At 38.0% G+C, this 72,089-nt stretch overlaps 1 protein-coding gene and 5 pseudogenes across 1 annotated transcript; 4 read left to right on the top strand and 2 right to left on the bottom strand.

The window, feature by feature from the left end:
* Window positions 1-4,101: 4,101 nt before the first annotated feature.
* On the bottom strand, window positions 4,102-5,316 carry LOC132915819 (protein RRP5 homolog). The gene is made up of 3 exons (XM_060975605.1): window positions 4,610-5,316; window positions 4,379-4,544; window positions 4,102-4,301 (listed from the first exon to the last, which is right to left on the bottom strand). Exons 1-3 carry the CDS (start codon window positions 4,797-4,799, stop codon window positions 4,139-4,141), a joined length of 519 nt encoding a protein of 172 aa, XP_060831588.1. The 5' UTR covers window positions 4,800-5,316; the 3' UTR covers window positions 4,102-4,138.
* A 14,472-nt stretch (window positions 5,317-19,788) lies between these two features.
* On the top strand, window positions 19,789-19,907 carry LOC132915843 (5S ribosomal RNA; annotated as a pseudogene).
* Window positions 19,908-28,028: 8,121 nt separating this feature from the next.
* Window positions 28,029-28,147, top strand: LOC132915842 (5S ribosomal RNA; annotated as a pseudogene).
* Window positions 28,148-36,269: 8,122 nt separating this feature from the next.
* Window positions 36,270-36,388, top strand: LOC132915832 (5S ribosomal RNA; annotated as a pseudogene).
* Window positions 36,389-44,507: 8,119 nt separating this feature from the next.
* LOC132915841 (5S ribosomal RNA) lies at window positions 44,508-44,626 on the top strand (annotated as a pseudogene).
* Window positions 44,627-53,107: 8,481 nt separating this feature from the next.
* Window positions 53,108-58,075, bottom strand: LOC132915825 (cap-specific mRNA (nucleoside-2'-O-)-methyltransferase 1-like; annotated as a pseudogene).
* Window positions 58,076-72,089: the final 14,014 nt, after the last annotated feature.

Consider the following 72,089-nt stretch of genomic DNA (forward strand, 5'->3'; position numbering starts at 1 on the left):
GCCCCCCTCACACAATATTACGTCTGTACTACGTCTCTCCCTTTCTCAGAGGTCGTCCGGATCCCCAACCGGACTGTTTGATATCTCCTGGGTCATTTCCCTTCGGAGGTTGCTGCGGCTCTCCCGCGCCTCATATAGACGCGTCCACGGGCACCGCTGCATCCTCGTCGGTCAATCCTCTCGGGATGGGAGGCCCGCTCCCTCTCCCGCTCCGCCGCCTCCTTCCACAGCATAACTAGTTCGCAGAAGGAGATACCTAAGTGTCCTATGATTTCGTTATGGTTTTCGCGTAGTACTTTTTATTTTTATTTATTATCGTAGTTTACTGGCGGATCTTGTCCAAATATTAGTTTAATTTGAAGGACTCTCGTTGTCAAGAATCTTAACATAAGTTGAATGTTTACTTTTTCTAACGTGCTGAAGCTATTGTCGTTTATTCCTATTTGCAAGCATTCAGTTTGGCATTTAGTAAAGTGTTTAGTTAATTGATATAACCAATGTTGTTCGTTAAAGTCTTCTAGTTCGGTTTTTGTAATTTGTTTAAAGTGTGATCTATTAGGTTTATTAGAGCTGGAGTTGTATTAGTTTTCTAGTCGATATGGTCATCATAATAGTCTGGGTTTTCTAGATCGAATGATACGGATTGAATTTCTTCATTGGAGATAGGGTACAATCGGGATAGAGCGTCTGCAGCTGTATTTTCCTTTCCTGTTTTGTATTCAATTTCATTAAACTAACTAGTGTTAGTAACAAATTAGTGTTCCCAGTTCACAAGGCACGGATAACTTCAACAGGCTTGAAAAATTAATCGTGAAACAAATAGAACAAATTAATAACTTGCTATCATTACTCACAATCATAGTGGACAAATTAACACACTCCGACGTAAAATAAGACCAAAACGCATAGCTAACGATCTAGCTCAGCATAAATACGAACTAGAACTCTTCCTAAAACAACAACAAATCAACATGATGCTCATATCTGAAACTCGCTTCACCGATAAAAATTATCTGAAAATACATGGTTATAACTTTTACCATACCCAACATTTCAGTGGAAAGACCCACGGCTGCACCAGAATTATCGTCAAGACCAGCATAAAGCACTATGAGCTTCCATCATTCCAGAAGGACTACCTCCAAGCCATAAACGTAGCGATAGAAGATGGCCGTGGTCCAATCACCAAGAACAGCAGTATATTGTCCTCCTAGACATTCTATTTCCAAAGAAAACTTCGAAAAATTCCTCGAATACTTGGGCAATAGAATAGATAGCTGGAGGAGACTATAAAGCTAAACATACGCAATGGGGTAGCAGACTTATCACAGGAAGAGGCAAAAACCTTTTGCAAATCATTAAAAATCATTAAAAATTACAAAAATGACTGTTCTCAAAAATATCTTGCTAATCTGTCTCGCACAGCTGACTTCAACTACTCACTATGGAAGGCATCCAGGAAACTCACTCGTCCTCCGCAAATAATCCCTCCAATTCGTTATCCGCAAGGTGGATAGGCGCATAGCCCTATACAAAAAGCCAAGTTGTTTGCAAACCACCTAACTAATGTCTTCAAACCGTATTCCTCCACTGTTGCCGCCGAAATAACGGAATACTTGGACTCTCACTTCCAGATGTTTCCTCCTATTGAACCTTTCTCATCTTTGGAAGTTATTGAATCAATACATCTCCTGAACCCAAGAAAAGCATCGGGACATGATTAGATAAGTAACAAAGCTATCAAGGAGCTTCTCAAAAAAGGGATTGCTCTCATTACCTCTATTTTTAATGCAATTCTTCACCTTGAATACTATCCTAAGTCCTAGAAAACATCATTAATTACCCTTATCTCTAAACCTGGAAAACCAATACATCGAGCTCAAACGAGCTCTTATCGCCCAATTAGTCTTCTACCCACTTTGTCCAAACTATTTGAAAAGATGCTAACGAAACGACACCTTCCACTCTTAGAGGAGTTGAAAAGTATGCCGGATCATCAATTCGGCTTTCGGAAGCAACATTCTACGACAGAGCAAATTCATCGTCTAACTCATAAAATCAGCCAAGATTTAGAGAAGAAAAAATACTGCTCTGCGGTATTCCTCTGCGATAATAGGCTGTTCATGATTAAATACTTAAACGCTATAACCGCAACATTCCCAAAAGAAACTGGCATACCCCAAGGCGGTGTCCTCGCATCTCTGCTGTTCACCATCTACACTGCCGACTTACCAACCTTAACAGAGATGACCACAGCGACAGTTGCTGATGACACAGCTTTATTAGCACCCCACTCAGAACCAATAATTGCCTCCTGAACTCTCCAGCGAGGTCTCGACTCTATGGGAAAGTGGTTCCACAAATGGCGCTTCAAAATAAATGAAAATAAATCCAGTCATATAACCTTCACGCTGCGAAAACAATCCTGCCTCTAGGTGACCATAAATAATATTCCAATTCCAAACAAAGGATCAGTCAGATATCTGGGCATGATTCTAGATAGAAGATTGACATGGAAACAACATATCTTAGATAAAACCAAACAACTCAAAGCAAAATTTTAAAAATTCTACTGGCTCATCGGCCGACGTTCCAACTTAAACACGCAAAGTAAAATTACATTATACAAGGCCATATTAAAACCTGTTTGGACCTATGGAATCCAACTATGTGGAACAGCAAGTAATTCCAACATAGAAATTCTCCAATGATTCCAATCGAAAACCTTAAGATCCCTGATAGATACACCTTGGTATGTTACCAACGAAACAATACAATCGAAACGATCATATAATATAATACGATACGATAATATAAGAGTTAACAACCACTAAAACCTATTAGTTACCCAATTACTTGACACGACGGATCAGATCTGCAGACTAAAAAGGCAATACCCCCTAGATTGAAGCATTGGATTCAACTAAAATCAAACATACTATAAACTTTTATAATCCAAGTCACAGTACCACGTCAAAATAATTTACTTAAAATTCTGTATGAGAATTGATTTTAAATTATCTACTAAATAAAAAAAAAAATGTTAGACACGCTAACAGAGTCTTCTAATTGCATTATACAACACAAAAAATCATCAATTGAAGAATCGTTGGGACGCTGTCATTCTAGCGTAATCAGATACTTGCAAAATGGGAAACATTATTGCTGAGACATAAAATTGTGGATGCTGCGCGATGCAGTTTCAAAGTATTGTTTGACGTTTTATTGCTACAAAGACGCAAAACTAAAAACTGATAGCGATAGAAGAATGTTCGGGCTTGGATATAATGTCATGATAAATTTATTAAAAGAAAGTAATTGTTTGAATAAGAGATACTACATTTTTTTCGATAACTTTTTCAGCGTTGATTTTGCTAGATATTTATATTCTACGGAAAGCTATTGAACTGAAACTATTAGAAGAAAGAAACAATGTGTATTCCCGATTATTCGAGAAAAGCTAATATAAATGAAGTGAAATATTTTCGAAACAATAAAGATTTGTTCTATGCGTATCGCGAAAGAAAGAGTGTAAAAAATCCTGCATTACTAATTTCAACGAAGATAGCGAATTAAAATGTGATAATAACAAAAAGACAACATGACAGAAAAATGCATTCGTCAAAAGCGGCTATCATTCAATCTTACAATACCTACATGGATGATGTCGATGAATGAGATAAAATCCTGTATACCTAGATAGATCACGATGAACCAAGAACAGTTAAATATTGGAAAAACATTGTTGTGGTGATAAAGCTAACATTTCATTGTTACAGATTCCCATTTCTTAAGAACATATCTTTGCACATACGCGTTTAAGAAATGACAATCTGTAATAAGGGAATCTTGAGTCAATTGCGTTCAGCCAGCGTTCTTCGCGCTATTCGACAAAAATTTTGTAATACCCAAAATGAAAAGAAAGTGTAAAGTAAGTGAGGAAAGCTGCAGCAATGGAAATATTATATTCGATGAAGAAGAAACTTATAATGAAGATAGTACAGACATCATGGAAACAACAGATTTAGAAGGTGAAAACTATAAATATTATAAATAACAACATGAAGTTATTGAATGGGGAAACTTTACATACCTGTAATGTAATGAAATACATGTAAAAATGTTTTATTATTTTTGGTCATTTTGTACACTGCTTCTCTACAAATTCTACAGCCATTTGTTGAACACGAGTCACGTCTTCCCGAGTACCATGTTGTTCCTCAAAATTGATGAATTTTTTAAAGAGAATCTTCATCTTTCTAGGCGGTAATGTCTGAACAATTGCTCTCTCTAGAACTTTCCTGTAAATGCAAATTATTATAAGGTAAATTCTCTATGAAATTAAAAAGACAAAATATAGTTGAAAAAATATTTTTACCTTGCCATATCAATATCATTAGATTTCACTAGGGAATCAATATAACAAGACCATATATTCACCCGTTTTGGATAAGAACTTAGAATTTGCTCAAACAGAGTTTGTGCTCTCTCTTTATCCCCAAATTTGTTCTCCATAATTGCAAACCGAGCCATTAGATTTACATCTGTAAAATTTGTATTATATTAGTATTTTATTCTTTATGACATTTTATTTCTGTTATGTACATACGTTCACATGCTGGCAAAGATTGCAATACTCTCTGCATAATATGCCGCGATCTGTCCTTCAAACCTATTTTTAATAATCCTTCTCCACAATTAAACCATGTCTCGGGAATATGTTTAAACTTCGCGATCATGGTATTAATTGTTTTCTCCAATTCCATCTGCCTGCCAGCCTCGACATGAACAGTCAACATGTGACTGTAGATTTTTAGTGGGTCGTTAGACGTCACTGCCTCTCGAAAAACATCATTTAACGATTCAGGAATTCCAAATTTAGATTCTAAATTTAACCAAGCCGTCCAAACGTTTAATTTTTCCTTCTCTTCCCTGAAATTAATTGTTTTTACCGCTCTTCTCGCAACTGCTCTTGCTTTCTCTATTTCTGTTGCCTATAAATGGTATGCCATATACTGTAACCATATTATTGAACTGTCTGGACTAGCTAAAACTAATCTGTCGAACTGATCCACAGAATTTGGTAACTGGTTGTTGGCCAGCGCTTCTTCTCTTTGGCGAATTTCGCCTTCCTTCTGTCTTTCTTGTTCTCGACGTTCAGCAGCACTTAATTTCTTATTTCTCAGTTTTGGTTTTTCCTCTACTTCATCTTCACTATCGCTGGATGACTCTTTATCCTTATCGAGAGATAAATTAGGGTTGCCGTCCCAGAAAAATCCACACGGAGATATCCTTGGCTTCTGCTCGTAATCCTTATTATTATCGTAATCCGTATCTTCCAGTTTTATCTTTTCTTTTCCTGTTTGTTCAACACACATTTTCTTAGAATATTCCTTTTCTAAATCTTTCACTGGTTTCTCTCTGTTTCGTTTTCCTTTGTTTTTCATCCTTCGTAATTTCTGTAACTTTTCAATTTTTATTTTTTCGGCGTGTAGCATGTTCTCGTGATTTTGTTCTCACTTTCGACGCTTTACGTAGGACTCGCGATTACACTTGACGATTCGCAATTCTCGGTTACAACTCGACTGATAGACGATGAGTTAAGATAGCGATTGAGCAGAGTACGCGATACAATCTAATATGATGACTGCTCAAGGAACGTAAAGGAACTGCCTTTTTGTATCGATGGCCCTGCGGAGGAGAACTGTGATGGTTGTGGCTAAGAGTACGGGAGAATCGGATTCGTTAGGAAAAGTTTTTGTTAGGAAAGTAGGGGAAATGGACGTCGCTGTTAATTGGTTAATCTACCAGGTCGGTGGGTGTGGAAGGATGCTAACCGCCCTCGAGAGAATGTTGCTGGCGGAAAGCATCATACGCGAGAAAAGCACATTTTCTCGTATTTTTCCGGAGTAGATAATAAATTAAGGAATGCTAAAACTAAAAGATATTTGATCGGTTTGAAGGACCTTAACTAGAGAAATCCTAAGATTTATGGCGGGTTCTTAAGTTAGTTGAAGGTATGCAATCATCTTGTCCGAGGGATAGAGCCTGCTTTGTATAGCAAGGAACAGAAACCGTTGGAAGGTTTATTGTCGAGTGCTGCTACAAATTGTTTCACATAGTTCAAACGTTTCGCATATTAAATGATAATGATAAAGTAAATAATATTTCCGATATGATAGTCTATGTAAACTTTATTATACAAAATTAGCAGTATATGCCGTATAGGTGCCACGGTAGACGTGGCCATCTCTCTGTGACAATAACGATCCGAGAGTATAGAAACGCCAATATACTTCGCCGCTCTGACACTACAGAGGAAAGGAGAAAGAAAAAGCAAAAGAAAAGGAAGATAACCGCGGTCAAAAGTATGTTTACGTAAGGGTTACAATAGAAGCTATAAGCACGATCAGAGCGGCGATAAAAAATATTAAGAATAACTTTCTTTCGGACAAGATTGAATAATTAAGTAAAAAAGATTTATTCTTCAAAATGAAAAACTGGTCATTATTTACAAAGTGGGCGATTTATCCGATTTCAATAACCTTGAAATATGTTGTCAAAGTGAATATTCTGTGCAATTTTCCCTTAAACGCGTGGTGGATTGTGTGAGGATCAATGTTATAAAATAACGAGAGAGATTGCTGCTGCAACCCGTCAAATATATTTGCAATAAATTAAATAAATATAAGTAAATATAAATACCGTCGAGAGATGCTCGCACAAACGTATTCGCGATAGAGTATGAGCGCTTGCGGATAACTCGATAACTCGTATACTCCGTTAATCGCAGATAATAACTCGGATAAGTAACTCGTGTAATAATTCGGATAATGACTTACTCGCTCGCGATCGCGTCCGTTTATTTATACTAGTTGGGGGAGGGGGGGGAGAGTCGGAAAATTTGAATTTGTCTTAGATCGACGGTTGCCCTCAACAGCGACATTGTTTTGCCCGGAGATTATCTATCGTTATATTTCGTACGTTGAGGCAGTGTCCGTGTTCCGAGGCACAACATCATGAGTCGCTATCGATTCGCCTAGTCCTATGACTCATGTGCCGCTACACATATGTTACAGTCGGTCGACTTTGGTTTCCGAGATATTAACAAAAATTTCAGTTCAATTTACATTGCGATTACATTTCATTCTGACACAGATGAAGACTGTAAGGATATATATATATATATATATATATATATATATATATATATATATATATATATATATGTCGGAGATGAAAGGACACCGGGCCCCCCCCGTTGGAATTATTTGGAAAAGCCTCAATACTGTAGCATCTACGAAATAACCCAGGCACAGTCATTCGAAACTTGAGACAATGAGTTTAGGCTTGTTAAGATTATTCAGTCGATGGAATTAAAGAAATGCGTGAGCAAACTGCAAGGTATTGAAAGTGTATATATTGTGAATAGTAAATTACAAAATATGTGGTACTATGTAAGCCGATCCAGATCCTCTCGCTAGCAACATTACCCTGAGACTGAAACAACTGCCTAAACCAACGTCGGACGTGTACCGCTTATGGTCTTTCCTCGACGCATTCTTTTGTCTATGCGCTTTCGAAGACCTTAGGCGGTTGAGAAACCGAAGACCAGATGTAGAGTTTTCTCAGAAGTGACGATCACTTCAACACCCTCCCTAACACTCTACATCGGTCTATACAATTATCTCTTTGTAAATATTCGAAGCTTAATTTCGTCAATACCTTTCTCTTTATTATACAAATTAATTTATTACTCAAAATACTACAAGAAGACTTAACAGATCATGTAGAGTTTTTCCTTTTTTTTTTCATGTAATAACCACTTCGATACCCTCCCTAAAAACTCTACATCTTTACAAAAATTACCTCTTAATATCTCTTTTATTTTTCAAACCTAATTTCTGTCTCAAATAGTCAAATCTTGGTTTTGGCAACGCCTTTGTATATATATCTGCCAGTTGTTCTTCGCTTGTTACGTACGTTACATCAATTTCGCCTCTATTGTATAAATCTCGCAAGAAATGATATCTTACATCAATATGCTTACTTCTTTGATGGAATTCCGGATTCTTAATTAATTTCGCGGCTCTAGTATTGTCTACATATAGCGTATACTTGAGGATATCTATTTTACATTCAAGAAATATTTTCTTCAGCCACATAATTTCTTTCGCTCCTGAGGCTGCACTGACATACTCAACTTCTGTCGTAGATAAAGCTATACATTGTTGTCGCTTACATTGCCATGTAATGGCCACATTCGCATACTTACATACAACGCCTGATGTCGACTTTCTTGTGTCTTTGTCGCCTGCATAGTCAGCATCGCTGAAGGTTTCGAGACTACCTGCTTTTGTATATAAGAGTCCCATGTCCGCGGTCCCTTTTATGTAGCGTAAAATTCGTTTGACTAATTTCCACTGTTGCTTATTTGGATTTTCTAAATGTCTCGACGCTATATTTATTGCAAAGCTAATGTCTGGCCTACTTACGGTTTGTAGAAACATTAAGTTTCCTATAGCTTCTCTGTATGGTGCGTTACAATCATTATTGCCTATGTTACTTTCATTCCAATTAGTCTCAATAGGTGTAGAAACACTGTTTGCCTCATTCATATTAAATTTCTCTAATATGCTTTCGATATACCTACTCTGATGAATAAATATCGAACCATCTTCTAGTCTATTAATTTCAAGTCCAAGAAAACTCTTTACTTCTTTCGAACTCGTAATTTTGAATTCTTTATTTAAATTGCTAAAAAATTTATCGATTAGAGATTCGTCTGAGGCTGCTACCAGTCCATCGTCTACGTATATGGTCATCAACATTAATTTGTCATCTTCTCTATAAATATAAAAGCAATTATCTGCGTTACTCTGATAAAATTTTAAATCTGAGATAAATTTTGTGAAACGTTCCGTCCAACATCTTGGAGACTGCTTTAAGCCATATAGGCTTTTTAGCAATTTACAAACGCGATTTGGACCATCATCAAAACCTTTAGGTTGTTTCATATAAATGTCTTCTTTCAGACTTCCATATAAAAATGCGGTTTTAATGTCAAACTGTCCAAGGTGTAAATTATTTTTGGCAGCCATACTAAGCATTAATCTAATTGTGTCAAACTGAGCAACGGGACTATAGGTTTCCTTATAGTCTATGCCTTCTTTCTGTGAACACCCTTTAATCACAAGTCACGCTTTATATCGTTCCGAATTGTCCGGATTTTGCTTTATCGTTAAAACCCACCTATTGCTAAGTATCTTTTGATCTTTTGGTTTTTCTACAAGGATCCACGTCTTATTTTCATGGTGCGATTTCATTTCATCATTCATAGCCGCTTTCCATAATTCTTTCTTTTCGGATCTCATCGCTTCGTTAAAATCCACCGGTAATTTTTCCGCTACGTACGTTGCTGGACTACCATAAAAATCGGTTCGTTTTATTTTGTCTCTATCTCTCAATTGTCTCACATTCTCGTTGGTTACATGAGGTTGTTTTTCATGTTCACTCACTGCGCTTTCATACGTACATGCTCTATCGTTCTGCGTACACACATCTTCGCGCTCGACAATTTTCGGTAAATTTATACTAACGAATTTTGCAGTTTCTAGTTCGGGCTTAAATATTACGTCACGGCTTAATATTACATTTCTTACGGTCGGCACGTATATTCGATACCCTCGTCCGTCATCTAAATAGCCTACCCAATATCCTTTGTTAGCCTTTTTGTCAAGTTTACTTCTCTTTTCCGCAGGTATGTGTGCAAAGCATTCAGTATCGAAAACTCTAAACTTTTCTACATCTGGGGATTTCCCGTACCATAGTTCATATGGTGTTTTATTGTCTTGTCCTGTTGGCCCTGTCTTATTTATGACATGCACTGCTGTGTTCATGGCTTCGGCCCATAAAAACAACGGTAGGATTGGTTTCGAATGTAGCATTGACCGGCCTGCCTCTACTATTGTTCTATTTTCTCTTTCTGCAACGCCATTCTGTTCAGGAGTGTATGGGACGTTAACCGTGTGCCTAATTCCCTGACTTCTTAAAAATTCTTTAACCTCTTTATTTTTGAATTCTTTCCCTCCGTCACTATGAATTTCTTTGATCTTACTATTGAATTGGTTTTCGACTTCTAAACAAAAAGTTTTTAGCTTTTCGATTACTTCTGACTTATGTCGTAAGAAGTAAATCTTCGTGAATTTCGAAAAATCGTCTTTAAATATCAAAAAATACAGTTTCTTTCCTAATGACTCGACTTCCATAGGTCCACATACATCCGTATAAATAATTTCGCGAGGTTTAGTCGCACGCTTGATTTTCTCGTGAAAACTCGATCTATGATGTTTCCCGTATGCGCAACCTTCACAGAAAAAGCTACTATCCTCTACAACTTTTATATTTAAATTCTGTAAGAAATCCTTAACGTGTCTGATGTTTTGATGACATAGCCGTTCGTGCCATAATTGCAACGTATCCGCGTTTGATTCCGCTCTATTGCTAAGATTGCAAACTGACGGTACTATAACTCGCATATCGACCTTATATAAATTTCCGATAACCGAACCTCTTGCTATTACCTTCTTGTTTTGTAGAAATATACATTTTTCCCCATCCTTTAAAATACAAAAGTCTATACCCCTCCTTGCGACAGATCTAATGGAAAACAGATTTCTTTTCATACCTGGTACATATAATACATCCTTCATTGTACATGCTACCCATTTGTCATCCACAAAAGCCTCTACTTTGATTTTTCCTCTGCCGCATGCTTCCATGAATGTACCATCGCCGATCTCTATCTTCACCGTGTTATCGAATTTTTCGAAAACGCTGAACCATTCTTTTCGTCCTGTCATGTGATCCGTAGCTCCTGAGTCGATTATCCAAACATCGTGGTTTGCCGCATGTATCGTTGAGGTGCTTCCTAATAGGCTAATTCCGTTGTCATCACGATTTTGATTTCTGGGTTCCTGGTTGTCTCTACTGTTGTTTCCTTTATTATTTTTGAAGCAATTTTTGCTGATGTGGCCTTTCCTTTTACATATATAGCATCTAAAACAATCTCTTTTTAGATGTCCAACTTTTCCACAGTTGAAACAGCTTCGTCCTTGTTTCTCGTATTCAATTTTATTTGATCGCTTCTGCTGTTCCCTTTTACAATTATTACTTTTTGTTACCAGCGCCACCGATGTTTCCTGGTCGTCTTTCTTCCATCTGCTTTCTTCTGTCATCAGTCTGGTACTAAGCCTGTCTAGGGTCATCTTTTCTTCTTCCATTGAATCCCATGCACTGTGAAAGTGATCAAATTTACTCGGTAACGCCGATAAAATGCGTGTTATCAGCATTTTCTCGGCAATTTCACTTCCAAGGGCTTTCATCTTCGCTGCTATTAGTTCCAACTTCGACAAGTTGTGGGACACATTTTCAGATTCCTCCCATTTAAAATTGAAGAACTGCTTCTAGACCATATTTAGATTCTCATTCGACTTCATATCATATACTGCGTTTAATTTTTTCCACATTTCATGTGCTGTTGTGCAGCATAAAAGAAGATCCAACGGTTTTCTTCCTACCGAGGTCACAATTAATTTCCTCGCTAACCGATCTGCCTTCAAAAATCTTTCACGGGCGATTCCCTTTTCTGTACTGTTACCTGGATGACACAGATTCCCTTCACACACGTTGATCAGGTCGTCATCTTCCTCCAAAAGTGTACGCATAATAAAACGCCACTGGAGCCAATTTTCTTCGCCACGTAACATCTCGATCTTCGCACTTGCTGATTCCATTTTAGCACTATCACTTACTTTACTAAGCACAACACTTTAACACTTTATTCACTTCGCGTTGCTACCTTACAATTTACAGCCCTGGGCCCATAACCTGTTAAGGTTATTCAGTGGATGGAATTAAAGAAATGCGCGAGCAAACTACAAGGTATTGAAAGTGTATATATTGTGAATAATAAATTACAAAATATGTAGTACTATGTAAGCCGATCCAGATCCTCTCGCTAGTGTCACGACCGGCTCACTTTAAAATCGGAGATAAAGATGTGGCGGCACTCGGCGACAATGTATATCGCTGAAGTGCCTAATGAACCATCAACATCCCAACGGTCCTTCCACCGAAGGCTCTAGAAGAAAGAGCGCGTGGCAACGGCCGCGGACGCCTGGCAAATGCGTGGACGGTGGGGATGTTGAGGGATAACAAAAGAAAGCGATCGGATCCGATCGAAAGTAAAAAATCATAAGAGCTTCAGTCTTAAAAGGTCACGCTTAGAGCTCGGAAGTAGATTGTAAAACCAAGTGTTAGAAGAAAAATAAAGTTTCTTTTTTTTATTCTTTTTTGTTGTTCTTTTGCATAATTTTACGTGACATTTTGGCGATCCTGCCAGGATAGTGAAAAGTGTTTGTTCGGAAACCAAAAGACATTCATCATCTACGGAAGATAGAATTATTTGGGACTACGGTCATCCGCAACAACAAAGTAACTATCACGAACCAAGCGAAGTGACAATAAAAGTGAAATCAGCGCAATAATGTCTGAGGCAACCGAATCTCAAACTTCAACCTCAACTGACCCAATGTTGCGAGCAATATGGGACAGTATTCAAAAACAGAATGAGAATATTGCCCTTTTACGAGAGGAAATGTTACGTTTGTCTATGCAAAATGACGAAGAGAACAGACACAGGACAGCAGAAATCGAGAATCTCGGGAAAACCGACGCAGCGCTACGGACTGGGTTCGGATCCCCTGCGACCGATGACTTTGCTTCCATTATCACCGAAGGCAATGAAAGTGCGTCGACAGCAATCAATCGCACCGGGAATATGGCAGAAGCACGAAGAAGAAGAACTGTCAGGGTTAGCAGCTCCAGACATCCCACCTGTTCACCTCAACATCGAACAACCCGAGGTGGAAGAAAGAGGCTATTTTCCGCCCGCTTCTCCCACTCTACGAGCTAAGGATGCAATACGCTACATCCCAACGCTCAACGGAGATGATGATGTAGGAGTTGAAGACTTCATCAAAGAAGTGAGAAGTATGAAGGATCGCTGTATGGAGCAAGATCTGTTGCTAAAAGCAATAAAAGTGGAAAAAATCGTGGGAAAAGCAGCCCAAAGTATTCGCAACATTCCTATTGAGTGTTACAGTGATCTGTACGACGCACTGAGAAATAACTTAGCAGCACAAGTGACTTCGGATGAGTACCAAGAACAATTACGAGAGTTGAGACAGGGGCGCAAGGAATCAGTGCAAAGTTTTAATATTCGGTTTAGAAGAATACTCAACCGTTTACTGTACGCAGTAACCAATGAGTACCCACAACCAGTGACACGTAAAATTATGACCGAAGAAATCACGAAGAAGACTGTTCGTGTGTACCTAAAGGGACTCAGACGCGACATAGGGCGAATATTATTAAGCAGTGAACCTTTGAATCTTCCGGAAGCTGAAAAAAAGGCAGCCGATGTAGAACGCTACTTGCGAGAAGAACGACAACCTAATTGGTCATGTAATCGCTTACCTTCCGCTAGTAATCGCGCAAACAACCAGCCAATGCAGATGAAGTGCTTCAAGTGCGGAAAGCTGGGACATATTGCCAACAAGTGTCAAAATTTTCTACCACCGAGCCAGCGCGATCGACCACCCGCAAGGATTCAGGCAGTCCAGGAAAGGGACGAAATACAAGGAACAACATCGAACCAGGAGATGGACGAACCGTACGAGACATACGAGTCAACATCGCCACGGGAAGACTACTCGCAATACCTTTGTCAACCCGAACCGAAGAGCGAGTATTTCTGGTCGACACAGGAGCAGGCATAAACCTGGTGAAACGTAACAAAACTGTCAACGCGATACAAATAGGGCCTAAACAAAAATTTTCTATGGGACGAGACAAATACGAAACTAACGAATACGTAACGAAACGAATTTTTGGACAAAATCACATTTTTCACATAGTACCGAACAACTTCCCTATTATCGAAGATGGAATCATTGGGCTACCATGTTTAGAGAAGTATAACTATTCAATATCCAATGACAAAATCCGACTAAACGACAAAACCATTTTATTTCAGAAACCAATACACTTAACTCCTGGAGAAAACAGAGTTCAAACAATCTATCTGGAAGGCAAACCAACTAAAGTATGTTTTATCAACACTGGTGAGCAAAACATTGAAATTTCTAGCAATATTCAAAATTCTCATGACTTTTCCAACGTATCAAAACTAAAAAGCCTAGTGAGAACAGATCACATTGAAAAACCAATCCGTGAATCCATCGAAAAGATTATTCTCCATTATATTGACATCTTTAATTTAGAAACCGATCTTTTGCCCTGTACTAATTTAACTCAGCACACAATTTCGTTAACTAAAGACAAAATCATTAACACACGATCGTATAGACCACCGGAATGTCACCGTGACGAGATTTCTCGACAAATAGGAGACATGTTGAAGAAAAATATTATAGAAGAATCCGAATCTCCTTATAACTCTCCGGTATGGGTAGTTCCAAAAAAATTAGACGCCTCAGGAAAACAGAAATGGAGGATAGTTATCGATTTCAGGAAACTAAATGAACTCACAGAACAAGACGCTTACCCTTTACCCGATATAGACGACATTTTAACACAATTAGGAAACGCAAAATTCTTTTCGGCACTTGATTTATCCTCAGGATTCCACCAAATTCCAATGAACGAGAAATCTAAAAAATATACCGCTTTTTCGACACCGCAAGGGCATTTTCAGTTCAATCGAATGCCATTCGGACTTAAAAACGCACCCGCTACCTTTCAAAGATTAATGGACAGAGCCTTGACTGGACTTGTAGGAAAATACTGCTTTGTTTATTTGGACGACATAGTGATATTCGGAAAAACGATTCAAGAACATAACGAAAACCTCGCGATAGTATTTCAGAGACTCAGAGAATTAGGACTTAAATTGCAACCGGACAAATGTGAATTCGTAAAACCGGAACTAGAATACTTAGGCCATGTAGTTTCATCCGAAGGAGTTAAACCAAACCCCAAGAAATTAGACGCTGTAAAAAACTTTCGATTACCCCGCAATGCCACGGACGTGAAATCATTCTTAGGTTTAGCAGGTTATTACCGCAAATTCATTCGAAACTTTTCCAAAATCGCGAAAAGCCTTACAGACTTAACAAAAAAGGACACACCATTTCATTGGACTGACAAACACCAGACTAGCTTTGATACTTTAAAAGACAAACTCTGTAATTTCCCAATATTAGCTTATCCAGACTTTAACAAAACCTTTACCTTAACTACCGACGCAAGTAACGAAGGACTAGGAGCAATACTGTCACAGGACGGTCATCCTTATTGTTACATTTCAAGAACACTGAATCCACCCGAACGAAACTATACCACGACAGAAAAAGAACTTCTAGCCATCGTATGGGCCGTGAAAAGATTAAGACAATACTTGTTAGGACGACACTTCATTATTCGAACCGACCACCAAGCTCTTAAGTGGTTGCACAATTGCAAAGACCCTTCTAGCAGACTGATCCGTTGGAGACTTAAACTCGAAGAATATGACTATGAAATCGAATATACAAAAGGTAAAGATAACACAGCTGCAGATGCTTTATCCAGAGTTCACGCGGTAACTCGCGACGAAGTAGTTAACCTCGACCTAGTAATTGATCACACTAATTCATTCAACGCATGGAAAGAGAACAACGAAAATCCGAAACTCTTAGAAATTAAACCGAATGACCAAACATTTTACCAATTAACTCGAAACGACTTAGGAGAATACGACGAGACACTTTGGATCAGAAGACTTTACAAAATTCTTAAAGATACAACAAAAATCGGCATAGGAAATAACGATTTCACTGAATTAGAGAAAACGCAGATTAAACTCATGCTAATATATTTTAACGACACGTACAAGAAAATTACTTATGCACCTAATCCCATCTTAAAACTAGACGAAAACGAAATACTACAAGCAATAAAGGAAAAACATAACGACACCGTAGGACATTTAGGGATACAAAAAACGTATCAACGGATCAAGGATAAATTCAAAATTTCCGGACTTTTAGAAAGAGTAGAAAACTTTATGAAAACATGCGACACATGTCAAAAGGAGAAACTAACACGTATCAGGCCCAAAGAATCCCCACAAATCTCAGACACGCCACTTAACCCTAACGACAAAATCGCTATGGACATCATAGGACCGATGACGAAAACCAAACGCGGAAACCAATACATACTTTCAATTCACGATGAACTTACGAAATATCTGATACTAGTTCCCCTTAAAACGCAACGAACTGAATCCATAATTAATGCGCTCATTGAACACTATATTTACATATTTTTGGCACCAAAAACGATCCTAACAGACCAGGGACAAAATTTTGTTAGCGATTTAATGACGAAATTTGAAGAAGCTTTTAAAATCAAACACATCAAAACAACTTCATTTCACCCACAGAGTAACGGATCTCTCGAAAGAACGCATGCCTCAGTTAAAGATTTAATTCGTACTGCATTACACGACAATGACAAAGAATGGGACGAAGTACTTAATTTCATTTGTTTAGGGTACAACACCGCGAAACATGAAGGAACAGGATTCTCTCCCTTTGAATTGACCTTTGGGCGGAAAGCTAACTTACCTTCCGCAATATCCAAATTCCCCACACTTACCTATGATGATATGTACTCACTTTGGCAAAAACAACTGAATAAATATTGGGAAACAGCTCACAAAACGCTTATTCAGAATAAGCAACGATACAAGCGAGACCAAGAAAGAAAGATTGTTAAAACTCAGACCGTGTTTAGAAAAGGAGACTTTGTTTTAATTCACAACGACCATAAAAGAGATAAGTTGCACATTGAATGGTTAGGACCTTACAGGATTAACGATGTGAAAACTCCTTATTACATTATTTCTATCGACAATGCTAAGAAAAAGATACATGGTAAACGACTGAAAGCGTACTTTTTTCAGGATAATGCTGACCCTAGCACTAGTAATAATACCCTTAATTAGATGCCTTGAATTCACGGGATAGGAATTACGCTTTGTAAACAAACCCAACCAATTCACGATCGAAAACTACAACATGATTACGCCTCTGAAATTGTTAGCTTCCCGAACACTAACAAATATTGTAAAATTGCTATATTTAAGATTAACGAAATAACTTTTGTACCATTACATGCAGAAAACCAATTCATAATGATCCCTAAAAAAAAAGGGGGGTAAACATATCCTTCGATCTACATTTAAATAATTCCATTCTACTAAGATCTTAGAGGACCAAGATCAATCTAACCAGGGGGGTATGTCACGACCGGCTCACTTTAAAATCGGAGATAAAGATGTGGCGGCACTCGGCGACAATGTATATCGCTGAAGTGCCTAATGAACCATCAACATCCCAACGGTCCTTCCACCGAAGGCTCTAGAAGAAAGAGCGCGTGGCAACGGCCGCGGACGCCTGGCAAATGCGCGGACGGTGGGGATGTTGAGGGATAACAAAAGAAAGCGATCGGATCCGATCGAAAGTAAAAAATCATAAGAGCTTCAGTCTTAAAAGGTCACGCTTAGAGCTCGGAAGTAGATTGTAAAACCAAGTGTTAGAAGAAAAATAAAGTTTCTTTTTTTTATTCTTTTTTGTTGTTCTTTTGCATAATTTTACGTGACACTAGCAACGTTACCCTGAGACTGAAACAACTGCCTAAACCAACGTCGGACGTGTACCGCTTATGGTCTTTCCTCGACGCATTCCTTTGTATATGCGCTTTCGAAGACCTTAGGCGGTTGAGAAACCGAAGACCAGATGTAGAGTTTTCTCAGAAGTGACGATCACTTCAACACTAATTAATTTTAAAATGATACTTAATTATCGATAGATAGTGCATTTTATGTTTATAAACGTGAAAAAAACAATTTTCGTTTCACCGAACTATGGTTATCCCACAATATATGTATCATTAATATATTATAAGGAACTATTCGAATATACGTACAAAATCGTTTTTATGCGTATTTTTACATACAACTTTTATTTACTTTAAATTATTCCAAATTTGAGGATAAAATTATGCAGACTATATACACAGAAGAAAGGGGATTAATTTTACCATATACTTCATTTGAATGAAAGTTGCGTGAACTTCTCATGACGTAAAGTGTAAAAATTTAATAGAATGTAGATACAGTTTTCTATTATCGTTACAGATAAGAAATTTGTTAAACACTGATAAAGTTAAAGCCATTAATAGTGGTTGCAGCAAAGATTTGTTATTAATTCAAGATGAATAGGTTTCAAACAAAAAATTCCAGTTACTACTTATAGATTTGATTTTATAAAAAAAACAAGAAATTAAAAATTTTATAAAAAAGTTTATTCGCATTAAAAATATTATATTTTATCGCATATCAGAATTTTAGATCTTACGTTTAAAATAGTTTTTTTTTACCTTTTTTTGCTTGTAAAGTTATTACATTAATAAAAATGTCAGGATCGGGTTAACTGAATTGATCGTGTAGTAAAATATCGATCCAAATATCTTGGAATCATTAAAAAAAATGCTTTTTTTATTGTGAAAAAATGGTACTTTATTACCGTTAATCATTTAACTGTAATATTGGCTATAATATTTAACAATAATATTTCTAGTACATCAACATTAATATACGTTCTAAATAATATGTGAAGAAATTTGAGGTTAGGTTGGAAGATATCTACACCGGAAATGACGCCTGCAAAATGGCGCACGTGATTGGTTAGAAATTAACCGCAGAACATCTTCATACGCTATTGATTATTTCCTGTAAATGAGGAATTTTAATATAATGTACAAAGTATATAAGATTTTGCATTAAAATTGTCGCAAATATTTTTAAAAATTAATTGGATTGTAGTATTTTTCAAAAATGATAATAATGTAAGATTCTATATGGAATTATTTTCTATCGTTCGCGCATAAGACCAGTACGTAACGACAAGCTTGAGGGTATATAAAGCCACCATCAGACGCGCAACGTAGGCATTTGTCGAGTCGTCTGCAAGCGGAGAGGATCTTATTTTGCTCGACAGTTTCAAATATTTTGTGTGTTGTGTGAACCTGTTCTATCTTGTTCTACAACAATCACGAGCCATATACAGGTTAGTGTACTTATTATTATAATTTATTCATTAATTAGGTGAAATAGTTTAGGAAACAATAAGAAAACGTGAATATCGTAACATCGACACTGTGTTAACCTCGAAAAAGAGGACATTTGCATTCCTGCAAATTAAGAAAACTACGAAGCCGTCGTCATGGCAAAGTCTAAGAAGAGAGTTTGTGATATTGACGCCAAGCCAAGTAGTACTAAACGATTAGCATCTTGGATCAGAAGAATCCGCAGTAAAAAATCAAGGTATTGCCGAAATCGCAGACGCGATTTACGGATTGAAGCAATGCTGACGTGTGCTCTCTTCAAAGCTGAAAATGAATTACGCATCAAGCAATCATCTAAAGCTTTAAAATTGCAGAAACTTAAAGAAAAATTATTGAAGAAGGAAAATTGTATAAATTACGAACGCTGCGATGATGAAGGCACGTCTCAGCAGAGCAATCCCTGGAAAGAGCCTGATTTGTGTCCTGAATTGAGAAGTTTAGACGATTTCATGTCTAAGCTATCAGAAGTAAAAGTACCAGTACGACGCTGAAGTAGTGGGAAAAATGCAAACCTTCGGGTTATGAAGACCGGCCAACGCCCAAGACGCGTTGAGTGCACTCGTTCCCGTCCGATCACGAAAGTTAAGCAACGCCGGGCACGGATAGTACTAAGATCGGTGACCGCTTGGGAACTCCGCGTGGTGTTGGTTTTTTTCAGAAGGAGATCAGCCCAGTATTTGAACTGTCTAAGAAGATGACGCGAGCAGTAACTGCCCGAAGAGGAAGATACAGCGGGGCATGAAAGGACAACCCTGATGACTGCCGCCTGGTATTACCGGGGTTGTCTGCCCTCAAAGCAGAGGAAGAAGGAGGAGTGGTTTTTTTAGTGGGTATGGCAACAACATCCGCGCGAGTCCCACATAACCCAGTGATTCGGGTCACTGGGCATGCGTAACAGCATTTTCCCCTCCTCATGCAAAAAAAAAAAAGGTTATGAAGACCTGGAAGCTTATGTGACTACTTTTACAAGAGGATAATTTCTCGCAACGTTTTATCCACCAAATGCATAGAGATTTCAACAACAACTATATGCATTCTGGAGCGATTATGGAGCACCGTGTATCACGTCGGTGCTGCAGGAATAGAAATCGCATTACTATTCTGATGTATATAAGGATTTTTTTAATTTACAGCTTCACCGTTTGAGATGACATTTGGACAGACGGAGGGAGAGGGAGTTGGTGTTGTCAACGATGCTGAAGCGTACCACACGATTGGGGACCCCATGTTCTCTAGTCTCTGCACCTTTCATTGGTTTGGTTTGTAAACTGTATCGTGACCGATGCATTCGGGACCTTTACAATTTTTTGTGGTAATATAATTTTGTAGTAATATAATTTTGTAGTAATATAATTTTGTAGAAGTATAATTTTGTAGTAATATAATTTTGTAGTAATATAATTTTGTAGTAATATAATTTTGTAGAAGTATAATTTTGTAGTAATATAATTTTGTAGTAATATAATTTTGTAGTAATATAATTTTGTAGTAATATAATTTTGTAGTGAAATAATTTTGTAGTAATATAATTTTGTAGTAATATAATTTTGTAGTATTAATGAGCGTTCGAAATATATTTGAAGAATGTTTGATTCGATATTTTTTATTTTCAAAAGTATGGCAATTTACACAAAACATTACGTATTTTGTATGTCTTAGCGTTTAAAGAAAATTTGTATTGCATGGTAACTTATAGATTTAATAGTACCGTTTCGAATATTCTCTCCATTATTCTGAACGTCGAGATTTTGTATATATTTCCTTAATGTTAATTAACAGTTTTGTAGACTTTTGAATAAATAAAAAGGAATTGATAAAATTTGGAAAATGTCAAAAATTTTCCTGCGATCTTCTAATTCGCCATATTAGTCCTTTTCAGTCCAGCATACTACACATAACAAAATTCTGTCGCAGGCAAGAGATCCGCACATGTGTCCAGGCTGTTGGCCGTCATCGGCGACATTATTTCGCCTGTCTGTGTATGAGATAAGGAGTGACGACAGACGATTGGTAGGGGATAAACAAAGGGGAAAATTGTTTGTTTTTAGCAAATCGTGCATGAAGTTTTCTGACTGACGATGAGTCGCACCATAATCACTTTGTACATAAACGTCTCATCACTCCGTGTTTCCGTATCTTGAACATCCAAGCATCAACTAATTCCAAAATCGTCTGACGCGCGATACACATAGGCTTATTGTGACAAGCTACAGCAAATTATAGCAAGTTTTATTTGGTGAGCTCTAATCTCTTTTGTTCGTTACCTGTGCACATGTGTTTTCTCAGGTCCAGAAAAGTTTTTTCAACGCTTGTACCACCAAGTTGTATGTGAGTTACTCTGGCTTGTCAATATGCCTTGTTCAAAGTTGAGAGCTGGATACTGTCACAGCTCTCTATCTTCCCATGTAATTATGATAATAGGAGCTTTATGAGGTATGGAGTAAATTGAATGCGTCTTTGTTGAATCTAGATGATCCAGAATGGCGAATTGTTACAAGTAGAACAACTAATCAAAGTAATAGACATACACATATATGAAATATGTTTCATATGGATAGGAAATTACTTTGAAATTTGACAAGCATTGCAATATATATGTTGGTTCGGAAGTAATATTACTAGATACTTATTTTTACAGATTGCAATATTCTCTTCACTAATTCATAGATTGATCTTAGAACAAATGAAGAACTTTACATGTTATTGGATTAACAAATAAAATGTATTGTTCCTCACAAATGGTATGCAGAGGAGTAATGAAAATAAAAGACAGGTGTATATTACAGTTCAAGTGACGCGAGAGACTGAAATACTATTTATACAAATTGCGGATGGATGGATACTGTGAAAAATCTTTCACATACTGATTGTAGGAAAGCAGAGATGGAAAATGAAGCAACGTATTTTAAAATTGAATCCCTAAGTATAGCATGTAGATAATATTTTGAGTGTTGATGGAGGACAAAATTATGCACATTCCTTTTTCAATTCCAAGGAATTGCATCATCGATGAGTCGGTTGTCAAAACATGATGGAAATAGCTCATTGTTAATTGAACAAGTTTGATATAATTACACAACCTAAAGATTTAACTTGAAATTTGTTCGAAGAAATTTACTTTTACTTATACGTGATGTCAAGTGCGGTATTAAGTATCATGCTTTCATAACTATTGTTTTAAATATTTTTGTGTTGAAATATTGTCGTTTGGGTGTCTGTTCTGTACTACAGGAGTACCCGAAATAATTTTACTCGTCGTGTACAGTTAAACAACTACAGGCAGTTGATTCTATTCCTGGAACGCGTTGGATTCGTGTTTACGTGGTACGTTGATTAGAATGATTTAGAGGTGGTTTACTGATGCCAAGCAAGGTAGATATCATTTCCGAACTACCACTGGAGGTTTCGCACTTGTTACTTCGAAAATTGGATCCCTCCTCCCTGCAGAGCGCCGCGCTTGTCTCGCGCAAATGGTTGAACATATGCAGATCCGACAAGTGTCTTCGGCGGACAGCAAGAAGTCACATCCGGCGTACGAGAAAGGGGTTCAGGATGGGGTTCCTCGGAACCACAGCCGCTAAAGCTGCCGAACAACAATCAAGGAGTAGAGTACGAGGTGCGAGGAACCTACGACACGAAGTAGGCTTATCCACTGCTCGTACGACGGTCATCGTTGGAAGGTTACGTGGTCCTCCGAAAATTTCGATGCGAAATCGTCCTATCGATGTTGAACCGCTAAAATGTATTAGACTGTAATTGATAGTATGTACCTTAATTCGACAGTTTGATTTTGCGAGAACACGAAACTGCCTTGTCCTACGAAAATGATTCAGAACTGTAGCGCAAAGCTTGAAATAAAATGGTGCCATTGAGACGGCAATTTGTTTCAGCCGCGGCAGTTTTCTACAGAAATATCGACAATGTAACTCACATTGACGCTCAGTCGTGTACCGCGTTACACTCTATCTGTGGACTAGAAAGGGTCTTGGCCGCCTTCGTGAGAAAGCCGTACCGTCTTTCGTGTTAACGGTGCACTCGCTCTGACAAGTGGGTTTCAGGACGGGCGGCAAAGTTTCCTTCGAAGAGCTTGCCCACTTCATTACATAAGAGCATCGGGCGATACGAGGACGACGAGAACGTCGGTCGTGCCGCCCTTCAGAAGCTGTACCAGCCTCACCATGCGCTTTATCCGACGAGAGGCTCCCTCCCACTGACACCGTGAAATAAGTGTCGTAGCTTGGGGGCAATTATCCGCGTCCTCTCCGCTCATACCCGTCCGGAGATACCGTCCGTACCAGGCGCTACGTCACGGGAGGCTATCCTCGTCGTCCTGCATCTCCCCGCATGTTTATAGACTGACGGAGCGTCATACTCGATTTTGTGATGGCGTGAACGTTATTCAAATATGTAATAACGTTACCAAACCCACTATAACTATAAATTACTTTCCCACAGAACTTCGACTCATTCTATATCTTGGATAGTTCACAAGTACGTATGCGCGAGATATATATTTCATTATAGAAGCCCTGAATCAAGTATTGAATTTAAGAGGTAATGGTTTGTAGCCTTAAGTACTGAAACTTATTCTATAATGGGAGCAACTGCCACAAATAGGAATCTAATCATTCTAACTAAAGACAAATTCTATCGACGAAATATTTAGTATGCAATTATAATATAAATTATACAATCATATAGTATAGTTTAATGTCATCATTAATTTCTATATTCATACAATACCGCATATCATTTGCAAATGTATATTTTATACCAAGTAGTATTGCAATTGTGCCACTCGGAAGACAAACTTATTAATTCCATCTTCCGATATTACCTGTACTTATATAGAAATATAATACTAAATACTAAAATATATCATAAGTATTTCATATTTGAAACAACAGTAAACCGAACGGAATTAATCTGTTTGACTTCTATGCGGCTCAAGTCACGTATATCAATATATGTACATTCTGTAGTTTTAATATTTTAAGCGTGCATTGTGCACAGGACAATTGTCTTCAATAAATTTTGCAAATCTGTTTATAGTAAGTGAGGGATCATTAGGCCAAAGAAAAATAAGGCGACTTTTAAAAGATGCAATGAAACTTGCTTCTGCTGAACATGGACTATGAAGGTCGAACATCTTCCCGTTTATTTTGCAATTAAATACATACTCGCCTTCCGCATTCTGGCCTGTGTGCCTGCTGGATCAGGCTGGCAAGCTGTTGGAGAGGATTGTGGCTGCCCGACTCGAGTCACATCTGTATCGACGTGCTCCGTCGATCGAAATATCTGATACTAGTTCCCCTTAAAACGCAACGAACTGAATCCATAATTAATGCGCTCATTGAACACTATATTTACATATTTTCGGCACCAAAAACGATCCTAACAGACCAGGGACAAAATTTTGTTAGCGATTTAATGACGAAATTTGAAGAAGCTTTTAAAATCAAACACATCAAAACAACTTCATTTCACCCACAGAGTAACGGATCTCTCGAAAGAACGCATGCCTCAGTTAAAGATTTAATTCGTACTGCATTACACGACAATGACAAAGAATGGGACGAAGTACTTAATTTCATTTGTTTAGGGTACAACACCGCGAAACATGAAGGAACAGGATTCTCTCCCTTTGAATTGACCTTTGGGCGGAAAGCTAACTTACCTTCCGCAATATCCAAATTCCCCACACTTACCTATGATGATATGTACTCACTTTGGCAAAAACAACTGAATAAATATTGGGAAACAGCTCACAAAACGCTTATTCAGAATAAGCAACGATACAAGCGAGACCAAGAAAGAAAGATTGTTAAAACTCAGACCGTGTTTAGAAAAGGAGACTTTGTTTTAATTCACAACGACCATAAAAGAGATAAGTTGCACATTGAATGGTTAGGACCTTACAGGATTAACGATGTGAAAACTCCTTATTACATTATTTCTATCGACAATGCTAAGAAAAAGATACATGGTAAACGACTGAAAGCGTACTTTTTTCAGGATAATGCTGACCCTAGCACTAGTAATAATACCCTTAATTAGATGCCTTGAATTCACGGGATAGGAATTACGCTTTGTAAACAAACCCAACCAATTCACGATCGAAAACTACAACATGATTACGCCTCTGAAATTGTTAGCTTCCCGAACACTAACAAATATTGTAAAATTGCTATATTTAAGATTAACGAAATAACTTTTGTACCATTACATGCAGAAAACCAATTCATAATGATCCCTAAAAAAAAAGGGGGGTAAACATATCCTTCGATCTACATTTAAATAATTCCATTCTACTAAGATCTTAGAGGACCAAGATCAATCTAACCAGGGGGGTATGTCACGACCGGCTCACTTTAAAATCGGAGATAAAGATGTGGCGGCACTCGGCGACAATGTATATCGCTGAAGTGCCTAATGAACCATCAACATCCCAACGGTCCTTCCACCGAAGGCTCTAGAAGAAAGAGCGCGTGGCAACGGCCGCGGACGCCTGGCAAATGCGCGGACGGTGGGGATGTTGAGGGATAACAAAAGAAAGCGATCGGATCCGATCGAAAGTAAAAAATCATAAGAGCTTCAGTCTTAAAAGGTCACGCTTAGAGCTCGGAAGTAGATTGTAAAACCAAGTGTTAGAAGAAAAATAAAGTTTCTTTTTTTTATTCTTTTTTGTTGTTCTTTTGCATAATTTTACGTGACACTAGCAACGTTACCCTGAGACTGAAACAACTGCCTAAACCAACGTCGGACGTGTACCGCTTATGGTCTTTCCTCGACGCATTCCTTTGTATATGCGCTTTCGAAGACCTTAGGCGGTTGAGAAACCGAAGACCAGATGTAGAGTTTTCTCAGAAGTGACGATCACTTCAACACTAATTAATTTTAAAATGATACTTAATTATCGATAGATAGTGCATTTTATGTTTATAAACGTGAAAAAAACAATTTTCGTTTCACCGAACTATGGTTATCCCACAATATATGTATCATTAATATATTATAAGGAACTATTCGAATATACGTACAAAATCGTTTTTATGCGTATTTTTACATACAACTTTTATTTACTTTAAATTATTCCAAATTTGAGGATAAAATTATGCAGACTATATACACAGAAGAAAGGGGATTAATTTTACCATATACTTCATTTGAATGAAAGTTGCGTGAACTTCTCATGACGTAAAGTGTAAAAATTTAATAGAATGTAGATACAGTTTTCTATTATCGTTACAGATAAGAAATTTGTTAAACACTGATAAAGTTAAAGCCATTAATAGTGGTTGCAGCAAAGATTTGTTATTAATTCAAGATGAATAGGTTTCAAACAAAAAATTCCAGTTACTACTTATAGATTTGATTTTATAAAAAAAACAAGAAATTAAAAATTTTATAAAAAAGTTTATTCGCATTAAAAATATTATATTTTATCGCATATCAGAATTTTAGATCTTACGTTTAAAATAGTTTTTTTTTACCTTTTTTTGCTTGTAAAGTTATTACATTAATAAAAATGTCAGGATCGGGTTAACTGAATTGATCGTGTAGTAAAATATCGATCCAAATATCTTGGAATCATTAAAAAAAATGCTTTTTTTATTGTGAAAAAATGGTACTTTATTACCGTTAATCATTTAACTGTAATATTGGCTATAATATTTAACAATAATATTTCTAGTACATCAACATTAATATACGTTCTAAATAATATGTGAAGAAATTTGAGGTTAGGTTGGAAGATATCTACACCGGAAATGACGCCTGCAAAATGGCGCACGTGATTGGTTAGAAATTAACCGCAGAACATCTTCATACGCTATTGATTATTTCCTGTAAATGAGGAATTTTAATATAATGTACAAAGTATATAAGATTTTGCATTAAAATTGTCGCAAATATTTTTAAAAATTAATTGGATTGTAGTATTTTTCAAAAATGATAATAATGTAAGATTCTATATGGAATTATTTTCTATCGTTCGCGCATAAGACCAGTACGTAACGACAAGCTTGAGGGTATATAAAGCCACCATCAGACGCGCAACGTAGGCATTTGTCGAGTCGTCTGCAAGCGGAGAGGATCTTATTTTGCTCGACAGTTTCAAATATTTTGTGTGTTGTGTGAACCTGTTCTATCTTGTTCTACAACAATCACGAGCCATATACAGGTTAGTGTACTTATTATTATAATTTATTCATTAATTAGGTGAAATAGTTTAGGAAACAATAAGAAAACGTGAATATCGTAACATCGACACTGTGTTAACCTCGAAAAAGAGGACATTTGCATTCCTGCAAATTAAGAAAACTACGAAGCCGTCGTCATGGCAAAGTCTAAGAAGAGAGTTTGTGATATTGACGCCAAGCCAAGTAGTACTAAACGATTAGCATCTTGGATCAGAAGAATCCGCAGTAAAAAATCAAGGTATTGACGAAATCGCAGACGCGATTTACGGATTGAAGCAATGCTGACGTGTGCTCTCTTCAAAGCTGAAAATGAATTACGCATCAAGCAATCATCTAAAGCTTTAAAATTGCAGAAATTTAAAGAAAAATTATTGAAGAAGGAAAATTGTATAAATTACGAACGCTGCGATGATGAAGGCACGTCTCAGCAGAGCAATCCATGGAAAGAGCCTGATTTGTGTCCTGAATTGAGAAGTTTAGACGATTTCATGTCTAAGCTATCAGAAGTAAAAGTACCAGTACGACGCTGAAGTAGTGGGAAAACTGCAAACCTTCGGGTTATGAAGACCGGCCAACGCCCAAGCCGCGTTGAGTGCACTCGTTCCCGTCCGATCACGAAAGTTAAGCAACGCCGGGCACGGATAGTACTGAGATCGGTGACCGCTTGGGAACTCCGCGTGGTGTTGGTTTTTTTCAGAAGGAGATCAGCCCAGTATTTGAACTGTCTAAGAAGATGACGCGAGCAGTAACTGCCCGAAGAGGAAGATACAGCGGGGCATGAAAGGACAACCCTGATGACTGCCGCCTGGTATTACCGGGGTTGTCTGCCCTCAAAGCAGAGGAAGAAGGAGGAGTGGTTTTTTTAGTGGGTATGGCAACAACATCCGCGCGAGTCCCACATAACCCAGTGATTCGGGTCACTGGGCATGCGTAACAGCATTTTCCCCTCCTCATGAAAAAAAAAAAAAGGTTATGAAGACCTGGAAGCTTATGTGACTACTTTTACAAGAGGATAATTTCTCGCAACGTTTTATCCACCAAATGCATAGAGATTTCAACAACAACTATATGCATTCTGGAGCGATTATGGAGCACCGTGTATCACGTCGGTGCTGCAGGAATAGAAATCGCATTACTATTCTGATGTATATAAGGATTTTTTTAATTTACAGCTTCACCGTTTGAGATGACATTTGGACAGACGGAGGGAGAGGGAGTTGGTGTTGTCAACGATGCTGAAGCGTACCACACGATTGGGGACCCCATGTTCTCTAGTCTCTGCACCTTTCATTGGTTTGGTTTGTAAACTGTATCGTGACCGATGCATTCGGGACCTTTACAATTTTTTGTGGTAATATAATTTTGTAGTAATATAATTTTGTAGTAATATAATTTTGTAGAAGTATAATTTTGTAGTAATATAATTTTGTAGTAATATAATTTTGTAGTAATATAATTTTGTAGAAGTATAATTTTGTAGTAATATAATTTTGTAGTAATATAATTTTGTAGTAATATAATTTTGTAGTAATATAATTTTGTAGTGAAATAATTTTGTAGTAATATAATTTTGTAGTAATATAATTTTGTAGTATTAATGAGCGTTCGAAATATATTTGAAGAATGTTTGATTCGATATTTTTTATTTTCAAAAGTATGGCAATTTACACAAAACATTACGTATTTTGTATGTCTTAGCGTTTAAAGAAAATTTGTATTGCATGGTAACTTATAGATTTAATAGTACCGTTTCGAATATTCTCTCCATTATTCTGAACGTCGAGATTTTGTATATATTTCCTTAATGTTAATTAACAGTTTTGTAGACTTTTGAATAAATAAAAAGGAATTGATAAAATTTGGAAAATGTCAAAAATTTTCCTGCGATCTTCTAATTCGCCATATTAGTCCTTTTCAGTCCAGCATACTACACATAACAAAATTCTGTCGCAGGCAAGAGATCCGCACATGTGTCCAGGCTGTTGGCCGTCATCGGCGACATTATTTCGCCTGTCTGTGTATGAGATAAGGAGTGACGACAGACGATTGGTAGGGGATAAACAAAGGGGAAAATTGTTTGTTTTTAGCAAATCGTGCATGAAGTTTTCTGACTGACGATGAGTCGCACCATAATCACTTTGTACATAAACGTCTCATCACTCCGTGTTTCCGTATCTTGAACATCCAAGCATCAACTAATTCCAAAATCGTCTGACGCGCGATACACATAGGCTTATTGTGACAAGCTACAGCAAATTATAGCAAGTTTTATTTGGTGAGCTCTAATCTCTTTTGTTCGTTACCTGTGCACATGTGTTTTCTCAGGTCCAGAAAAGTTTTTTCAACGCTTGTACCACCAAGTTGTATGTGAGTTACTCTGGCTTGTCAATATGCCTTGTTCAAAGTTGAGAGCTGGATACTGTCACAGCTCTCTATCTTCCCATGTAATTATGATAATAGGAGCTTTATGAGGTATGGAGTAAATTGAATGCGTCTTTGTTGAATCTAGATGATCCAGAATGGCGAATTGTTACAAGTAGAACAACTAATCAAAGTAATAGACATACACATATATGAAATATGTTTCATATGGATAGGAAATTACTTTGAAATTTGACAAGCATTGCAATATATATGTTGGTTCGGAAGTAATATTACTAGATACTTATTTTTACAGATTGCAATATTCTCTTCACTAATTCATAGATTGATCTTAGAACAAATGAAGAACTTTACATGTTATTGGATTAACAAATAAAATGTATTGTTCCTCACAAATGGTATGCAGAGGAGTAATGAAAATAAAAGACAGGTGTATATTACAGTTCAAGTGACGCGAGAGACTGAAATACTATTTATACAAATTGCGGATGGATGGATACTGTGAAAAATCTTTCACATACTGATTGTAGGAAAGCAGAGATGGAAAATGAAGCAACGTATTTTAAAATTGAATCCCTAAGTATAGCATGTAGATAATATTTTGAGTGTTGATGGAGGACAAAATTATGCACATTCCTTTTTCAATTCCAAGGAATTGCATCATCGATGAGTCGGTTGTCAAAACATGATGGAAATAGCTCATTGTTAATTGAACAAGTTTGATATAATTACACAACCTAAAGATTTAACTTGAAATTTGTTCGAAGAAATTTACTTTTACTTATACGTGATGTCAAGTGCGGTATTAAGTATCATGCTTTCATAACTATTGTTTTAAATATTTTTGTGTTGAAATATTGTCGTTTGGGTGTCTGTTCTGTACTACAGGAGTACCCGAAATAATTTTACTCGTCGTGTACAGTTAAACAACTACAGGCAGTTGATTCTATTCCTGGAACGCGTTGGATTCGTGTTTACGTGGTACGTTGATTAGAATGATTTAGAGGTGGTTTACTGATGCCAAGCAAGGTAGATATCATTTCCGAACTACCACTGGAGGTTTCGCACTTGTTACTTCGAAAATTGGATCCCTCCTCCCTGCAGAGCGCCGCGCTTGTCTCGCGCAAATGGTTGAACATATGCAGATCCGACAAGTGTCTTCGGCGGACAGCAAGAAGTCACATCCGGCGTACGAGAAAGGGGTTCAGGATGGGGTTCCTCGGAACCACAGCCGCTAAAGCTGCCGAACAACAATCAAGGAGTAGAGTACGAGGTGCGAGGAACCTACGACACGAAGTAGGCTTATCCACTGCTCGTACGACGGTCATCGTTGGAAGGTTACGTGGTCCTCCGAAAATTTCGATGCGAAATCGTCCTATCGATGTTGAACCGCTAAAATGTATTAGACTGTAATTGATAGTATGTACCTTAATTCGACAGTTTGATTTTGCGAGAACACGAAACTGCCTTGTCCTACGAAAATGATTCAGAACTGTAGCGCAAAGCTTGAAATAAAATGGTGCCATTGAGACGGCAATTTGTTTCAGCCGCGGCAGTTTTCTACAGAAATATCGACAATGTAACTCACATTGACGCTCAGTCGTGTACCGCGTTACACTCTATCTGTGGACTAGAAAGGGTCTTGGCCGCCTTCGTGAGAAAGCCGTACCGTCTTTCGTGTTAACGGTGCACTCGCTCTGACAAGTGGGTTTCAGGACGGGCGGCAAAGTTTCCTTCGAAGAGCTTGCCCACTTCATTACATAAGAGCATCGGGCGATACGAGGACGACGAGAACGTCGGTCGTGCCGCCCTTCAGAAGCTGTACCAGCCTCACCATGCGCTTTATCCGACGAGAGGCTCCCTCCCACTGACACCGTGAAATAAGTGTCGTAGCTTGGGGGCAATTATCCGCGTCCTCTCCGCTCATACCCGTCCGGAGATACCGTCCGTACCAGGCGCTACGTCACGGGAGGCTATCCTCGTCGTCCTGCATCTCCCCGCATGTTTATAGACTGACGGAGCGTCATACTCGATTTTGTGATGGCGTGAACGTTATTCAAATATGTAATAACGTTACCAAACCCACTATAACTATAAATTACTTTCCCACAGAACTTCGACTCATTCTATATCTTGGATAGTTCACAAGTACGTATGCGCGAGATATATATTTCATTATAGAAGCCCTGAATCAAGTATTGAATTTAAGAGGTAATGGTTTGTAGCCTTAAGTACTGAAACTTATTCTATAATGGGAGCAACTGCCACAAATAGGAATCTAATCATTCTAACTAAAGACAAATTCTATCGACGAAATATTTAGTATGTAATTATAATATAAATTATACAATCATATAGTATAGTTTAATGTCATCATTAATTTCTATATTCATACAATACCGCATATCATTTGCAAATGTATATTTTATACCAAGTAGTATTGCAATTGTGCCACTCGGAAGACAAACTTATTAATTCCATCTTCCGATATTACCTGTACTTATATAGAAATATAATACTAAATACTAAAATATATCATAAGTATTTCATATTTGAAACAACAGTAAACCGAACGGAATTAATCTGTTTGACTTCTATGCGGCTCAAGTCACGTATATCAATATATGTACATTCTGTAGTTTTAATATTTTAAGCGTGCATTGTGCACAGGACAATTGTCTTCAATAAATTTTGCAAATCTGTTTATAGTAAGTGAGGGATCATTAGGCCAAAGAAAAATAAGGCGACTTTTAAAAGATGCAATGAAACTTGCTTCTGCTGAACATGGACTATGAAGGTCGAACATCTTCCCGTTTATTTTGCAATTAAATACATACTCGCCTTCCGCATTCTGGCCTGTGTGCCTGCTGGATCAGGCTGGCAAGCTGTTGGAGAGGATTGTGGCTGCCCGACTCGAGTCACATCTGTATCGACGTGCTCCGTCGATCGAAATATCTGATACTAGTTCCCCTTAAAACGCAACGAACTGAATCCATAATTAATGCGCTCATTGAACACTATATTTACATATTTTCGGCACCAAAAACGATCCTAACAGACCAGGGACAAAATTTTGTTAGCGATTTAATGACGAAATTTGAAGAAGCTTTTAAAATCAAACACATCAAAACAACTTCATTTCACCCACAGAGTAACGGATCTCTCGAAAGAACGCATGCCTCAGTTAAAGATTTAATTCGTACTGCATTACACGACAATGACAAAGAATGGGACGAAGTACTTAATTTCATTTGTTTAGGGTACAACACCGCGAAACATGAAGGAACAGGATTCTCTCCCTTTGAATTGACCTTTGGGCGAAAAGCTAACTTACCTTCCGCAATATCCAAATTCCCCACACTTACCTATGATGATATGTACTCACTTTGGCAAAAACAACTGAATAAATATTGGGAAACAGCTCACAAAACGCTTATTCAGAATAAGCAACGATACAAGCGAGACCAAGAAAGAAAGATTGTTAAAACTCAGACCGTGTTTAGAAAAGGAGACTTTGTTTTAATTCACAACGACCATAAAAGAGATAAGTTGCACATTGAATGGTTAGGACCTTACAGGATTAACGATGTGAAAACTCCTTATTACATTATTTCTATCGACAATGCTAAGAAAAAGATACATGGTAAACGACTGAAAGCGTACTTTTTTCAGGATAATGCTGACCCTAGCACTAGTAATAATACCCTTAATTAGATGCCTTGAATTCACGGGATAGGAATTACGCTTTGTAAACAAACCCAACCAATTCACGATCGAAAACTACAACATGATTACGCCTCTGAAATTGTTAGCTTCCCGAACACTAACAAATATTGTAAAATTGCTATATTTAAGATTAACGAAATAACTTTTGTACCATTACGTGCAGAAAACCAATTCATAATGATCCCTAAAAAAAAAAGGGGGGTAAACATATCCTTCGATCTACATTTAAATAATTCCATTCTACTAAGATCTTAGAGGACCAAGATCAATCTAACCAGGGGGGTATGTCACGACCGGCTCACTATAAAATCGGAGATAAAGATGTGGCGGCACTCGGCGACAATGTATATCGCTGAAGTGCCTAATGAACCATCAACATCCCAACGGTCCTTCCACCGAAGGCTCTAGAAGAAAGAGCGCGTGGCAACGGCCGCGGACGCCTGGCAAATGCGTGGACGGTGGGGATGTTGAGGGATAACAAAAGAAAGCGATCGGATCCGATCGAAAGTAAAAAATCATAAGAGCTTCAGTCTTAAAAGGTCACGCTTAGAGCTCGGAAGTAGATTGTAAAACCAAGTGTTAGAAGAAAAATAAAGTTTCTTTTTTTTATTCTTTTTTGTTGTTCTTTTGCATAATTTTACGTGACACTAGCAACGTTACCCTAAGACTGAAACAACTGCCTAAACCAACGTCGGACGTGTACCGCTTATGGTCTTTCCTCGACGCATTCCTTTGTATATGCGCTTTCGAAGACCTTAGGCGGTTGAGAAACCGAAGACCAGATGTAGAGTTTTCTCAGAAGTGACGATCACTTCAACACTAATTAATTTTAAAATGATACTTAATTATCGATAGATAGTGCATTTTATGTTTATAAACGTGAAAAAAACAATTTTCGTTTCACCGAACTATGGTTATCCCACAATATATGTATCATTAATATATTATAAGGAACTATTCGAATATACGTACAAAATCGTTTTTATGCATATTTTTACATACAACTTTTATTTACTTTAAATTATTCCAAATTTGAGGATAAAATTATGCAGACTATATACACAGAAGAAAGGGGATTAATTTTACCATATACTTCATTTGAAAGAAAGTTGCGTGAACTTCTCATGACGTAAAGTGTGAAAATTTAATAGAATGTAGATACAGTTTTCTATTATCGTTACAGATAAGAAATTTGTTAAACACTGATAAAGTTAAAGCCATTAATAGTGGTTGCAGCAAAGATTTGTTATTAATTCAAGATGAATAGGTTTCAAACAAAAAATTCCAGTTACTACTTATAGATTTGATTTTATAAAAAAAACAAGAAATTAAAAATTTTATAAAAAAGTTTATTCGCATTAAAAATATTATATTTTATCGCATATCAGAATTTTAGATCTTACGTTTAAAATAGTTTTTTTTTACCTTTTTTTGCTTGTAAAGTTATTACATTAATAAAAATGTCAGGATCGGGTTAACTGAATTGATCGTGTAGTAAAATATCGATCCAAATATCTTGGAATCATTAAAAAAAATGCTTTTTTTATTGTGAAAAAATGGTACTTTATTACCGTTAATCATTTAACTGTAATATTGGCTATAATATTTAACAATAATATTTCTAGTACATCAACATTAATATACGTTCTAAATAATATGTGAAGAAATTTGAGGTTAGGTTGGAAGATATCTACACCGGAAATGACGCCTGCAAAATGGCGCACGTGATTGGTTAGAAATTAACCGCAGAACATCTTCATACGCTATTGATTATTTCCTGTAAATGAGGAATTTTAATATAATGTACAAAGTATATAAGATTTTGCATTAAAATTGTCGCAAATATTTTTAAAAATTAATTGGATTGTAGTATTTTTCAAAAATGATAATAATGTAAGATTCTATATGGAATTATTTTCTATCGTTCGCGCATAAGACCAGTACGTAACGACAAGCTTGAGGGTATATAAAGCCACCATCAGACGCGCAACGTAGGCATTTGTCGAGTCGTCTGCAAGCGGAGAGGATCTTATTTTGCTCGACAGTTTCAAATATTTTGTGTGTTGTGTGAACCTGTTCTATCTTGTTCTACAACAATCACGAGCCATATACAGGTTAGTGTACTTATTATTATAATTTATTCATTAATTAGGTGAAATAGTTTAGGAAACAATAAGAAAACGTGAATATCGTAACATCGACACTGTGTTAACCTCGAAAAAGAGGACATTTGCATTCCTGCAAATTAAGAAAACTACGAAGCCGTCGTCATGGCAAAGTCTAAGAAGAGAGTTTGTGATATTGACGCCAAGCCAAGTAGTACTAAACGATTAGCATCTTGGATCAGAAGAATCCGCAGTAAAAAATCAAGGTATTGCCGAAATCGCAGACGCGATTTACGGATTGAAGCAATGCTGACGTGTGCTCTCTTCAAAGCTGAAAATGAATTACGCATCAAGCAATCATCTAAAGCTTTAAAATTGCAGAAATTTAAAGAAAAATTATTGAAGAAGGAAAATTGTATAAATTATGAACGCTGCGATGATGAAGGCACGTCTCAGCAGAGCAATCCATGGAAAGAGCCTGATTTGTGTCCTGAATTGAGAAGTTTAGACGATTTCATGTCTAAGCTATCAGAAGTAAAAGTACCAGTACGACGCTGAAGTAGTGGGAAAACTGCAAACCTTCGGGTTATGAAGACCGGCCAACGCCCAAGCCGCGTTGAGTGCACTCGTTCCCGTCCGATCACGAAAGTTAAGCAACGCCGGGCACGGATAGTACTAAGATCGGTGACCGCTTGGGAACTCCGCGTGGTGTTGGTTTTTTTCAGAAGGAGATCAGCCCAGTATTTGAACTGTCTAAGAAGATGACGCGAGCAGTAACTGCCCGAAGAGGAAGATACAGCGGGGCATGAAAGGACAACCCTGATGACTGCCGCCTGGTATTACCGGGGTTGTCTGCCCTCAAAGCAGAGGAAGAAGGAGGAGTGGTTTTTTTAGTGGGTATGGCAACAACATCCGCGCGAGTCCCACATAACCCAGTGATTCGGGTCACTGGGCATGCGTAACAGCATTTTCCCCTCCTCATGAAAAAAAAAAAAAGGTTATGAAGACTGGAAGCTTATGTGACTACTTTTACAAGAGGATAATTTCTCGCAACGTTTTATCCACCAAATGCATAGAGATTTCAACAACAACTATATGCAATCTGGAGCGATTATGGAGCACCGTGTATCACGTCGGTGCTGCAGGAATAGAAATCGCATTACTATTCTGATGTATATAAGGATTTTTTTAATTTACAGCTTCACCGTTTGAGATGACATTTGAACAGACGGAGGGAGGGAGTTGGTGTTGTCAACGATGCTGAAGCGTACCACACGATTGGGGACCCCATGTTCTCTAGTCTCTGCACCTTTCATTGGTTTGGTTTGTAAACTGTATCGTGACCGATGCATTCGGGACCTTTACAATTTTTTGTGGTAATATAATTTTGTAGTAATATAATTTTGTAGTAATATAATTTTGTAGAAGTATAATTTTGTAGTAATATAATTTTGTAGTAATATAATTTTGTAGTAATATAATTTTGTAGAAGTATAATTTTGTAGTAATATAATTTTGTAGTAATATAATTTTGTAGTAATATAATTTTGTAGTAATATAATTTTGTAGTGAAATAATTTTGTAGTAATATAATTTTGTAGTAATATAATTTTGTAGTATTAATGAGCGTTCGAAATATATTTGAAGAATGTTTGATTCGATATTTTTTATTTTCAAAAGTATGGCAATTTACACAAAACATTACGTATTTTGTATGTCTTAGCGTTTAAAGAAAATTTGTATTGCATGGTAACTTATAGATTTAATAGTACCGTTTCGAATATTCTCTCCATTATTCTGAACGTCGAGATTTTGTATATATTTCCTTAATGTTAATTAACAGTTTTGTAGACTTTTGAATAAATAAAAAGGAATTGATAAAATTTGGAAAATGTCAAAAATTTTCCTGCGATCTTCTAATTCGCCATATTAGTCCTTTTCAGTCCAGCATACTACACATAACAAAATTCTGTCGCAGGCAAGAGATCCGCACATGTGTCCAGGCTGTTGGCCGTCATCGGCGACATTATTTCGCCTGTCTGTGTATGAGATAAGGAGTGACGACAGACGATTGGTAGGGGATAAACAAAGGGGAAAATTGTTTGTTTTTAGCAAATCGTGCATGAAGTTTTCTGACTGACGATGAGTCGCACCATAATCACTTTGTACATAAACGTCTCATCACTCCGTGTTTCCGTATCTTGAACATCCAAGCATCAACTAATTCCAAAATCGTCTGACGCGCGATACACATAGGCTTATTGTGACAAGTTACAGCAAATTATAGCAAGTTTTATTTGGTGAGCTCTAATCTCTTTTGTTCGTTACCTGTGCACATGTGTTTTCTCAGGTCCAGAAAAGTTTTTTCAACGCTTGTACCACCAAGTTGTATGTGAGTTACTCTGGCTTGTCAATATGCCTTGTTCAAAGTTGAGAGCTGGATACTGTCACAGCTCTCTATCTTCCCATGTAATTATGATAATAGGAGCTTTATGAGGTATGGAGTAAATTGAATGCGTCTTTGTTGAATCTAGATGATCCAGAATGGCGAATTGTTACAAGTAGAACAACTAATCAAAGTAATAGACATACACATATATGAAATATGTTTCATATGGATAGGAAATTACTTTGAAATTTGACAAGCATTGCAATATATATGTTGGTTCGGAAGTAATATTACTAGATACTTATTTTTACAGATTGCAATATTCTCTTCACTAATTCATAGATTGATCTTAGAACAAATGAAGAACTTTACATGTTATTGGATTAACAAATAAAATGTATTGTTCCTCACAAATGGTATGCAGAGGAGTAATGAAAATAAAAGACAGGTGTATATTACAGTTCAAGTGACGCGAGAGACTGAAATACTATTTATACAAATTGCGGATGGATGGATACTGTGAAAAATCTTTCACATACTGATTGTAGGAAAGCAGAGATGGAAAATGAAGCAACGTATTTTAAAATTGAATCCCTAAGTATAGCATGTAGATAATATTTTGAGTGTTGATGGAGGACAAAATTATGCACATTCCTTTTTCAATTCCAAGGAATTGCATCATCGATGAGTCGGTTGTCAAAACATGATGGAAATAGCTCATTGTTAATTGAACAAGTTTGATATAATTACACAACCTAAAGATTTAACTTGAAATTTGTTCGAAGAAATTTACTTTTACTTATACGTGATGTCAAGTGCGGTATTAAGTATCATGCTTTCATAACTATTGTTTTAAATATTTTTGTGTTGAAATATTGTCGTTTGGGTGTCTGTTCTGTACTACAGGAGTACCCGAAATAATTTTACTCGTCGTGTACAGTTAAACAACTACAGGCAGTTGATTCTATTCCTGGAACGCGTTGGATTCGTGTTTACGTGGTACGTTGATTAGAATGATTTAGAGGTGGTTTACTGATGCCAAGCAAGGTAGATATCATTTCCGAACTACCACTGGAGGTTTCGCACTTGTTACTTCGAAAATTGGATCCCTCCTCCCTGCAGAGCGCCGCGCTTGTCTCGCGCAAATGGTTGAACATATGCAGATCCGACAAGTGTCTTCGGCGGACAGCAAGAAGTCACATCCGGCGTACGAGAAAGGGGTTCAGGATGGGGTTCCTCGGAACCACAGCCGCTAAAGCTGCCGAACAACAATCAAGGAGTAGAGTACGAGGTGCGAGGAACCTACGACACGAAGTAGGCTTATCCACTGCTCGTACGACGGTCATCGTTGGAAGGTTACGTGGTCCTCCGAAAATTTCGATGCGAAATCGTCCTATCGATGTTGAACCGCTAAAATGTATTAGACTGTAATTGATAGTATGTACCTTAATTCGACAGTTTGATTTTGCGAGAACACGAAACTGCCTTGTCCTACGAAAATGATTCAGAACTGTAGCGCAAAGCTTGAAATAAAATGGTGCCATTGAGACGGCAATTTGTTTCAGCCGCGGCAGTTTTCTACAGAAATATCGACAATGTAACTCACATTGACGCTCAGTCGTGTACCGCGTTACACTCTATCTGTGGACTAGAAAGGGTCTTGGCCGCCTTCGTGAGAAAGCCGTACCGTCTTTCGTGTTAACGGTGCACTCGCTCTGACAAGTGGGTTTCAGGACGGGCGGCAAAGTTTCCTTCGAAGAGCTTGCCCACTTCATTACATAAGAGCATCGGGCGATACGAGGACGACGAGAACGTCGGTCGTGCCGCCCTTCAGAAGCTGTACCAGCCTCACCATGCGCTTTATCCGACGAGAGGCTCCCTCCCACTGACACCGTGAAATAAGTGTCGTAGCTTGGGGGCAATTATCCGCGTCCTCTCCGCTCATACCCGTCCGGAGATACCGTCCGTACCAGGCGCTACGTCACGGGAGGCTATCCTCGTCGTCCTGCATCTCCCCGCATGTTTATAGACTGACGGAGCGTCATACTCGATTTTGTGATGGCGTGAACGTTATTCAAATATGTAATAACGTTACCAAACCCACTATAACTATAAATTACTTTCCCACAGAACTTCGACTCATTCTATATCTTGGATAGTTCACAAGTACGTATGCGCGAGATATATATTTCATTATAGAAGCCCTGAATCAAGTATTGAATTTAAGAGGTAATGGTTTGTAGCCTTAAGTACTGAAACTTATTCTATAATGGGAGCAACTGCCACAAATAGGAATCTAATCATTCTAACTAAAGACAAATTCTATCGACGAAATATTTAGTATGTAATTATAATATAAATTATACAATCATATAGTATAGTTTAATGTCATCATTAATTTCTATATTCATACAATACCGCATATCATTTGCAAATGTATATTTTATACCAAGTAGTATTGCAATTGTGCCACTCGGAAGACAAACTTATTAATTCCATCTTCCGATATTACCTGTACTTATATAGAAATATAATACTAAATACTAAAATATATCATAAGTATTTCATATTTGAAACAACAGTAAACCGAACGGAATTAATCTGTTTGACTTCTATGCGGCTCAAGTCACGTATATCAATATATGTACATTCTGTAGTTTTAATATTTTAAGCGTGCATTGTGCACAGGACAATTGTCTTCAATAAATTTTGCAAATCTGTTTATAGTAAGTGAGGGATCATTAGGCCAAAGAAAAATAAGGCGACTTTTAAAAGATGCAATGAAACTTGCTTCTGCTGAACATGGACTATGAAGGTCGAACATCTTCCCGTTTATTTTGCAATTAAATACATACTCGCCTTCCGCATTCTGGCCTGTGTGCCTGCTGGATCAGGCTGGCAAGCTGTTGGAGAGGATTGTGGCTGCCCGACTCGAGTCACATCTGTATCGACGTGCTCCGTCGATCGAAATATCTGATACTAGTTCCCCTTAAAACGCAACGAACTGAATCCATAATTAATGCGCTCATTGAACACTATATTTACATATTTTCGGCACCAAAAACGATCCTAACAGACCAGGGACAAAATTTTGTTAGCGATTTAATGACGAAATTTGAAGAAGCTTTTAAAATCAAACACATCAAAACAACTTCATTTCACCCACAGAGTAACGGATCTCTCGAAAGAACGCATGCCTCAGTTAAAGATTTAATTCGTACTGCATTACACGACAATGACAAAGAATGGGACGAAGTACTTAATTTCATTTGTTTAGGGTACAACACCGCGAAACATGAAGGAACAGGATTCTCTCCCTTTGAATTGACCTTTGGGCGAAAAGCTAACTTACCTTCCGCAATATCCAAATTCCCCACACTTACCTATGATGATATGTACTCACTTTGGCAAAAACAACTGAATAAATATTGGGAAACAGCTCACAAAACGCTTATTCAGAATAAGCAACGATACAAGCGAGACCAAGAAAGAAAGATTGTTAAAACTCAGACCGTGTTTAGAAAAGGAGACTTTGTTTTAATTCACAACGACCATAAAAGAGATAAGTTGCACATTGAATGGTTAGGACCTTACAGGATTAACGATGTGAAAACTCCTTATTACATTATTTCTATCGACAATGCTAAGAAAAAGATACATGGTAAACGACTGAAAGCGTACTTTTTTCAGGATAATGCTGACCCTAGCACTAGTAATAATACCCTTAATTAGATGCCTTGAATTCACGGGATAGGAATTACGCTTTGTAAACAAACCCAACCAATTCACGATCGAAAACTACAACATGATTACGCCTCTGAAATTGTTAGCTTCCCGAACACTAACAAATATTGTAAAATTGCTATATTTAAGATTAACGAAATAACTTTTGTACCATTACGTGCAGAAAACCAATTCATAATGATCCCTAAAAAAAAAAGGGGGGTAAACATATCCTTCGATCTACATTTAAATAATTCCATTCTACTAAGATCTTAGAGGACCAAGATCAATCTAACCAGGGGGGTATGTCACGACCGGCTCACTATAAAATCGGAGATAAAGATGTGGCGGCACTCGGCGACAATGTATATCGCTGAAGTGCCTAATGAACCATCAACATCCCAACGGTCCTTCCACCGAAGGCTCTAGAAGAAAGAGCGCGTGGCAACGGCCGCGGACGCCTGGCAAATGCGTGGACGGTGGGGATGTTGAGGGATAACAAAAGAAAGCGATCGGATCCGATCGAAAGTAAAAAATCATAAGAGCTTCAGTCTTAAAAGGTCACGCTTAGAGCTCGGAAGTAGATTGTAAAACCAAGTGTTAGAAGAAAAATAAAGTTTCTTTTTTTTATTCTTTTTTGTTGTTCTTTTGCATAATTTTACGTGACACTAGCAACGTTACCCTAAGACTGAAACAACTGCCTAAACCAACGTCGGACGTGTACCGCTTATGGTCTTTCCTCGACGCATTCCTTTGTATATGCGCTTTCGAAGACCTTAGGCGGTTGAGAAACCGAAGACCAGATGTAGAGTTTTCTCAGAAGTGACGATCACTTCAACACTAATTAATTTTAAAATGATACTTAATTATCGATAGATAGTGCATTTTATGTTTATAAACGTGAAAAAAACAATTTTCGTTTCACCGAACTATGGTTATCCCACAATATATGTATCATTAATATATTATAAGGAACTATTCGAATATACGTACAAAATCGTTTTTATGCATATTTTTACATACAACTTTTATTTACTTTAAATTATTCCAAATTTGAGGATAAAATTATGCAGACTATATACACAGAAGAAAGGGGATTAATTTTACCATATACTTCATTTGAAAGAAAGTTGCGTGAACTTCTCATGACGTAAAGTGTGAAAATTTAATAGAATGTAGATACAGTTTTCTATTATCGTTACAGATAAGAAATTTGTTAAACACTGATAAAGTTAAAGCCATTAATAGTGGTTGCAGCAAAGATTTGTTATTAATTCAAGATGAATAGGTTTCAAACAAAAAATTCCAGTTACTACTTATAGATTTGATTTTATAAAAAAAACAAGAAATTAAAAATTTTATAAAAAAGTTTATTCGCATTAAAAATATTATATTTTATCGCATATCAGAATTTTAGATCTTACGTTTAAAATAGTTTTTTTTTACCTTTTTTTGCTTGTAAAGTTATTACATTAATAAAAATGTCAGGATCGGGTTAACTGAATTGATCGTGTAGTAAAATATCGATCCAAATATCTTGGAATCATTAAAAAAAATGCTTTTTTTATTGTGAAAAAATGGTACTTTATTACCGTTAATCATTTAACTGTAATATTGGCTATAATATTTAACAATAATATTTCTAGTACATCAACATTAATATACGTTCTAAATAATATGTGAAGAAATTTGAGGTTAGGTTGGAAGATATCTACACCGGAAATGACGCCTGCAAAATGGCGCACGTGATTGGTTAGAAATTAACCGCAGAACATCTTCATACGCTATTGATTATTTCCTGTAAATGAGGAATTTTAATATAATGTACAAAGTATATAAGATTTTGCATTAAAATTGTCGCAAATATTTTTAAAAATTAATTGGATTGTAGTATTTTTCAAAAATGATAATAATGTAAGATTCTATATGGAATTATTTTCTATCGTTCGCGCATAAGACCAGTACGTAACGACAAGCTTGAGGGTATATAAAGCCACCATCAGACGCGCAACGTAGGCATTTGTCGAGTCGTCTGCAAGCGGAGAGGATCTTATTTTGCTCGACAGTTTCAAATATTTTGTGTGTTGTGTGAACCTGTTCTATCTTGTTCTACAACAATCACGAGCCATATACAGGTTAGTGTACTTATTATTATAATTTATTCATTAATTAGGTGAAATAGTTTAGGAAACAATAAGAAAACGTGAATATCGTAACATCGACACTGTGTTAACCTCGAAAAAGAGGACATTTGCATTCCTGCAAATTAAGAAAACTACGAAGCCGTCGTCATGGCAAAGTCTAAGAAGAGAGTTTGTGATATTGACGCCAAGCCAAGTAGTACTAAACGATTAGCATCTTGGATCAGAAGAATCCGCAGTAAAAAATCAAGGTATTGACGAAATCGCAGACGCGATTTACGGATTGAAGCAATGCTGACGTGTGCTCTCTTCAAAGCTGAAAATGAATTACGCATCAAGCAATCATCTAAAGCTTTAAAATTGCAGAAATTTAAAGAAAAATTATTGAAGAAGGAAAATTGTATAAATTATGAACGCTGCGATGATGAAGGCACGTCTCAGCAGAGCAATCCATGGAAAGAGCCTGATTTGTGTCCTGAATTGAGAAGTTTAGACGATTTCATGTCTAAGCTATCAGAAGTAAAAGTACCAGTACGACGCTGAAGTAGTGGGAAAACTGCAAACCTTCGGGTTATGAAGACCGGCCAACGCCCAAGCCGCGTTGAGTGCACTCGTTCCCGTCCGATCACGAAAGTTAAGCAACGCCGGGCACGGATAGTACTAAGATCGGTGACCGCTTGGGAACTCCGCGTGGTGTTGGTTTTTTTCAGAAGGAGATCAGCCCAGTATTTGAACTGTCTAAGAAGATGACGCGAGCAGTAACTGCCCGAAGAGGAAGATACAGCGGGGCATGAAAGGACAACCCTGATGACTGCCGCCTGGTATTACCGGGGTTGTCTGCCCTCAAAGCAGAGGAAGAAGGAGGAGTGGTTTTTTTAGTGGGTATGGCAACAACATCCGCGCGAGTCCCACATAACCCAGTGATTCGGGTCACTGGGCATGCGTAACAGCATTTTCCCCTCCTCATGAAAAAAAAAAAAAGGTTATGAAGACTGGAAGCTTATGTGACTACTTTTACAAGAGGATAATTTCTCGCAACGTTTTATCCACCAAATGCATAGAGATTTCAACAACAACTATATGCAATCTGGAGCGATTATGGAGCACCGTGTATCACGTCGGTGCTGCAGGAATAGAAATCGCATTACTATTCTGATGTATATAAGGATTTTTTTAATTTACAGCTTCACCGTTTGAGATGACATTTGAACAGACGGAGGGAGGGAGTTGGTGTTGTCAACGATGCTGAAGCGTACCACACGATTGGGGACCCCATGTTCTCTAGTCTCTGCACCTTTCATTGGTTTGGTTTGTAAACTGTATCGTGACCGATGCATTCGGGACCTTTACAATTTTTTGTGGTAATATAATTTTGTAGTAATATAATTTTGTAGTAATATAATTTTGTAGAAGTATAATTTTGTAGTAATATAATTTTGTAGTAATATAATTTTGTAGTAATATAATTTTGTAGAAGTATAATTTTGTAGTAATATAATTTTGTAGTAATATAATTTTGTAGTAATATAATTTTGTAGTAATATAATTTTGTAGTGAAATAATTTTGTAGTAATATAATTTTGTAGTAATATAATTTTGTAGTATTAATGAGCGTTCGAAATATATTTGAAGAATGTTTGATTCGATATTTTTTATTTTCAAAAGTATGGCAATTTACACAAAACATTACGTATTTTGTATGTCTTAGCGTTTAAAGAAAATTTGTATTGCATGGTAACTTATAGATTTAATAGTACCGTTTCGAATATTCTCTCCATTATTCTGAACGTCGAGATTTTGTATATATTTCCTTAATGTTAATTAACAGTTTTGTAGACTTTTGAATAAATAAAAAGGAATTGATAAAATTTGGAAAATGTCAAAAATTTTCCTGCGATCTTCTAATTCGCCATATTAGTCCTTTTCAGTCCAGCATACTACACATAACAAAATTCTGTCGCAGGCAAGAGATCCGCACATGTGTCCAGGCTGTTGGCCGTCATCGGCGACATTATTTCGCCTGTCTGTGTATGAGATAAGGAGTGACGACAGACGATTGGTAGGGGATAAACAAAGGGGAAAATTGTTTGTTTTTAGCAAATCGTGCATGAAGTTTTCTGACTGACGATGAGTCGCACCATAATCACTTTGTACATAAACGTCTCATCACTCCGTGTTTCCGTATCTTGAACATCCAAGCATCAACTAATTCCAAAATCGTCTGACGCGCGATACACATAGGCTTATTGTGACAAGCTACAGCAAATTATAGCAAGTTTTATTTGGTGAGCTCTAATCTCTTTTGTTCGTTACCTGTGCACATGTGTTTTCTCAGGTCCAGAAAAGTTTTTTCAACGCTTGTACCACCAAGTTGTATGTGAGTTACTCTGGCTTGTCAATATGCCTTGTTCAAAGTTGAGAGCTGGATACTGTCACAGCTCTCTATCTTCCCATGTAATTATGATAATAGGAGCTTTATGAGGTATGGAGTAAATTGAATGCGTCTTTGTTGAATCTAGATGATCCAGAATGGCGAATTGTTACAAGTAGAACAACTAATCAAAGTAATAGACATACACATATATGAAATATGTTTCATATGGATAGGAAATTACTTTGAAATTTGACAAGCATTGCAATATATATGTTGGTTCGGAAGTAATATTACTAGATACTTATTTTTACAGATTGCAATATTCTCTTCACTAATTCATAGATTGATCTTAGAACAAATGAAGAACTTTACATGTTATTGGATTAACAAATAAAATGTATTGTTCCTCACAAATGGTATGCAGAGGAGTAATGAAAATAAAAGACAGGTGTATATTACAGTTCAAGTGACGCGAGAGACTGAAATACTATTTATACAAATTGCGGATGGATGGATACTGTGAAAAATCTTTCACATACTGATTGTAGGAAAGCAGAGATGGAAAATGAAGCAACGTATTTTAAAATTGAATCCCTAAGTATAGCATGTAGATAATATTTTGAGTGTTGATGGAGGACAAAATTATGCACATTCCTTTTTCAATTCCAAGGAATTGCATCATCGATGAGTCGGTTGTCAAAACATGATGGAAATAGCTCATTGTTAATTGAACAAGTTTGATATAATTACACAACCTAAAGATTTAACTTGAAATTTGTTCGAAGAAATTTACTTTTACTTATACGTGATGTCAAGTGCGGTATTAAGTATCATGCTTTCATAACTATTGTTTTAAATATTTTTGTGTTGAAATATTGTCGTTTCGGTGTCTGTTCTGTACTACAGGAGTACCCGAAATAATTTTACTCGTCGTGTACAGTTAAACAACTACAGGCAGTTGATTCTATTCCTGGAACGCGTTGGATTCGTGTTTACGTGGTACGTTGATTAGAATGATTTAGAGGTGGTTTACTGATGCCAAGCAAGGTAGATATCATTTCCGAACTACCACTGGAGGTTTCGCACTTGTTACTTCGAAAATTGGATCCCTCCTCCCTGCAGAGCGCCGCGCTTGTCTCGCGCAAATGGTTGAACATATGCAGATCCGACAAGTGTCTTCGGCGGACAGCAAGAAGTCACATCCGGCGTACGAGAAAGGGGTTCAGGATGGGGTTCCTCGGAACCACAGCCGCTAAAGCTGCCGAACAACAATCAAGGAGTAGAGTACGAGGTGCGAGGAACCTACGACACGAAGTAGGCTTATCCACTGCTCGTACGACGGTCATCGTTGGAAGGTTACGTGGTCCTCCGAAAATTTCGATGCGAAATCGTCCTATCGATGTTGAACCGCTAAAATGTATTAGACTGTAATTGATAGTATGTACCTTAATTCGACAGTTTGATTTTGCGAGAACACGAAACTGCCTTGTCCTACGAAAATGATTCAGAACTGTAGCGCAAAGCTTGAAATAAAATGGTGCCATTGAGACGGCAATTTGTTTCAGCCGCGGCAGTTTTCTACAGAAATATCGACAATGTAACTCACATTGACGCTCAGTCGTGTACCGCGTTACACTCTATCTGTGGACTAGAAAGGGTCTTGGCCGCCTTCGTGAGAAAGCCGTACCGTCTTTCGTGTTAACGGTGCACTCGCTCTGACAAGTGGGTTTCAGGACGGGCGGCAAAGTTTCCTTCGAAGAGCTTGCCCACTTCATTACATAAGAGCATCGGGCGATACGAGGACGACGAGAACGTCGGTCGTGCCGCCCTTCAGAAGCTGTACCAGCCTCACCATGCGCTTTATCCGACGAGAGGCTCCCTCCCACTGACACCGTGAAATAAGTGTCGTAGCTTGGGGGCAATTATCCGCGTCCTCTCCGCTCATACCCGTCCGGAGATACCGTCCGTACCAGGCGCTACGTCACGGGAGGCTATCCTCGTCGTCCTGCATCTCCCCGCATGTTTATAGACTGACGGAGCGTCATACTCGATTTTGTGATGGCGTGAACGTTATTCAAATATGTAATAACGTTACCAAACCCACTATAACTATAAATTACTTTCCCACAGAACTTCGACTCATTCTATATCTTGGATAGTTCACAAGTACGTATGCGCGAGATATATATTTCATTATAGAAGCCCTGAATCAAGTATTGAATTTAAGAGGTAATGGTTTGTAGCCTTAAGTACTGAAACTTATTCTATAATGGGAGCAACTGCCACAAATAGGAATCTAATCATTCTAACTAAAGACAAATTCTATCGACGAAATATTTAGTATGTAATTATAATATAAATTATACAATCATATAGTATAGTTTAATGTCATCATTAATTTCTATATTCATACAATACCGCATATCATTTGCAAATGTATATTTTATACCAAGTAGTATTGCAATTGTGCCACTCGGAAGACAAACTTATTAATTCCATCTTCCGATATTACCTGTACTTATATAGAAATATAATACTAAATACTAAAATATATCATAAGTATTTCATATTTGAAACAACAGTAAACCGAACGGAATTAATCTGTTTGACTTCTATGCGGCTCAAGTCACGTATATCAATATATGTACATTCTGTAGTTTTAATATTTTAAGCGTGCATTGTGCACAGGACAATTGTCTTCAATAAATTTTGCAAATCTGTTTATAGTAAGTGAGGGATCATTAGGCCAAAGAAAAATAAGGCGACTTTTAAAAGATGCAATGAAACTTGCTTCTGCTGAACATGGACTATGAAGGTCGAACATCTTCCCGTTTATTTTGCAATTAAATACATACTCGCCTTCCGCATTCTGGCCTGTGTGCCTGCTGGATCAGGCTGGCAAGCTGTTGGAGAGGATTGTGGCTGCCCGACTCGAGTCACATCTGTATCGACGTGCTCCGTCGATCGAAATATCTGATACTAGTTCCCCTTAAAACGCAACGAACTGAATCCATAATTAATGCGCTCATTGAACACTATATTTACATATTTTCGGCACCAAAAACGATCCTAACAGACCAGGGACAAAATTTTGTTAGCGATTTAATGACGAAATTTGAAGAAGCTTTTAAAATCAAACACATCAAAACAACTTCATTTCACCCACAGAGTAACGGATCTCTCGAAAGAACGCATGCCTCAGTTAAAGATTTAATTCGTACTGCATTACACGACAATGACAAAGAATGGGACGAAGTACTTAATTTCATTTGTTTAGGGTACAACACCGCGAAACATGAAGGAACAGGATTCTCTCCCTTTGAATTGACCTTTGGGCGAAAAGCTAACTTACCTTCCGCAATATCCAAATTCCCCACACTTACCTATGATGATATGTACTCACTTTGGCAAAAACAACTGAATAAATATTGGGAAACAGCTCACAAAACGCTTATTCAGAATAAGCAACGATACAAGCGAGACCAAGAAAGAAAGATTGTTAAAACTCAGACCGTGTTTAGAAAAGGAGACTTTGTTTTAATTCACAACGACCATAAAAGAGATAAGTTGCACATTGAATGGTTAGGACCTTACAGGATTAACGATGTGAAAACTCCTTATTACATTATTTCTATCGACAATGCTAAGAAAAAGATACATGGTAAACGACTGAAAGCGTACTTTTTTCAGGATAATGCTGACCCTAGCACTAGTAATAATACCCTTAATTAGATGCCTTGAATTCACGGGATAGGAATTACGCTTTGTAAACAAACCCAACCAATTCACGATCGAAAACTACAACATGATTACGCCTCTGAAATTGTTAGCTTCCCGAACACTAACAAATATTGTAAAATTGCTATATTTAAGATTAACGAAATAACTTTTGTACCATTACGTGCAGAAAACCAATTCATAATGATCCCTAAAAAAAAAAGGGGGGTAAACATATCCTTCGATCTACATTTAAATAATTCCATTCTACTAAGATCTTAGAGGACCAAGATCAATCTAACCAGGGGGGTATGTCACGACCGGCTCACTATAAAATCGGAGATAAAGATGTGGCGGCACTCGGCGACAATGTATATCGCTGAAGTGCCTAATGAACCATCAACATCCCAACGGTCCTTCCACCGAAGGCTCTAGAAGAAAGAGCGCGTGGCAACGGCCGCGGACGCCTGGCAAATGCGTGGACGGTGGGGATGTTGAGGGATAACAAAAGAAAGCGATCGGATCCGATCGAAAGTAAAAAATCATAAGAGCTTCAGTCTTAAAAGGTCACGCTTAGAGCTCGGAAGTAGATTGTAAAACCAAGTGTTAGAAGAAAAATAAAGTTTCTTTTTTTTATTCTTTTTTGTTGTTCTTTTGCATAATTTTACGTGACACTAGCAACGTTACCCTAAGACTGAAACAACTGCCTAAACCAACGTCGGACGTGTACCGCTTATGGTCTTTCCTCGACGCATTCCTTTGTATATGCGCTTTCGAAGACCTTAGGCGGTTGAGAAACCGAAGACCAGATGTAGAGTTTTCTCAGAAGTGACGATCACTTCAACACTAATTAATTTTAAAATGATACTTAATTATCGATAGATAGTGCATTTTATGTTTATAAACGTGAAAAAAACAATTTTCGTTTCACCGAACTATGGTTATCCCACAATATATGTATCATTAATATATTATAAGGAACTATTCGAATATACGTACAAAATCGTTTTTATGCATATTTTTACATACAACTTTTATTTACTTTAAATTATTCCAAATTTGAGGATAAAATTATGCAGACTATATACACAGAAGAAAGGGGATTAATTTTACCATATACTTCATTTGAAAGAAAGTTGCGTGAACTTCTCATGACGTAAAGTGTGAAAATTTAATAGAATGTAGATACAGTTTTCTATTATCGTTACAGATAAGAAATTTGTTAAACACTGATAAAGTTAAAGCCATTAATAGTGGTTGCAGCAAAGATTTGTTATTAATTCAAGATGAATAGGTTTCAAACAAAAAATTCCAGTTACTACTTATAGATTTGATTTTATAAAAAAAACAAGAAATTAAAAATTTTATAAAAAAGTTTATTCGCATTAAAAATATTATATTTTATCGCATATCAGAATTTTAGATCTTACGTTTAAAATAGTTTTTTTTTACCTTTTTTTGCTTGTAAAGTTATTACATTAATAAAAATGTCAGGATCGGGTTAACTGAATTGATCGTGTAGTAAAATATCGATCCAAATATCTTGGAATCATTAAAAAAAATGCTTTTTTTATTGTGAAAAAATGGTACTTTATTACCGTTAATCATTTAACTGTAATATTGGCTATAATATTTAACAATAATATTTCTAGTACATCAACATTAATATACGTTCTAAATAATATGTGAAGAAATTTGAGGTTAGGTTGGAAGATATCTACACCGGAAATGACGCCTGCAAAGCTTCGCAGAACAACTTCGTATCCTCGTTCCTTTAAAAAAAAGTCACACGTTAGTATTACATAAAAGTACCCCTTCAAAAGACATTTCATTTCTGGAAATCTATACGTTTATTATTGAATTCAATAAGATTCACTTGCTTATCTGCTCCTCGAATATTTTGTACTATTGTCACCTCCTCCTCCTAAATAGGATGCATCTATAATATGCAATGCAGGTACTTTTTGCTGATGTATAAACTCCTTAGTCATACCATATACAACTTCTGCGTATACATGTGTATTTGGTGGTAATTTTATGCCAATGTCATCGTCTCGAACCCAAGAATTCTTTATATATCTGTCGGGTTGACGTTAGGGGCGTTTAATGAATCTTCACCAATGTTGTTCATGGTTGTCGCACAGATATTTATTACACAAGTATGGATGATACAAGATTGACAATCGGACGCGGTAGCTGGACGCTAATGACAATGGCCCTAGGTTCGATATAGCGAATCCACGGTCAACGGGATAACGAATATACTTTGCTTCAAAGTCTAAGTCGGACTCAACTTACTACTCGTGATACTAGGAACGCTTGATTGACTCTTAGCTAATCGGATTGCCAGAAAAGAATGACTTTCCGTCGCGACGACGCTGCAGAGGAAAACTATGACGGGGTGTGCCTAAGGGCACGAGATCATCGGATTCGTCAAAGAAAGCCTCCACTCGGAGGGTGAGGGAAATAGGCGCTGCTGTTAATTGGTCAATTTCTATGTTGGCGGTTAGAAAAGGATGCTAGCCGCCCTAGAGAGAGAGAGTTCCTAGCAGGCAACGTCGTACGTGACCAAATCAGGCTTTCTCATAACTTCCCGCAATAGGTGACAGATTTACAGGCTGATAGAATAAAGACTGTTTGTCAATCTGAAGGACTTTAGTTAACTAAGTCCTAAGATTTGTAACGGTTCCTCAGGTTATCTGAACATAAACTGTAAACGATGCATCGGCATCTGGCGATCATCTGGCCCAAAGAATGGGGTCTGTGTGTGGCGAGCTGCGGGGCTGTTGGAATGTCTTATTGTCAAGTGTCTGTACTGCCAATTCTTTAAAGGAAAGCTATGTTACTTTATATCTCTGTTAGGTGGAATGTTTATCCCGTGACCGTGGTTACGCTCGGCGACCGGTTGTCGCCTCGAGCCTAAGCTCATTGTCTCAAGTTTCGAATGACTGTGTCTGGGTTATTTCGTAGATGCTACAGTATTGAGGCTTTTCCAAATAATTCCAACGGGGGGGCCCGGTGTCCTTTCATCTCCGACATATCTATATACGTTATTCCTTCCCATGCCCCTATAAAATGTAGCGTTATTCTTGTCATCATGGGGCCTTGGCTTTGTACCACATGGAATACAAAACCAGTCATTTGGTGAACAATAATGCATTTTGAATGTTAAATTCCATCAATTGTGCTTGACTAATAGTAAGGAATGAAGTATCTTTCAAAAGAGTATTCTATTTATCTTTTGGTTTCATGTGTCTTGGGGTTGTTCTAGTTTCATCAGGAAGTTTCCAATACTCCTGACATTGTTTGCGCACATCAGCTTGTTTTGTCTCAACAAGAGTATTATCCTCACAAAATGCAGCCTGTTATCTGTTTTCTGCTCAAATCTTTGTTAGAAGCACGTAGATATTGAACAAATTGTTTCTCGCTTTTTAATTCATTATATGATACTAATTGTAAAACGTTGTCATTTCCACCACCTTTTAAAAGCAGACGATTAACATGCTTCAGATATTCCACAACATCTTGTGTCCCACTTCGTTTCGTCTAACATATTAAGTAACGTTCTGAACTTGCTGGACCAGAAGAGTTTGGTGTAAAAATACAAACTTCTTCAAAGCAGCGATACATTAAATTAACTAAACCAGCACTAAAGGGTGTAAGATGGTCAAATAATTTTGTCACAAAATAACCACCCTCTTACAATCATCAATGCTATTACACATTGACAAAGATACAGTTGTTTTGAAAGAATTTCTTGTACATTATCTTGTCCTTCTACAGAAAATCCCCCATCAGACATCATAAAATGTACTCCTTTGCCATGGGTGTGCTGCTTTATAAGATTCGTAAATGCCTCTTGATTATCTGGGTCAAAAACATCACCATTTTCTTTTAGTCCATATTATGGATGAAATGTTTCACAAGGACCCGCATTAAAATCTGCTAATTTGAAATCATTTTCATTCTTTAAAGTAAGACCAAATCCTTTAGCACGTCGTTTCTTTCGCCATAGAACATATTCACTAAAACCACCTGGTCCAGCACAAACATCTGCAAACTATAGCAGCTCATTCTCCCCCAAACCTTCTAGTATAATAAACATAAAGTTACATGCCCTATATATATTCGCCATTTTAACAGCAGCACGACTTAAGAATAATGCACCACGAATTGATTCATAAGAATTACAACGTGTCCTTGCTCGACGCACTTCAACGTTATCCAAATGACCGAGTACTGTTTTTGCATTGATGATATTTTGCACTCTATCTTCACAACGGAAATCAATTTCATCATCTATGATCAACTTTTTAGGTCCCTGATGTAACCAGTCCTGCATTTCTTCCAACGTAGGCGTATTGGAATTTGGATTCCTTACTCATTTCACGACTTCCACACACATTATTACTTCCTCTTCAGGATTCCATTTATGACCTGAAGCTTCATGTCCAGAAACAGGTTGCTGTCTACGACCATGCTGTTTAGGTGCTTGAACTGGCTCTGAACGGCCTTGTTTATTTTTTCCAAGACCGTAGCCTTCTTTATTTTTTTACTGCCCCGTCATCTATATTAACCCGACAGCACAGGATAATACTTGAATTCGTTCTTCCCCAAATGTAGAATTTATGTACGTCAACAATATATATATAATGTACAACAATTTATTATAATTTATAATACAGTTTATATTAACATGTAAATTACATTAATTTTCTGACGAACGGAATTTGAGAAAGGTAAAGATGGCGACCAGTGCCGCCGATGCGGTAATAACCCTACATCCGGTTGACGGCAACACGCAAAGGCGTCCCCACACAATGACGCCCACGTTTCAAATACTTTGTAGAAATTTTAACGTTTCAGTGGAAAACTTGTCGTTCTTATAATATCCATCTGACAGAGATGTACAATTTATGATAGAATAACACATGTAAATTTCGTAGCTGAGAATTATTGGAAGTTTCTCATTTAATTCATAATAGCAATAATCTTTTCTAACGATATAAGCCATTTATTTATCGTCCTGGTTTGTACTATGACATTTATATTGTAATAGCAATGTGAATATAAGGCAATCTGAACGCAGAAATACTATTTCAAATCATTTCGCCCATATTCCTTAAGTTGTTTATAAATGATTCGTGTATGACGTGTGTTCTTTCTGTCCATACTCCGGCGAAAACATAACTTTTATTTAAACGAAATCAACTGTGTCATAGAATCAATCGCGTAGAGACGATATCGCGACATAGCGCTTCAGCGAGAGTCGTAAATTCCCGTTACGGTATTTATATACTTATATATATTTAATTTAGTCCAAATATATTTGACTGGTTACAGCAGGAATCGGTCTTGTTATTTTATGATATTGATCGTCACACAGTCCGCCATATTGGTGACTCCGACGTGATCTGAAACGAAGCATGACAAACGCTAACGACGGTATAAAAGCCACGCATAGTGTTTCGATGACTTCGCCTCCGTTGCAACCCGCGAACATTACCGTACGGTTCGCCTTATCAAAGACGCAAATCGACGCTGCGTATATCACGTACGACAAGCTAATATTCGCGACCTTCGCTAAATGTCTCGGCGATCAACTCCTCAAGCAAATTGGGGGCGACACGACGGACCCTCCTGCCACCGGGCTGTACGCGAAACTAAATGCCGGAATCATCCGCGTTCTTACGGACTCCGATAGCAATAGGGTATAGAAGTTGGTTGAAAGCGTAGAGATGGGCGATATGAAGCTGCCTCAATTCTATCAGCACTTAAGAGAACTCGCTGGCCCCTCCACGTCAGATAATTTCGTCCTCTCGTTGTGGAGGAATGGACTCTCTGTCCTCATCAGACGCATCCTGGCCGCCGTCGACGACTCAAATCCAGACAAATGGGGGCTCAGGTGAGTGCCGTGAGTGTTAATCATCGCCCACGTCGGCGATGGCGATCGAGAGGTAGAAGTAGCTCGAGGTCGTGAGAGAGAACGTACAACTCCGGCCTGTGCTATTACCGTCAAACATTTCGGGATTGCGGGCAAAAATGCCGATCCCCGTGCATTTGGAAACAGGGAAACAAGAACAGCCGTCCGTAAACGCGGCACAGGTCCTTCCACTAGCTGAAAATATTCCGTGACGATGTATCGACATCTGGCAAACATCTTGTCCGAAGAATAGGATCTTTGTGTAGCCAACCACGGGACAGAAACCGTAGGTAAGGTTACTGTCGAGTGCCGCACCAATTTTAACCGGATTTATTTTACATAATCTTGTGGAAATATTAAAAGGAAGTATCTACCTTGCTATTTGATATAAAGCGAAACCTCGATGCGCGATATTCTCCCTATTTGCGCAGCCTACAGCGCACATCTGTCGGTTTATACAATATGAACACTGGTTCCATTCAACTCAACGTATGTCTGCTGCTATTGGAGGTATATCGAAAGGTATGTAGGCCACGCAACAGGAGGAGGTACGTAGGTAAGTGAGGGCAATAGATGTTGCTTATAATTGGATAATAAGAAGATTGGTGGACTAAAAAGGGTCTTAGCCGCCGTCGAGAGAAAGCCGTACCGGCTTTCGTGTCAACCGTGCACTCGCTCTGACATGTGAGTCTCCGGACGGGCGACAATGACTCTATCGAAGAGCTTGCCTACTTCAGGAGGCGACCCGTAATGGGCCTTCCGGCAAAGCCACATCGTCCCGGAATTCTCGGGGGTTACCTCCAGCCCCAAGCCTTTGATCGCGGCGTCCGCGCAGGACACCGCCATTTACGCCAGACGGGCGATCGTCATACCAGTGGCAACGTCTCGGCTGCGTAGCATGTCAGCACCGAGTCCGGGGGCATCGGTGCGCGATGTACCGTGTCGTACGCGATGTCCCACAGCAACGGGCCCAGTACCGAACCCAGCGGGACACCACGGCACACCACCCTCCCCATCATCCTTCCGCCCCACTCGGTGTGGACGATGCTACTGACCCGGAGGAAGGCCCAGACTACAACCTGCAGGTAAGCGGGCACCCGATAGAACTCGAGGCCTATCCTGTACCAGGAGTTGCAGTTGATGGCGTTGACCACATCTAGAGACACAGCCAACGCTACGTAACCCTGCCGCACGGCCCCCTCGACGAAGTTGCGGACACGGACTAAGGCATCGGCCGTAGACCGCCCCTCGGGAAGCCAAACTAGCTGTCGTGCAGCCCCGGAGCACGTCGATACAGATGTGACTCGAGTCGGGCAGCCACAATCCTCTCCAACAGCTTGCCAGCCTGATCCAGCAGGCACACAGGCCAGAATGCGGAAGGCGAGTCCCGGCGAGCGGCAAAAGGACCATCCGTCCCTCCTTCCATAGGACAGGGTACTCGCCCCGTGACAGGCATCTGTCAAACAGGGTTCTCAGCCTTGGGGCCAAGACTCCGGTGACCTCCTTCCATACGCGGGCCGGAATCCCGTCGGGAACCGAGGTCTTGCGCTCTCCGATCTTCCCGACAGCTCCGGCCAGCTCATCCTCAGTGATCGCGGATTCCGGGCTACAGCCACCTGCGGTGTCCCGTGGTTCCTTCCCCGGCAGCGGTAGCTCCCGCTCTTCGTTTGTCCTGCCCTCCTCCCCGTTCTCCGCACCCGGGAACAAGGCCCCGACGACTTCCTCCAGGAACTGAGTGTTCATGTTCTCCGTCGTAGGGGGCAACCAAGGACGGAGCTTGTTCAGCACTATTCTATACGGGCGTCCCCAGGGATCGGAGTCGAGGGTGGCCAGAATCTCATCCCAGGCTCGTCTCTTCGCCTCTTTGATGGCTTGCTGCAGAGTCCTCCGCGCTTCAAGGTAGGTGTCGTACAAAGAAGCCACTGAAGACTCATCCCCTCGTCGCCTACGCCGAGATCTGGCATACCGGTGCAGGGCGCGGATGGAATTCCGGCATCTTCCGCGGTACGGTCACCTTGGCGGGGAAGCCTCGAAGTGCATCCGCCATCTTTTGGGCCAGTCGCGACGCTTTGCTGCTACCGTCCTGGCCCGCGATCTCGAATGTGAGGGCATCCCTAACCGCTCTCCTCTGTATCATCTTTGCGATGCGAAGGTCGGAGAGATTGATCTCCCTCCTGACCATCGATATTGTGTTTCTATATGTAAAACCGCAGCCATCCCTCACGGTGAGCGCAACCCCGGCGTCCTGGGGGGGGGGGGCGACGGGAACGGCCACGCATATTTCTTTTACGCGCGTCCCGCTCGCAAGCGTTTCGCCCCTTTTCGCTCCTGTCGTTGTTCTTTACTCCCGTTCCCTACGCGGTTTCTTTCCCCGTGCCTAGGGGGGCTGGAGGCAGGGTGGCCACCTCGGCGAACGTCCTCCCCTTTAGTCACTTACAATTATTGTTGTTGCAATCCACAGTTCCGGATGCCGACATCCCTGTTTGCCGCGATGGCGACTTCCGTTCCACGAATCTCACGTTACTCGATGGCGCGAGGATCGCCTGAAGGAATTGCGCTTCTGGCCTTCTGCCCTTTCGTCTTATTCCTGCCATTCCTCTTCTCGCGTCAGTGACGTAGCCTTCTGTCTCGTCGCTCGACGACTCGGCAGTTGAGCGCGAGGTGTCACTCGCAGGCCGCAGACCGGATGACACGCTTCGTGGCAGTGTCAGCAGCCGGGGGGGTCGCATGCTTACGTGCTATCTCACGCCACTATTCCTCTGAATTGCGGAGGAATATAGCGTTGAGGTCCTCGAGAAGATCTCCGCGTTCTATCGGTCCCTTTCCGTTTCATCGCTCCCCGTCCGAACGGAACGGCAGAGACGGCGTGACTCCAGCCGCGAGTGCGGCGGAGGTAGGTGTGGGGGTCCCATAGTCCCCCTCGCTGGGAACTTTCCTTTTGCCTCCCTCGTTGTGGTGATCGCTCCCGCTCGCCCCACCCCCTTGCACCACCGCGGTCAGTCGCACCATCGTCTTCTGGAGACGACTGATCTCACTCTCCAGAGAGCGCACCCTATCCTCAAGATACGCAGCATCCGCGTGTTCTTGACCGTTGTTCGATCTCACGTCCTTGTCGCTAGTCTCGGTTCCCACGGATACATCCATATACATGTCGTCATCGCCAACACCGCCGTCGCGGTTGCGGAGGCGGCAGAGACCGTCCACCGTCGTGGCGGCAGCGGAGGTGTTCACTGTACGCTGCTGGAGATCAGCGCCTGACGATTTCGTCCTCCGCGAGGCCTACCTTAACCGCCTCACGAGTGCGCCCCTCATGTTACTGGAGAGGGAGGCGATCCTTTCGACCACTTCCATCTCATTCATAATCCCGGCCGCCGCGGGATCTTGGTCGGAGTATCCGTTTTCGTGCATGAGTGTATCAGATGATAAATTATTACATTTTATCAGATTAAATTATTTGATATAGGAAAATCGATCATTTTATTATATCATAAAATACAGCTTAGCACGCGACAAAACTAGGGTAAAGTTCTGTTTTTGTCATCAGTATCGCAACGGGTGAGTTCCTTAATTAAACAGAGGCATTACGGTTATTATTGTCGTACGTATACCGTCTTCTATTTGTAACACGGTTAACACTGTACCGACCGATAACCGATTAATCGGTTTATTGTCGCCGACGCTTACCGACCGGTAGTCCATTAATCGGTATCTTGTCTGCGACACTTACCCACTTTTTGTCGCCGACAATCTTTCTCATTATTCGAGCAGTAATTTGCTATTTAATACTAAGATACCTTGCTCGGTTCCGTCAGTTTCGTTACTTCGTAAGTTCCCATCGTTTTATACCGATGTGAAAAACTTACCGTTCGCAATGATCGAAAAGAATGGTATTGGAGAGTCTAAACCGAAACAGAGCCGGCGCCAGGGAGGATCTGTACCTGAGCTGCCAATAAAGCGTATTTTTCTTCGGTACAATCTCGTTAAAAAAGAATTTTATCATTTGTTTGGAAATGTTTATGGTCTCCACTTTCATTCGTACAACTTTGACATATAAAAAAAGCAATAAAGATAAAGATAAACAAACACAAAAACGAAAACAGAGACGACAGCAGAAGCTTAACGAAAGAATAATAGGATTAATAACAATAATTTAGTAAAACATTGCCCGATTTATTTTTTCCTTCACGTAATATAACATATACAGGCGCACGTGTATCTCAATGTAAACGACAAAACTGAATTTGTAATAATTCAATCATGAAAAAATTATACAATAGATTTTGATAACATTAGTTAAAATGTAATAGTCCGTTTCTATATATTATAATGTTTCTCAGTTTAATGTCATTGTTAATTTATATTATTTGAATCATAATAAATCATAATTATATCGGATTCTTTTTCGAATACATGTCAAGTCATGGATATTGAATGATCCAAAAAAAGGGGCGAAATTTAATACTCAGAAACGTGTAATGCATTTATCGCAAATATAAAATTGTATACTTTATATTTCATATAATTGATCGTATTTGATCGTATGAGATAATAACAGAAAATAAAAGAGGACACACACACACATCATTACGATAAATCGAATTGAAAATATCGTTTTCAGTATCAATATCTGTTAATGTTTGAGTACTTTGTTCGATTCTGATCTGCCGTGGTATGTTCTAATTTTCCTATCAGAGTTATATCTGTCATTATTAATCAAATCTGAACACGTTGTATATTGTACAAATATTTTATTTCTTTCTGTAATATTCGAATTAAATGTGTCGTTACGGAGAGTGTTATTCGTTATCAAAAATATAAAACTATTACAAAGAACGCTTATTCATAGAAGATTTCAATCCTCACGAAAGGTTTGGAATTATATCTAAGCACGATTTTATTTTTTATTACTTTTCTATTATTGCATAAGATTTGTTACGTGGGCCGACTCTCTACCTGAACCGAGCCTCACATCGCTGACGGAATGGGAGCCAGATGTCCTCACATCTTTATTGCATACCCTTAAGATTTTCAACGACCGAACATAAATCTTAGAAAACTCTAGCTAAAATCTTTCAGTTCAAACAAAATTCTTTCTATGAGAGCGTTTTCTAAGGTTTACGGTTTCTGTCTGGAAAACACGTGAAAGTTAGTTTTGCACATGTGCGATGCTTCCTACTGTCAACTCTCCATCGACGGCGGCTAAGACCCTTCCTAGTCCATCGACAGTCTTAGTAACCAATAGAAACAATGTCTATTACCCTCACTTTCCGGCCAAAAACTGTCATCAACAAATCCGATGATTCCGTGCGTTAGACGCACCCCTCTTTAGGTCTCCTCCGACACAGCATCGTCACTTTCAAGTGAGTTCGTGGTCGTCGTCAGAGCAGTCAACCAGTCTATAACGGTACCACTCTAAAATCATTCCGTGTGACTGCATACATCGAGAGCTCTGACGAATAAGGTCGATTAATCCAACGAATTCATCGAGAGACATCGAAAAGTCGGGTAGAACTTCTCTGTGACACATTAACTGTACGTATCGCCAAATACATTGTGACGCTCATATTATTGTATGATTGATTGTTGAATATAGACGATATGTTAACCTGTCAACACAGTGTTATCTTCATTGAACCACCACTGTTATCTTAATCGAAACAAGGAGAACGACTACTTCGCGGCGTCGATTAGACGAATCGTAGCGAGAAGTTGCGCCTCTCGCTGACGCGTTTTCCTCGCGACCGCGTCTCTCCGCGAACGATCGTAACGTTTCGTCCTTCGAGCCGGATACAGTGGTAAGTGAAAAATGCATACCAGTGACACCCACTATCATACAGCGCCACGTGGATCCAACATAATCAGCAGCGGAAGCGTTACCACTCCAGGGAAGTCAGTAACGTCAAGGGCCGTCACCTGGAAGAGGCATAATTCGATGGATGAAGAACGCAACCACGCAGCCTCTCGTCGCAACTGGACAATCGTCAACAAAACGATATTCAACAACTTCGATCTCACGACAAAACGCGCCAATTTCGCGAAGGATTACCTTCCTCACGAAACGTACGTCACCGACATTCCGCTGCACAGGGACAAGCGACAACCTGTAGTCGGAACAACTCCAGTTTCACTACAACACGAGTGATCTTCGGGAAAAATGCCTTCTTCGCGAACATCACCATATTCCGCTGCACAGTGACTAGCAACAGTTGAACTCACAGCTACAAGGTAAGCTCGTTCATTGCATTATCTTTACAAACCGCTATACAAATGGAAAAGAAAGACAGAATTATCTCCTTGCATCGGAGACAAGGTTTGCAAATTAGTCGATTTGCTTGCACATCCAAACGACTCGACGAATACTAACGATGCAGTCAAAAGAACAAGTCCATTTTACGGGGCTACCAGGCATGGATGTGCCGACTGTTGCAAAAGGAACTAGAACATTTAGGCGAGGAAACTAAGGAAACTTTGTTCCGTTCATCTTGTCCGCTTGGTAACCCTCTACGCATGCAATCCCATTAAGTAACCTTTCGTTCTTTACAGCTGTATCGAATGACGAAGAGAAAATATCACCCGTAATAAGCGTACTAGGAGCCGAATAATTTTTCAAAGACCTCGTCGTCCTACCCGGAACATCCAACATTTGTTTCAAATCAGGTGACTGTAATATGTCGAGTTCCATGTTACTTGGTTCTTTCAAGGACCGAGACAAATGGTTTACACGACGTACACGTTGTTTATGTATTAAGACCTTCATTCGACGACATACATTCTCATGTTGTTTCAAACACGAGTATAGCCAAAATCGTTTGCGACAACCTTTGCATTTGTGTTGTTTTTTCGATACATTGCAATTTATTTCAACATCGACCGGTAGAGAGTCTTTTTTTGATCTTATGGTCTTCACACAATGCAAAATCATGTGTCGCTTCAACAATGCCGACGTGTCAAACTTCTCATAACACACGCAACATTCCCTTCGTTTAAACACAATATGCTGACGTAGATAGTGAGATAGTAACTTATTCATGGACGTGTAACGCGCGTTGCATATGCTCGACATGTAAATCGTATGGAACAATTTCATGTGCTCGCGCAGGTTCTCCTTCAAAGAAAACGATTTTTTACAAATATGACATTGAAATCTTTTCTGCCGATTGACCTTAAAGTTCTTCTTAAACTCGACCGATTCTTGTTGAGGTACGATTAATCTATGAGCGAAAGATTTTGCAAATTCATTGAATCGCTTTGACGCAATCGTGTCAGCTGTCAAAGGCAAGTTATCTGCCGAGCTTGTTTCACGAAAACCTTCAAATTCCTCATTCACATTTTTCAATACTGCTTGTTTGAAAGCTTCATTGTGTTCTTTTTCGTTTTCCTTTTCGTTTTCGTCTTCGTTTTCGTCTTCGTTTTCGTCTTCGTTTTCGTCTTCGTTTTCGTCTTCGTTTTCGTCTTCGTTTTCGTCTTCGTTTTCGTCTTCGTTTTCGTCTTCGTTTTCGTCTTCGTTTTCGTCTTCGTTTTCGTTTGACACAAAACTAGTAGGCTCCAAGAATTTGTTCTCCAAAAGGACTACACATTCTTTACGCTTAGACTCAGGCGCAGATCTTGTACTTTGATTAAAGATGTAGTGAGACTTGTTTTTTGTACAAGATGGTCTTGATCTTTCAGAGGTCTTAAACTCCAATAAATCGTAAAAATCATATGAAGGAGAAGAACATCTTTTCACTGGCCTAAGGTTGTAAGACATATTGTGCGAGGTATTGGAGCTTTCAGATTCAGCTTTTATTTCGTTGCTTAATAAAGATGTCATTGTTTCTAAATTCACATGAGTTTGAACAAACAGTCTTTTCCTAACAGCAGATTCGATTCGCTTAACAGAAGTGGACATCTGAATAACTTCTGAAGCCGTTGATGTCTTGTTACTAAATGTCTCGAGCGTCGAAGTTGGAATAATAGTCGCAGTACCAGGTATATTCTCCGTATCGATAACTTTCCGGCTAACCCATTCGTCATTCGGTTTGTCTTTGTCCAGCGATATTAAGTCTGTAAGGACGGTCTGCGTCATCCTTTTCGAAAGTATACCATGCGAATCGTTTAACCGTTTCGGATGCGTAGACTTGATCTTGCTGCTCGAACCCTTGGTGGGTGTATCGTTTGAACTATTAGGTGGTTTTAAAGATATATTTATTGAGCTAATTACATGTTTGGGGGAGGGACTGTGTGAAGTATTTGATTCTGCCTTTACTATACCATTCGAATGCTTCGACTTTTCTAACGATTCAGGAGATGTTTTCGTAATTTTTCTTTCACCAGAACATATTGCATTCTCATGCACATGGAATAAGTGAGATTGGACATGTTTTCTATAGGAAAACATTCGGTTACAAAAATTACATCTATATCCATGCGATTTTTTCGTGTAACATCGCGTCTTCAAATGACGTATCAACGAAATATGCGTAGTGAAGATCACAGTGCAATTATTACACTTAAGTATGTTACAGCTATATAATTTATTATGCAGTTCCAATAAATTTTTAGTTTGAAAAGTTAACAAACAAACGTTGCAACTTATTCTGTTGTTTGAAGGTACTTTATGCTTACTTGTTCGTTTATCAGGTTCCGATTTGTTATTTTCTAAATAAGTACTTTCTTGAGGACACGCGGATTCTCCATTTCTACGATAAACGTCATCCGAAGATTCACCTTCAAACGTCGCTGTTTCATTTTCGTTTCCTGTATTCGTATCAACTGGCGACGAGTCATCGCAAACCTCTGGATAGATTGGCTCTTCCTTTATGGTTATTGCATATTCAGAAGGCTGCAAAAAAAAAAAATACAAACCTAATGTAACATCCTAAGAAACGAAAAACCTATGAAACCATTCTAGTCTAGTAATCGAAGTCAATCGTGCCATAAATATTACGAGTAGAACAGAATGCTACGTATAGAGCTACTGAATTAGATACTAGAATGAACGGTTTATGACGCCATATTTATGAGTCAGCCAGACTCCACCATTAAAAGCATGAAATACGTAACTGCACAAATCCAGAATACTACATACATAACAAGAGAGGTGTAATTTTTATATAAATTTACGGTTCCATTAGAATCGTTAAGAAACATTTCCTCAACTCCTAACATTTACCATAGGGCAGGGCCGGTCGATATTTTCAAACTGTTATGTAGTGAATTCGACTATATTCAACTCTCAACTACATTCAAACGTAAGAAAAATCAGATTCGCAAACAATTCTTTTAGCATGGTTGTTTAACGTTATTTCATGAATGTATTCTTCCAGGTAACAAATTAGTACAAAGCAACGAGCAGTCCTTCTACATGTTTAGCAAATTGTATATTATAAATGATAAATAAAATGTACGACAGAGTAACAAACACTATGCAAAACTCTAAAAATTCCATATAATATGAGAATATAAAAAAACAGCTCAAAGTATTTACAAAAGTCACCATGAATTGTCTAAAATAGAAATATTTGTATCCAATTGGGTGGAAAATATTGTAGAATCAATTGCGATCAGTAACCGGTGTAAGACACAGTTAATGGTAGTATTTGGTCAAACAGAACAGTTTTCTGTTCTTTTATGAAGTATGTTGGCTTGCATCAATACAGAAAGTAATATATTTTCTTAATTGGTAAGCAAAGCCATTGGATATATATTAGGTATATACTGGTATACTGATGTCACTTCATGAGACTTTGGAGTCGATGCGTAGCGTCATTACAATACGTTTCAGCTTGTACAGGCTGCTCAAGGAATTTTCTACGCTAGGCTATATTAGAACTGCTGTTCCAATGCTATTCGGGCAGTTAGGGATATATGCAAAAAAGAATATATATACACGTGGGCGAATGTAAACGTGTATCTGTGCCTCGTCATAATAAAATGTGTGCGGAAAAATTATGTATATGAACTCATAGCAGCAATATTTTTCATAACGCATGCGCAAATTTAAACCTGGGCATCAGGATACACGACGTTAAAACGGGCATACGTTTCACAGTCATTTCGTACGTAGAAGTACGTAGAAGTCACAGCATACGAGCGTTGCCTGTTTTGCAGAGTTGGCGGAAGAATTACTCACGTACTATCAGAGCGCTGGCACGCAGATGGTCGAAGCGTTAAATTTCTATTTTTCAAAAGTAGCGATTGTTCTGGACTGTGACGTAAACCATGCTTAATGGAACCTTCGGGACATTGTGTTGTAAAACTCAAAAAATATTTCTTTTTAATCTGAATCAACATCGAAGTGCGTTAAAAACTGTAAATAATTTGATTTATACAAATATACAACAATGGAACTTTTTTGCAATAACAAATGATTTATAATAAACAAATCGAAAAATCTTTCCACAAAATAGAAAAGTTTTCATTCCGATCCAACTATTCACTATAGAATAGTCGCTGGACATACATAAAAAAATACATACTCATCGAACTGATAACGAATATCTAACGATACGTTCGTGTGACCTGCTCTATTTAAGGTTATACAATACAAAAAATGCCTCAGCCGAATTCAATGCCCGTACTAACATAAATACATCAGTGAAAAGGTAACGTACGTTGTTAGTGATGAACGTTCCTGGTACATGTGTGAGTTTTAATCTATTATACGGCAATATATTTTTTACAACATACGTTGTTTCAACACTCGTATGCTTCAACGCATTAATATGATAAAAATCTTATTTGTAACATGCATCTTTTTTATTAATTCATACGAATAAATAGATAACATCACGATACATCAGTGATATACATTAATATTGCATGGAACATATTTATATATGTATGAATATCAATTTTATATTCTACAAGCCCAGGAAAATTAATAACAAATAATAATAATACAAATGGTAAACATAATCAGTATACTAAATAATAACATATTAATGAGAGTCATTTATAATTCAATATTTCCATTTCAATAAAATAAAATATGTAAATGAAATTTAACTCTAAAATAATCACATTCGTATAAACTTATTACTCTACAACGGAAAAATTAAATATTATATTGATAATAATAATAAGCAAGGCTGCATCGATGCTAGACATTTTGCATTACTTTAGTATTTTAAATCCATGTATTATTATTGAGTCATAATATATAAAGCATAGACGCGCAAGAGATCATAGCGCGTTGGCTAAAGCAATCTTACAATTGACAGGTACATTATACAAAATTTTATGTACCATGGTGGAAATTCCTTCTAATTCAACAATTAAATTTTATTTGTATTACAAATCACAAGTTTGCGTCACAACGGCCAAAGAAGCAAATCTTACTTTGTCATATTGAAATAGTTGAACATTAAACATTAGCTTAATATACTATATTAACCAAGATTTATAAAAACAAAATATATTATTCAGTACGGTCAAAGAGCTCTTATCGAATGATGTTTCAAAAGGTACTTACATACATTTTGCTGTCCAATTTTATATCCATGAAGATTGTATCAACAGGTCCTACGTAAACTAACGCTCGAGCTACTTACTTTATGAAATTATTATTATTATTACACAAACTGCTTATCTGTGTACAAAGAAAATCTATGATACGTGGATAGTAGACTTTAATAATATCCTCAAAGAACAATTCGCGTTTTTCTTAAAATATGTCATAACTGCACAATAACAGTAGCAATTTGTAAATGAATATAGAAATTGTATGAAATGCAGTTCTCAAATATATTTAACAAAACTGTAATTATTTGATAAAAAGTCGTAAAATCAATGAAAAGCAGAAGACAATGGAAGATATTTTAGGTTAGCGTGTCATACATGATCTTAAAGGTTGTTTACACTCTCTTATTATTCACTTGCATCCAGAACATGTTTTTCTTTGTTAATAATTTGCGTCAAAATAGAATGTAAATTTTATTTATACACATATAAACATGCACAGAGAGAGAGAGAGAGAGAGAGAAAATACCGTTCAAACTCCGACACCACTATGAGCAGCACTACGGGCATTAAAATGGAATCCTCCACTAGTAACAAATATTCCGCTCAGTTCAGACAGGTTCAGATCATTATCGGTAAGGAAGTAACCTTGAAAATATATTTATGGATGGAAAGTGTACAATAAAGAATCCTATAGTATTTATAATACATCATTCTTCAGCAGTTTAATATTATTTTATTAGTTTAACATTAGTTTCATCTAATTTTACCTAATCCATTTTATAAATTGCATTTTAATTACGAAACAGTATCATATAGTACGTTCACACGTAACGGTAAATCAAAAATTGATTCGTGGAACTACAACGCACGCGTATTACTAAGTAGATTTTCTGACTAACTTCACGTTATGTCCAATACAATTTTCATGTTCACGTTTCTATAAACATAAAAGATATAACCTAGCAAACACGAAGATGGCACCCCGCTGGGGGTAGCCACCCACATGCTATATTTTATTTTTATTTTTTACCAATAAGATATAATACTTTACCAAATGTCCTTCAGGACAAATTGTAAAAACCAAAATAAACTAAAAAAAAAAAAACGTTTCTATAAAAACTCACATTATATATGTATGCACATTTGTGCATCTAAGAAGCAACTCCAACGTCAATGAATATCTGATTATTCTTGCATCATAAGTATTGTAAGTATTGTCGCATTCATATACACAAGTTTGGAAACTCCAGTAGAGAGGATAATGCTTTTAATATCCGGCAATGTGCTTTACAAATCGGCCGCTAGTCGCAGCACTGGCATCGATTTGTTAACACCTTTGTCGACATTATCACTGAAGGTAAAGAATATAAACTAAACTGCTTTTCATAATTTTCATCAATATACTTAAAGTAGACATACGGTAGTACATGTGATACAAAAGAATGTTGTTTAACTAAATGTAGTTTTACATAATACAATAGAGTTTAATTATAAACACGATCGTGCTGCAGACACAAGAAGCGCTGCACGGCGAAGTCTAGCAAATCGATTGAGGTCCCTTACTCGAGAAATATTTTCTGGCCCGTAGGAGTCTTACACACTTGAATGGAATTCTTAAATTTGTGTTTACGAACATGGCAAATACGTACATACATACACATGCGTGCGCGCGTATACACACACACACACACGCACACGTACTTACTGTTGGCTCTGTCATAGGCTTATGAAATACCACTGGTTGTTGAAATATCTATCAAAATATCTGTTTTATACTCTAGCGTTCAGGACGAGCACCTTATTGCTCAAGAAATTAAAGTGTGGTTAAAGAAATGATTATCTGAATCCGATGGACCGTCAACTTTTGCGGTCGGTAAATTACCGACAACATATTTATATGTATTATCATCTGTGATACTGTCGCGTCGGTTCGAGATTATTTCACGTTCCGCACCTAAGGTGAGTGATTCGTACTCCAATTAATAACAACTAATAGTTGTTTCAAAGTTTATTATAAAACTGACAGAGTAACGGTACAGAATGTTATATTGACAGAACAGAAATAGGAGTGGAATGTCGAGTGCTGACTTGGGAGGATTTTTATACCAAGGTTTTGGCTGCTGTGGAGGGATTATCGCTGGATGCCGGCACACGGGTATGCTGTTACTGCTTAATTGTAGTTTTGATGGCTATGGTATGCGAACTGGTATGTAGAATATGATTATTCTATATTCCAAGATCACCGTGACAATACAATGCCACAGATGGAACGAAATACAGAATAAACATTTATATCAGTATACATAAACGAGAAGTAGAATAAACACGTTTGTCGCACGTCTCGAGACTTTGGGAACCTTTAACATTTTAGTATTATTCCAAATGTTACCGACTTAGCATCTCGATAATATTTTCTCTTCAGCACATTATCCAGTCCAGCACATTGTTAAATATATAGGTATCTCCTTTCCATATCACATCTCGAATAACAAGCTTTTGTGGCAATCGCAGGTCCGGAGATATTTACTTGTACTCCAACGAGATCAATCGAGCTGAACATTTGATCGGCCAGCGGGCGTTCTCAGAGTCTTGTCCCAATAGTAATAAAAATAGAAGGAAATATCGGGCTTTCTAAGAGGTGGTGCTCTATCTTTAAAACCATCTCAATTTCTGGCATGGGACGCTGCAGTTCCAAAGAAGTACTGCCCAAAAATCATCCTGGTAACCAAGTGATACAAAAGGATGGACTGGAACACAACAATACTCTATTGAAAGTGAAACAGGTTTTCTATTCTAAGGAAAATCAAAACTGGTGTTTTCTCGATAATGTCTAGACTAACAATAGTGTTTTTTTCGATTTTGACCTTGAACATCTGATGAGGAAGATGAGAGCCTGTTGAACTATACGTCTCATTTATAAGATAGACAGAGCCACGTTACATTTCTCCAACCGGTAGGGAGTGCCACGGACAATCTATACTGGACGGAGAGAAGACGGCTCTGAGTCGGCGTTTCATCAAATACTTACAATAATAAGTTAAAACAGCTTTGTTACATTTGGACTTCTTCAGAACATGGTAATGGCAGTGAAATCTGAGCTGATGTAGGATTGCCGTGACAGTCTAGCGCGGCTTACCTCGCACAACCTTATATATTGTTTACCAATAGCAATCTAATCCTAATATTAAAAATAACGTTACACTTTTAGAATAGTACTTCGTGTATCATTATTTCTCAGGTTCTATTTACGTAAAGAGTTTTTAAGCATCCGAAGCAGAAGATGTAAAATTATTTGATAGCAAAGAAGTAGCGTGTATTGAAATTTATTAATTAGAATAGTTATAGTATGTGGACCCATATAATCATATTTGAACATTGAACTTACCATCGAAGAAACCATACCTCGTTGCCATCGATTACATTGCATTTGCTTCTTCGATTCCATGAATGCAGTTTGATATTTTGGCTTTGAACGAGCACAAAGAATTACATACATTTCATCCACAAACGCTCTACAGTTACACTTTGCATTGGCACTGATTTTATACGAAATAGTTAAGTGAGAAATTAAGTACTGCGTTTAAAATTAAAAAATAAAACTAAATGGAAACAAAATACCATTTCAAGGACTAGAAAGATTTCGTTGATACTAAATAAAACAAAATAAATCATTCATTTAATCGCTATGAGTTGGTGGTATTGATTTAAATGAATTACTATTCTACTGAATTGCTTCCGATTAATGGTATGACTATTATAAATTAAGAGCATAATTATTTGAAATTAATGGGAGGATATTACTATAAATTATTGGTATAATTGTTAAAAATTAATGGCGTGATTGTTTCAGATTAATAATATATTGTTATAAATTAATAGTTGAACGTGAGAAATTAATAGATTGAACGTTGTAAGTTAATTGCTTAAATGTTGTAAATTATTAGTTTAATTGTTACAAATTAATAATTAAATTATTAATAAGCGAGTACAAGTTTTATTTTGATCTACACGATACGGCAGATCGAAGAAAAATGAGCTCCCGCGCGAGTCGGAGTTCCTAATGCACCTCGTACAAGTCGTAGAGAAGAAGATTCAGAGACGTAAATGATCTCGCGCGACGTTGTGCAAGGAAATGTTGGATTGAACATTAAACCCACTTACTCATGCAAATCCATAAGATCACATCGAAAACCGCTCTATGAAATTTACGAGCGCAGAGAATTAATGTTTCGTCTAAAGCGTTGCCTACCATAATTCATAAATATAAAACCGTATTATCAATGTTCATAAAAGGCTTGCACACGCACCATGATTGTCCCTAAAACGAGTGTCCGCAAAAAATACAACGAATGACGATATATGTTCGATATGATTTCCGTTTCGTTGTTAACAGAGCCTGACGTTTCTCTTAAAATTTTGCCGTATTGAGAATGCAGTGTTGCAGTTCTATTGCAGTTGAACACCGGCGATGCGTACACAAACCTCCTCATGTGTCCCCAGAAGTAAAAGTCGAGAGGATTTAAACGTGGGGACCGAGCAGACCAAAGCACAGGTCCCCTTCCACCAATCCATCGATTTCCAAAACAGTTAGACAAGTGCTCCTGCTCTGCGTTGGTAGAATGTAGTGGTGTACTATCCTGCAGAACCATTTCTTAATGCGCGTGGATTTTCACGTGCTTAAAAATGTTCGTTACGTGTATTTGTTATTC

Source organism: Bombus pascuorum, unplaced genomic scaffold, assembly GCF_905332965.1.
Source record: "Bombus pascuorum unplaced genomic scaffold, iyBomPasc1.1, whole genome shotgun sequence".
In the NCBI taxonomy this organism is placed as follows: Eukaryota; Metazoa; Arthropoda; class Insecta; order Hymenoptera; family Apidae; genus Bombus; species Bombus pascuorum.

Excerpts from the sequence above, each read along its gene's own strand:
- LOC132915819 (XM_060975605.1), bottom strand. The coding sequence starts at position 4,799 with ATGTTGACTGTTCATGTCGAGGCTGGCAGGCAGATGGAATTGGAGAAA. Across the intron at positions 4,545-4,609 it reads ATCTTTGCCAGCATGTGAAC|ATGTAAATCTAATGGCTCGG; the intron begins GTATGTACATAA and ends CAAATTTTACAG. Across the intron at positions 4,302-4,378 it reads AATGATATTGATATGGCAAG|GAAAGTTCTAGAGAGAGCAA; the intron begins GTAAAAATATTT and ends TTGCATTTACAG.